Below are 72,089 nucleotides of genomic sequence, written 5' to 3'. Positions count from 1 at the left end.
TAAATATAAAAATCCAAGTATACATATCTGCAAGATTCTCACAAATGGAAACTGACATGATTTAATATCCACAGATTGATGAAATAAAGGGAAACGATGGCATATCTGAATCAAATTGTAATATTGATTTTTGTTTTAAAACAAACACAGATCTATTTTCTTAGTATTACATCAGCTACAGATTCTACACTTGCATTTAAAGTTAATAGAATATATCTTACGGAAAAAAATTCAAAATAAAGATACTGTGTGGCATTCAAAATGACAATAATTTTTTCTAATTATCTTTGTGGGGTTTTTTTCCTAAGCCTAAAGATTTGGATTAAAAAGATGACTTAGCAGTCCCTCAAGGCATGGTGGTTATAGATAATTTTTTTTCTGTTTTAGCTAAGGTAACAGTTTTGAAATTATAGGGAAGCTGATTAATAGGAGCCTTGGAAAACAGGCAATCTGTTCATGTGCATGGACTTAAACTGTGAAGAGCCAAGTCCTTGATCTGGCACATTTAGGACCTAGTAATAGCCCAGGTTCCCACTTGGAACTGGACATTGAAAGGTCTAATGAAGAATAAACAGGAGCTCATCAAATGAGGCAAAATAGATCTGTTGAACCGTACTCGTCAGTGAGAAATCAGGTGGAACAAACTTTAGGTCAGCAGGTAATGACAGCATTTGTAAAACTGTAGAACTAATAAGGCTGGTATCTCTGATGAAGGACTATGTCCCTCTAGTGTCAGGTGAAAACTTTTCAAGACTAGAAAGAAATACAGTGTATCTGTTGACACAAACATTGATTTGTGTCAACCTGTCTGATGGCAGCTAAGGAGAATGAAATTTGGTGGCAGAAGCAGTCTAATTAAATTCATAAAGGAGTCCTGTGTGAGTGAACACTATACATGAAGTAATAGAGCCAGCACAAACTGTACAGACTTGTCACCCATTGTTTTAAATCTTACTGATTTCTGAGAACAGTATTTATACCCTACTTCTCAGTGTGGTGTTCATCTTTCCAGGAAATACTAACTATTTTGAAAGTAAGAACAAAACATTCAAACTTTGGATTAAGAGTTGAAGTTCCAAGCACTGGAGAGTTTCTGTTTTAGGATTAAAACTCAAATATTTTGTTTCATTTGGAAAAAAAAAAAAAAAAGAAACTGCTAGACATAATACTTGGACTGCTTCTTATGACACCTAATAAAAAAGGGGTTTGCTTGATTTCTTCTGATGTGAGTGTCATAATTTAACCCAAATCTGCAAGCCCCACACAGTCATTCACTCACTCCCCCACAGTGAATTTGAGGAGAGAACTCAAAGGCTAAAAGTGTGAATACTCATGGATTGAGATAAACACAGGTAAAGGTGACGCAAATGCCACAAACGCAAGCAAAGCAAAACTATTCACTGGTTCCCATAGGCAGGCAGGTGCTCGCCCTTGCCTGGGAGAACAGGGCCCCATCATATGCAATGGTAACTTGTGGAGTCAAGCCCCATAGCTGTGAATGCCCCCCCTTTCCTCCTTCTTCCCCCAGCTCTGTATGTTGAGCCTGATGCCCTGCGGTCAGTTGTGCTCAGCTGTCCTGGCTGTGTTCCCTTGAGACCCACATTGCACCTCCAGCCTCCTCCCTGGAGGGGAGAGGGGAGGAACAGAAAAGGCCTTGGCTTTGGGTAAGCACTGCCCAGCGAGAATAAAACCATCCCTGTGTTATCTATAAATCCAAAACATAGCCCATACTACCGACTGCGAAGAAAATTAGCTTAATACCAGACAAAACCACCAGGAGGAGACTGCCAAACTCACTTCCCACTTCTACAGGAAACAGTTTCACTGCCATGATTCTGGCAATCTGTTTTGGAAACTATCAGCTGGTCTGACTTAACTGAAACTGACAGAAGTTGCATAGATAGCATTTCAAGACCATTAATTTGATATGGAAAATTGACATTTTGCAAATCACTTTCCCATATATCTGTTAATTCACTTGAGTATAGACTCTTGAGTATAGGCTCTCCTCATATATATTTTCATGCATTTTACATTTTCATACATCTAAAATGTGTGTTTCAAAGAGAGAGAGAGATAAAGAGAGCAGTTTTTATATGCTCCCTTCAGTCTTACTTGGATAAAACTGAAAAAAGCATTATTGAGGGAAAAAAAGTTCAGGTTCTGGAGCCATACCTTCTTGTGTAGGTTATATCGTTCATTACTTTAATGTAGTGATACAGAGATAAGGTTCTTTCTCATCATCATAATTTTTTTCCATCTCTTACATTCCGTATCTTCCATAACTATCATGCTGGTGCATGGATTCTAAGGTATGATCACTCTGTAGCTTTAATTCCAGTGAAAGTTTGTGTTGCACATAGATACAACTGGTATTCATCGCAAACCATTCAGCAAACAAAGAGCACAAAGCATAAGAAGCAAGGCTGCCTCAAGATCTACCTAATGAGGCGACTGTTATTTCTTTTCTCCCAGAGACTGTTGTTGCAGTCCATTGTTGTCTCTTCCATTTCACACATGGAAACTGAACCTGAGTTGACTTTGTTGAGGTAAAATGCAGAACCCACACAAGTGCAAGTCACCATTGCTTTTGCAATATTTGGGAAGGCTTCTGGGAATTAGATCAGGAAAGCAAAGGCCAAAGGTGTTGGTTCTTATCACACTGCAGGTGTAGAGAAGGTTAAAATCTAATCTGATGAAGAGGAAAGATGAGGCAAGGTGAAAACAACCTTCTAGAGCCTGAGAAGCCGGAAAACACTTTTGAAGAGGGCAAGAACATGAAAATTAAATCCTGCTTTGGATAAAATCCCTTTTTTGCAAGGGAAATGGATGATCAATTAACATTTTGTATTTGTGTTTGGTTTCTGTTGCTTGATTTGTAAATCCTGTTTGCAATGTGATTCTCTTCCTTTTGGTGGAGAAATCAAAGCCTCTTTCATAACTCTGGGAGAGAACATAGTGTTTCTCTTAAAGGAGACTCACTGCTGGAAGCTGTCTAAAGAACCTGTCAAAATACTCTGTAACAAAGACATAGCTGAATCACTAAACATAATAAGGAGCAAGAGCAAACTTATCATTCCTGGAAACTAATTATCTGTTTTCTACTAATTCTATTTCTCATTAACTCTAGTATATGATAGATAAACAGCCTTTACTTTTCCTTTAAGACAAGAAAGGCTACTGTAAGTAGCTTTTCATTTCGAAACTATGACAGACAGAAAACATCCTACTGGGTATTGATTTTATTGGATGGCAGGACTAAAACCTACTTTCAGATGGAAGTAAGGAATGTGAGCTTGGAGTCACATGCAGGGGCTGTTTGACAGAATGACGCGATGGATACGTCCTTTCGTTGCTATGGCGATGGCTCATCTGCTTATATGTCCAAGAAATAGGGCTTTTCATTTTTTCCTCTAGGAAGAAAAACTGCTAACTCATAACAACAAAGAGATTTGGTTTTGCACTAAAGCATAGCTAATGAAAATATCACTGCCCAGTTTTAATTTGGACATGAAATTAATATCCTAGAGCAAATAATATGAACAAATAACTTTCCTATCCTCTACCTACTTACTCCCATAGAATTTTTCAGCACAACAACTGTTTACCTCTTTCAAACCTCCAATATATCTGCAACAAATTGGATTTCTGGAATAACTGACACAAGCTCCCAGAATACTGTGGTAACTTTAATAAATTTATTTCAAAGTGGCATTTAATTTTATTTTTTTTACTCAAGCCATCCAGATGTTAGAGCTGAACAGATTTCACCAGCATTTTCTATCAATAGTTTCCTGAATATTTAAGTGAATTTTGTTCAGCTGTGGCCATATTCTATTTCTGTTTATTTCCTCAAGTGCCCTCTGACCGGAGTCTATTAGTGGGAATGTTTACAAGAAGCTCATACAGAAATACACAGCTAAAGCTCCTGAAAATAACTTTTTTTTTTTTAATGTACACAAGGAATATTTTTGTTAGGATTGCCTGCATGCAGAGTCCAGGATGAGCAACACCAAGATGTGACTAATCAGATCAATTTCATGTGTCAACCAAAAGTAGCTATTTGATAACACTTGATATCTTAACTATTTGATTTGAGATGCAGCACTATTTTTCCTTAAGCTGGAGAAAACTCAGTAGAATATTAAACAACAAAAGAAAAAACAAGCCAAAGGAAATCATGTTCTGTCTGCAACAGTTCCAAATGAAAAATTAAATTCTCAGTTAAGATTAATTGCAGATACATCAGTCATGCCTTAATTAAATGTAGCTGTCATTTCATTGTAGTAATCCTCATGCTGTGTCAGAAACCCAAATAAAATAAATATCAAGAGCAACCTGATATGGAAAGCATTACAGAAATTACAGACGTATCTGTGAGGCATTGAAGTCATCCTCTCATTCAACTCATTCAAAATCAGAATGCATGACCATGTTATTTTATCAAATGCAGTAGGGGCTCTATGGCCTCCAGAAAGTATTTTTGTAGGTTACAATAACAGTAATTGCAGTGTGACACTTATTTCCATGTGACACTTGTTTCCAGATGTCCCCTTGATAAGTTTGCCAGATAGAAAGACCGAAAAATCTAAAAATACATTTTAGATTTAGTTGGCATGCGGCACAGATCTGCAGGTACCTGTTGAAGAATAAGCTTGTTTGCTTTGAATTAATTGTGATATTTGTTTTGAATGGTTTTCCTCCCAGGTATATTGCATTACAGAGTATATTAAAAATTCCTTTTTTAGACCAGTGCACAGCTATACATTTTGAACAGCAATAGTCTTTCCTGATATAACAGGAATTGCTTTTTTTAAAGGAAAATAGAATGCATGCATTTTCACAAATGCCTGCAAGCACAAACTTCCAAATTATCATGTAAAGTCCAGAGATGTATCCTTATGTGTCTTCTACAGATGGTCCATTTTATTATAATGATGGTTTTGAGGTTGCAAAAAATACGACAGCTTTTTGCTAGTAGTAATGGTGATAATCTACACAAGGAAGCAAGGGCTATAACTCATGGAAGCAATCACTGATATTCCATCAGAGCCATTCCCACCACAAAATATTTGTACAAATTCTGTGACATGGTAGGCTCTCCAAGGTGTTAGATAGGATCTCAGTCTCTCTTCCCACTTTATAAAATATGTTTATGCTATTTAAAAATTCGTGTTTATAAATTTGGGGGTTGTTTTCATGTGAATTTTTTTCATCACAGATTTTTAAATGTTGGTATAGGATTGATAATACAAGCAGGCTAATAATAAAAGTATGCTGAGTGCATGCTTCTTTTTTTTTTTTTTTCAGAAATAAAACAAGTTAGCCACAGGTAAACTAACCATCTGCCTTATGTTTGAGCAACTATTTCCCACACTGCAGCTCCTATAAACTCACCCATGTTTACTCCACACTAGCAAATAGCTAAATTGAAGTGAACAAATTTTAAGGCTTAAAGGTCCCTAGCCTCCAAACTATCCATCTCACACAGGTCTAGGACCTTACCAATACTTTTCTCCAGTCCATATCCAGTCATCCATGCGTGCCATCACTCTCTGGCTCAATTTCAGCAGTTAGTCTGAAATTTAGCCAAGCCTCTGATCAGGTGAGAAGCTCTGCTTAAGCACACAAATACTGACACCCTCACCTTGGTGCTGACGTCAGCGCACACACACCGGGGACACTCAGTGGCATCGCTTCCCAGCACTGAGAGAGCTGTGCCTGGCTCCCAGCAGTGACATTTCTGTTTCTAATCTAGCCTCAGATCCTGCTGTAGCCAAGGTGACGTCGGTCACAGCTGGCTCATCAGAGTGCCTCTGGGCTGCAGCAGCAGGTGCTCCGCTTGGGCTGCCATGTTTTATCTGAAAGAATATGCTGAACTTTAATTGAAAATTACCTTCCTGTAACAGACAGAACTTGCCCATTTTTCTGTGATCCTCATTCTCTTAAGCACACACACACACACCCTGCACTCCACAGAAAATATCTATAATTAACATTAGGCCTTGACTGTGACTTTGATCAGTCTGAAACCCACTTCTCCTTGCACCACGTTCCTCACTTGCTGCTTCTCTTCAGCAAGTGCTCATGGATGTGCACTGTACTTTGTCTTTTGGGTAATATACACCTGCTACAGCCCTCTGCAAAAGAACCTTGGCCAGTGATTTTAACTTCCTCATAGTCTCCCACTGCATGCAGGTGGTGGATGTACCAGGCACCACACATGAGCCTTTTGCAGCTGCCTTGAAAAAGGCCAAGGCCTGGTGCAGTCATGGCATTGCTAGCTGAAGCCCAGGTGTTTGGCTGGACAGGGGAACCAGGCCCCTGGGACAGGGGTGGGGAGGTGCTGTTTAGGGACATCTGCCTGGAAGCTGAATGCCATGGAAGGACTGGCCCCAAGGCCTCTGAGGGAAGACATTTTGCTGTTCCTCTAATTGCCACAGTGGCAGGAGAGCCTGGCAGGTGGGACATCTCGCCTGATGGTGACCATGTGCTTCTGCCTCGGGGGGTGGAGGGGATTGAATCCACACAGCCAAGGCACCAACTGCTATCTGTAGAGGTGGTGACACAAAGTGATGGGAAAACTTAGATAATGGTAAAAATTTATATTCTGCTGGGGTCAAAAGTGCCATTAATTACCTACCCTGTGACTGAATTTGGCCTCTTCTGCTACCTTAGCATTGCTTTGATATTAAAGCAAGGGATATTTCAAAATAACACAATTGCAGACCATTCCTTCCTACTGTGTTTTATTACATTGTTTCCTGCAGTTTCTATGTGTGTTTCACCTTATAACTGAAAATAAGTTAGCTATAAATAAGTTTCTGTGAGATCTTATCCACGTTTCGTTCCTTGAGAGGGGCAAGCTCATCAAACCTTACTATTGTCATAAGTATCAGAAATCCGGAAGCAAATATATGCAGTTACAGGCAGACTGATGGTGGCAACATTTTCTGTGGCCTCTGAAAAGAGCTCTAGCAATTTAGCTGGCTGGGATCTTTCCAGCTCTCCTTTGAAATTAGCTCCCTGGAATTAAAAACTATTATACAATATAATTGCTATCCATTAGATAAAAGTGCATTCTGAAATCAAAATAACTCATGCCTGGACTGAAACAGAAAGAATTGCATTATTCATTCTGAGGAGGAAATTTCACTTTTAAAGTAACTTGTAGAAAACATAAACTGAACTATCTAAACTTTTTAAAGAATTTTATTTTTGTTCCATATATCTTTAAGGGAAAAAAAGTCATTCCTATGTTTATTATTTGAATTTAGCTAGTTTTCTTAGGAAATTAAGACCAGAAAATTTTAAACCTTGTATTTAAATTTATCACAAAACATTTTTACTATAACTCAATCTCATATGATAACATTTCTTGTGTTACATTAAAAAAATAGAATTAAATAACAATCAAAATTTCATACGCATTGCCCTCTGTGTTCTAGTCTGTACATCATACTGCGCTGGAAATATGGGCTACAAGTTTTATAATTGCACACTGGCCTAATACATTAAAATAACAAAAAAACATTTGAATTAAAATATGGAACAAAATGCAACTTACATGACAAGTTTATAAGAATTAAGTTTCAAATATAAATTAACAGACATTTTCTCAAGTCCAGTATGTAAAATTTCTCTCTGAGACATTTCTCTACCCTTTTTCAGGTTAGGAATACTCAATTTATGCAGGCACTATAAAATCCAAGAAGCTTTTAAAAAATCCTGTGCTTTCATGTAATCACAGTGGTGTTCCAGTAAGCCAAAATTTTTCACCTCTCAAGAACCTGACAAACCTATACCTCAGTTTTCACATAAACCAGCTTAGAGTCCTGCATGTTCTTCTAAGGATTCAGAAAATAAATAAAAAATCATAGCTGATCTTGTGACCTGTTACTGTGTGACAGGAAGGCAGATGGTTAAGTATGTGCAAGGAAAACTAAGATTTCAAAAATTATAATTTTAGGCTAATCATGCTAAAGTTTTAAATTTTCATTAATTTTAGAAAGTTTTGAATGAGTGTTGGATAGCTTATATGACATCTTTTATGACATATTAACATTTTTTATGACCTATTAGCATCTATTGGATACCTAAAGTTAAATGGATATTTTCAGATTGATGCTTTAATAAAAAAAAGTGGGACAATGATATGCACCTTTGTTTAAGTATGCTGCAGAATTCATTGGTATGTTAACAAAAAGAAAAAACAAACAAAAAAAAAGGTTTTAGTTTAATACCAATAGGTCTAAGATACATTCTATTTGTGTAGTTGGCTTAGAAAAGTTAAACTTCCAAATTCCTTGTACCTTGGATGCCTCCAGCCTTGATTAGGTACATTTACAGTGCAAGAATCTGAGTTTAATGTTTACTGCATTGTGTGAGTAGATACAAATTTGTCAGGTAAAAGAACGACTGCCCATGAGTCACATAATAATTTCATGTGCAGTTCCATACTGGAGAGGCTGCACTTGAGGGCCATTTGCCAGAACGACTGACTCAGCACCATGGCTTACTTCCCTGTTATTTCTGGAAAGGTCCTACAAAAGAGCTTGGAGGCTTCTCATGTGCAAGAGGCACAGGATACAATTATCCATTGGAATTCAATTGGGTAAAAGTAGTGTGGAATGCTTCCCATAAAGGAAAACAAAAGGGCTAAGAAAATTATTTCAGAGTTTGCTTAAAGCTAGGAAAAAATTATGCTGTGCTGCCTCATGAATACAGGTAGCTGCACTTGAGTTCTCAAGAATTAACCTAAAATTCTATATCTTAAGCAGGTTACACTGCCCCCATAACAGAATTAATCTTTGTCAAAACCAGACTGAGCAAAATGGTATTTTTTTTATTCATTAAGGCATCCTGACTTTGGTTTATTTTGCTTTGAATTCTTGCTTCAGTTCCTCTATTTGTAAAGTTATTTCTTTTAAATGTGGGTTTCTTTTAGGATTGCAAATGTTTAACCAGTGATTTTTATGCATATTTGAAATGGCTGTGCATTATTAGGTTAATTCAGTTTTAATCTTCAAAACAATTATTTGGAGACAATTTAATGGCAATCAAAGTACTGAAACTTTTTGAAACAATTCCCAATCCTGAAATGGTTATGTAAGTACAGATGGAATTGTCAAGAGTTGTATGCTGCTGTAAAATCCTGAATGATGTTCTTAAACCAAATCCACAAGATTAGCTTATTCTACTGGCACATGCATCTTCTCTGCTGGTTGCCACTAAAGACTTGCCGTGTGGAGTCCTGAGGTACCCTCATGCTTCTGCAGTCAGACCTCTGGGTTTGACTTGCAATAAATCCTTCCTGAAAGGGCATTTAGCCAGCTGTCCCTAGCTGCTGCTCTAGATTTGTACAAAAGGTTGTACAGATATGCACAAAAGGAGTGCATGCATACATCAGTATTTGCTCATCCAGATATGCACATGTTGGAAGTGACGTATAAGGCAGCTGAACTGAAGCCTTTCCCCAGGTCTTCCAGCTGGCATGCACTTATGATGCCCTGAAAGCCTTATAGGATCTATAGGATCAACAATCAAAATGAGTGAATTTTGTTGTACAATTGTCTCATTTTTAAGCATTAAAAACATTTAGAGCGGGGAAAAAAAAGGATTAGAAAATCATCTAACGGGGAAAAAAGCCCTGAAGAATTGGAAGAATTAGCTTGAAAGAATTAGCTTCTGTGCTTATTTTTTATGAAAATATGTTTTTGGAATATGTGACCTGATTCTTAGGTCACCATTTCAGCAGTAATATGAATTATTTTTTTAAAGTATATTTTAATATACAAATTTTCCTCAGTACTGCATAGCAATAAAAATCTCAGTAAAGATATCACACATGCAGTTCTTTTACTGTGCTTTCTTCACACTGCCTGATCCTTCCTAGGATTACTTGCAAATAATAGAGGAAAAGACTGACAGAGTGGAGGTGTTAAATAATAGTTGGGTGATTTATCCTCCCAACTATTCACAAGCTATTTTTGCATTCAAGTGATAGAGGAATACCAAAGCATATTGAAGCTCCTTGTGCTGTTGAGCATGGGAGAAGTACATGGAGACTGCTTTTGCTGGTTTTCAAATACGTATCTTACTATTCACCTTCTAATTTCCTCTTGATTATGATATTTGGTGATTTTCATTTAGAGTTACAGGAGAATATCTCTCTCTTATTTGGAAAAAATCCTTATTTTAAAGAAGAATCAAATATATGAATATAATTACATTTTTAAGACATAAAAATGTAAGGCAAATTAAAGTACTTTATTATTATTATTTGAAATCACATTTTTATTTAATTCCATTCTCAGGTTTTTGTGTGCTTGATTCATGGTTTGTGAAGGATTAAGGCTGGAAATGACAACTTTCAAAGTGATCCAGGGAAACAACTTCAGTCTTTTTCTTTTAATTCTAAACAAGTCTCACTCTTATTCCAGAAAGAAAATCAAATTCATGGTGTGGACTTGAGTGGGGAGAATTTATCCTATATTATTTGCAAGTAAAGCATACATGTGTTTGATGGTTGTTTAAAGGAACGGTTTGTGCTGCCTCTGGCCTTTATTAAGAAGTATAACCACACTGGGAGTATAATTCCTGTTGCCATGGAGTAGCAATGCATATCAATGTTAGACAAATTTTAGGATATGAAAGGAAAAATATACTGGGCTAGCTTTAAAACATAGAAGGGGCACTTAACCAGAAAGAACATAATTACTCTGTCTTGAATTTGCACAAAACTTACCTTTCTTTCATTGTCCTTTAAAAAAAGACAAAGAGTGGTGTCCTGATGATACATTTAATCTAAATGAGATCACAATGTTCTCTAATTTTCCGTAATAAAATTGAACTAGTATTGACTATCACAAGTGCATAAAATTCACTGGTAACACTTGAAAAGTTCAGATGAACAGTTCAAACACCAACCAATTCACACTGTCTTTACCTGCAAGATATGCTGACATAAATGTGAGAGAAAAATTTTTAACAAAAGGAGTGCGTTGTTTTAATATAAATTACTTACATGCTGTTTCATTTTATCACGAGTTAAAATACTTGCTTTTTTAGAAGCAGCAAACTCAGAAAATTCTAGATTTCAATGCCTGAAAGTTAAAAAAATACTGCCAAATCAATTCACTTTCTGTTGCTGCAAGCTTTGAAAATAAGAAAAAACTTCACAGAACCTACCGTCACAACTCAGTTGAAATCCATTAATACCTTGATCCCTGGTATTAGCAACTGTGCTCTCTGTTGCCTAGGGAGGAAGAATTAAGGACTAGTGGGCAGTAAAATGAAGCAGTAATGGCTTTTACTACTGTGGTCCATTCCCACCAGATCTTCATAAGCACCAGCAAAACCTTTCAGAGATGTTTCCCTCTTGCAGGACTTGTGAGTGGTGCTGCTGCCAGCCGCAAGGCCAGCAGAGCTGAGCATCACATCAGGAGGTGTGCCCTGGAGTGGGAAGTCTGCTCTGCCTGCAGAGGAGCCTCTGGGGTGGTCTAGAGCTGGCAGAGGCAAACATACAGAAAATCAGGCTAAGAGAAAAGACCCCTCTGCAGAGTGATTTAGAAGAGAGTAGCCATTCATTCCCTCACACACAGACATGTGTAGAGTGAAGTCCCAAATTTTCTGTTGGCATCTCCACCACCTAGAAAACATGATGGTTAAATGAAATTAAATGAAAAGTAGGATAACAAGGGAAATGCAAATCCAATGGTTCAGTATAGCTCACTTTGTTGACATTTGGTGTTGGCAAAACAAATTTAATACATATGATTTTCAAAAGCCTTAGTCATTCCCTACAACTGTTGCATTCCTTATTGAAGGCAAACTTAATTTTCATACCTGCCTACAGTTATGTATGTGCAGCTGTATCCAAACATATTTGGAATGTATTATCAGGGTTCTCCTTTAATGCTTTTTTTTTTTTTTTTCCCAAAATAGAAGAAGAACTGAAACCAAGAAAGTCATGGAGAGATGATAAACAGCTGTTCTCAGCATCATGGGACACTGTCCAAAGGTTATGGTGCTGAAGAATGAAACTAAAAAATAAACTGATGAGGCTGAAACTGAACCCCATTTTTAAGAATGCTTTCATGTGGCTACAGTCACTACTCCTAATTTCCTTATTTGTGTATTTTTGCAAGGAATGGAATGTTATTCAATGCATGATGCCATACTGGCATCATCCTGCCCTTAACGATGATTAGATGGTGAGTTGGCACTACCTAATATTCATCTTTCGATGTGACCCTGCACTGCAGTTATTCAGGAGAACATTCAACAGTCTTTTGGCCTGTCTTCCTGAATAGACATACTTATCTACAAAATACAGCGAGTTTGTTTTATTTTTTGGGGGGGTTTTTTGTTGGTGGTTCTTTTTTATTAATTAGGGTATTGGTTTTTAACTGCCAGCAATATCCTAAGAAGAGCATGAAAAATTATTTTTTGAAAGCTACACTGAAGGTTTCAACTTTTTTTTTATTTCAAATTTCAATAGAATGTTATATAAGATTGATTGTGTCTTTTGATTACTGCTTTCCTGGGCATCAGCATTCTAGGAGTATGTGATTCAAATGCAAGTTCTGCCTAGAAAGAATAACCCAGAAACAATTTTAGAAGGAAGTAGGGGAGTCCTGTTTAGGATCAGTCTGACTGCCTGGCCCAGCTAACTGCAGACATCTGTCTAGCAGACCTTCAAGTCTGTTTGGGATGAAAAAACACCTATCCTCTGTGTCCAGGTTTCATGGGCTTTCCATGACAAAAATATATCCCAATAAACATAAGATTTTCCACTATGGGCTCTTGTGTTTTACATGTTGCTTCCCATAGGATGAGGGAGCCACTGTTCCACTACTCCTGTCAGATATGCTGTTAAGAATCAAAAGAGAAGAATGTTATAAACAAATTTACACCAACAAAAACTCCATCCATGCTGGTCCTTTCCTTCAAGCTTGGAGGTTTTTGGTGGCTTTATTGCTTTACAGCTTTGCAGTTTCTTTATCATCTTAACAAATAGGAGCATAAAAATAATTCAAAAGTACTGATAAAGGGTGAGTGTTAAAAAAGGAAGAAGGGCTAGATGTTAATAGATTCTATGTATAAAACTATACTTCACATGTAGTCACATAAATGACTTGAATCTTGTAATAAATAAATAAATAAATAAATATTTTCTACAATACTTAAAAGGTTTGTACTTCAAGTGTTCATTTATTTGTAACTGAACTAGGAAAAACTTCCACTTTTTAAATAGGCCAATAAAACATGAGTTAGACTGAAAATAAAATCTTCATTTATTTATTTATAACACAGGGTCCTTTTTTCCCCTAATAGTCTTTTGATGATGATTTCAGGGGTGATTTCTTACTTACTATTCTTTATTGCTGAGCTCCTCTTGAAACAAGGTCTATTTTCTTTCTTTAAAATATTTGGGGACAGACAGTTATTGTCAAATGTTCAATACTTTGTGTTGCCTATTCTGAATTTGATTTCCATTCCTGACACAGTCCATAGGAGACTTCAAGTGCAACCCTTATTCTAGCAGCTATTTAATTCCTCCCTCAGCACAGAAGCTGGGTTCTTGACATGTGTGGAAAAAGATAAGGGATAAATGGGATTAATGAGCACTTAAAAGAAAAAATAATTACTATAAAGGTTATAAATCAAAGTTTATATTTAAAGAATAGAACCCCTTGGGGATTCATGCTGTAAAATTGTATGCCTGTATTAAGTCAGAGATTTTTCAGAGTGTCTGTAAAATGGTATTTAATTGATATCAAACTACTGTTAAAACACACAGGTGGTCATAATAGATCACAATAGGACAGGGAGATTGCAGAGTCAAGAGCACTATGGCACATGTTCTCTGGTATGAACAGCTGGAGAAGGGACAGCCAAGCTGATAGCATGGTCAGAGCCGAGGAAGAAAAACATGTTACCTGGGATCCAGAAGAGAAGGGATTATTTTTTGAAGGAGACGTATTTCTAATAGTTGTTCTGAAAAAATTGAATCAGCAGCAATATTTGTTGGGAGGGATGACTGGTATGAACATAAATATTATTGAAACAGTTAATATTTCTGCTTTCAAGCTAGGTGAAATTTATGGTAAGAGAGATATTGCATGTTAATAAACTATCAGGAAAGGCTAGAACAGAGTAAGCAAATTATTTGCATATTAGCTATTCAGATAGTCTGAAACAGAAGTTTGGGGGTCTAAGTGATCTTTAGTTGGTTTAATGTGCTTGTAGTAGCTGTGTTTATTTATTCGGGATGTAAACATCTTGAAACTTGAATATAATGTAATGTAATGTAATGTAATGTAATGTAATGTAATATTATATAATATAATATAATTGATAATATAATATAATATAATATAATATAATATAATATAATATAATATAATATAATATAATATAATATAATATAATATAATATAATATAATATAATATAATATAATATAATATAATATAATATAATATAATATAATATAATATAATATAATATATGGGAGACATGTATTTTTACATGAGTTGAGACTTGTAAAGCATGTATATGTAGTCCATACATCTACACAATATTTTTATGTTACTTTAAAAACTATCACAAAGGGCTTTATGAGGTTTTTCCATGTCAATTTTTAAGCATCTGTATGATTAAAAAGTAAACAGAATCTTTCATGTAGGCAGTGCTCTGTGGCAGAACAATTTACACCCTAAGTTGTATGGAAAAATACTTTGGTCTGAGACAAACACCTGATAATATCATTGTATTTCTCTGACTTTTATAAACTAGCTGGATATTTGTGTATATTGAAGAAGAGTATGTACTTTAGTATAAAAACTTTTAGAATCTGGAAACAAACATGCAAAGTAAAATTCTTGGTGCAATGAAATGAAATCCACATGCACCCATGCAACACAAGCAGTAAGAATAATGGCTAGTAGACTTCATGTCTCCAAATCTCTTAACTTTGGTATAATTTTCTGTAAATAATTGCTACTTATACAATTAAGACTGAAGCCGCATAAAAGACTTTTAATTTTTTTTATATTTGTTTATAAAGATGACAAGTCACAGAAAGAGGTCGGTTGGATGAGGTTAATTTTGCAGATCATTAGCAGGCAGATTCACATTCTTCTACAACCTGAACATCTGACAGTTGGGGAATTTCACAGAAATAAAGTACATATTGCTTGTGCAATAGTGTAAAATAGCTAATTTTTAGATTTATGAACTCTAATGTACCAAAATCCTCAGCTGACGTGAACTTGTATTGTTTTATGTGAGATGAAACAGTGTGTCTCAAAGGGTATTTGGATATAACTTTTGGAATAATGTATATACTTTTATTAATAACATGGTTCTCAAAATGTATATACTTTGGTCAGTATTTGGTAGCTGGGATATTTTGAGTGATGAGTATTTCATTCAATTTGGAAAATATTTTCTATAACCATTATTAATATATGTACTTCTTTGCTGGATTTACTTTTGTTTCTATTAAAAACTGTAAAGGCTACTGACTTATACTGTGAGTCTTTTCCACCGTGTACACATTGCAATCTCTCAGACACGCATTTGAGGTAGGAATAATATTTTTAATAAGTAAATTCATAAAACCACATAATGGAATTCTTATTACAGGCAAAAATTTGAGAAACAGTACATGGGCTATAAGCCAGGCCACTACTTGAATATTTTTTCTGCTAAGAAAGTCGGCTTTAGCATGTGTGATTTCCCAAGCCTCAGTGACAAAATGACAGACATTTGTAGCTCTTAATTATTCATAAACCACTTTAATTATACTTAGAAAGTGCATTTATTAGAAAATAATTAAAGAATAACATTACTACAGTTTATGAACAAATTGTTCAAATAAAAGGAGTTTTTGAAATTATATTTCAAATTGGATAACCACATATATTTATGTAATTGTGTATTACATTTTACGGATTTTTTAACAATTATTTTTTCAGTGCCATGTAAGGGAAATTACAGTTCCCTTCAGTATATCATAATTAATCAGATCTAACATAATAAAATTTTAAAAGTGGTCAAAAAGAAGAAAAAGATGTGATGATTATATAAGGATGCACTAAACACTGATACAGATTGTTCATTATAGTCTCTTTATTATGGATGATTCATATACCTGCCTTCTAAAACAAATTAGAAGAAAGAGAAGTAAAATCATTGCTACATATTGTGTCTATTGAAATAACATATGCTTGTTTCATATTTATGCACTTGCACTAGCCTAGTGGTAGAATAAAATGTGCAAAGAGAAAATGTGCAAAGCTACTCCAAATGAAACTACATTGTTGCATACAGTTACAGTTTAAATACAATGATTACCCTGTTTGATATTAATATATTCCTTAAGATTTTCTTTGCTGGTAAATATTTCATAATGCCAAGCTTCTTTGTAAACGTGAAGTTTGCAATGTAGATGACCACCAATAAAACTATCTATCTGTAAGGGTTCAAGGTGTGTCGATAAGATCATATTCAGATTGTCAACATAATCAAGATTGTGATATAGGAAAGGAATTCTTGCAGGATTAGGTAGCATTCAATAAGGCTGTAAGTGTGTTGCATACAGGGAGGGGGACAGAGGTGCTTCACTGCTCCTTCACAGAGGTCCTTTGGCTTCACTGGGGCTCAGATCAGAAATGGATGGGAAGTTGGAAAGGGATGGGCATTTTCAGATGCCACAGAGTAAGACTCACATTTTAGGATTAAGTCTATCCAAGACTGATGACTGCTACAGGATGAGTACACTACCTAAACCACTCAGACTGAACTCTTAACAATGCAGTTGTGCTATGCTAACTTTTCATACAGAAGAAAATTTAATGACTTGGAATATAAAAAAGCATACCATAGCTCATCCACTTTCACAGAAGCAAGCAATCTCAGATATTTCAAACTGCATCTCCTTATTCTTCTACTTTTGCAATCCTTACCTAAAACATACTTCAGAGAGCAATAGATATCATCCAAAGTTTTCATCCATAGTAATTTAAACAAAATTATCAACTCTCCCCAAAAAGAAGAACAAGAGATAAATTTCTTAAAATTATTGCTATATTTAGCAGCTCATAACATCACCAACATGCACATTTCTGTGATTTAGATTTAATACAAATATTTCAAAATACAGATCTGAAAAAAGCTCTCCATTTTTATTACAGGCCTATTCAATAAAATATATACCTTTGGTATAATATGTTCTGTTGTATATAGGAAACCATTTTCATTGTCATCAAAAATATATTTTAGCACTTGCGAATTACAGGGGACTTTAATTCCTCAGATAACCCACATATTGGATATAGTATCTTGAACCAGCTCATAAATATGTAGACATGGTACAGATGTATATTTTCTGTAGGAAATGGAAAGTGAAAGGTCTTTGAGAATTCTAAACTTAGTAATAATTAAGCTACTTTAACTGTTTTTATGCTACTTTCATAGATATATAATAAGACATTATTTTCATTGAAAATATGCTTTAATAAGGCAATTTTTGTAAGAATTTAAATAGTATTTTTCTTGCATTAAAAACTCATTTACTTGTAAGGTGGTCATGCCTCCCTTGCTATTCTAAAATCATTACACGCAAAGCAATAAAATTACAGACCTAAGCATCCTCCAAGGATGAAATCACAGTGAAGAAAGCTGTGATATACTTTATGCTGTAAATCATGTTGTATCATATCATATGATGATACCAGAATAGAAGAGAGCTGGTTATTTACACAGTGGTTCTGACTGGAAAATGTAAACAAAGATGAGTCAAGCACCTCAGCAATGCATTGACTTGCCAGTTCATATCCAAGGTTTTACAATGTTGTTTATTTAGTTCTATTGATAACTTGACATGAGGCACCTGTTTTTAAGGTAAGAAACTGGTCAGATGATGAAGTGTCAGTGGGGCTTTGAAGCAAATATGAATTGATTCCCTTTAGTTCATTTGTAAACCAAGGGTATACTAATCTATGATCCAAGAAAGATGGAATGATGTTAGGTTTAAATGCAGCTTAAGGAGCTCTATGACAGAATGACAGTTGTTTTCTGAACGAAAATCTCCAGTTAAGTAAATAATATTTTAAAATAGCAGTGTAAGTAAAATGTTAACATAGATTAACAAAAGTCTGATAACTATTCAGAAGCTCTTTGTCCCACTGACATTGTTGGAATTGGCTTGGAAAAGCTGAAGTGTACTTGGACATCACTGTAGGTATAAACAATTGAGCATTAAAAGGTATGACAGTTGGAGTTTCTTTCTGGAACTAAATACTCTTTCTTTTTAAGGTCAATTTGAAGGTGAATCCTATTGTTGTGAATTACTTTTCTCTGCCAGAGGACTTCATTATAAAGAGAGATTCATTGTTGCAGGAGACAGCCTGTCTTGCTATTTTTCCTCACTTCACACTGTACTTCCCCTTAGTGAAGAGGTCCCTGCTGTCTGTGGAAAGTCCTGAGAATCACATGTTCCTCTTTGTACCACTTTTATAAGTAGTATCTTCTCTTTTCTGTTATTTAAAGGTGTCTAATTTATTTAAAGGTGTCTAATTTCTAGGCTATTACACTATGTTCATAATTGTGGTAAACACCTAATTATTAATTTGAAAATTTTATCTGTGACAGATTAAAAAATAACTGCTAGCCTCAAGTTATTCTCAGGGGATCAGTTTCAGAAAGATGTTAAATACTCATTCTGTATACATGTCTTATTTTCCAGTGTTTCATGGGCTTAAGATACCACTAACCAGACAAAACTGTCATACTCAACTATCACTCCTATTAAACGCATTAATCTTTTTCTCACAGAGATTTAGAACTTCTGCCTTGTATACAAGTGAGATAAAACAGTTCTTCCTCACTTATGTTTCTAGAGGGTGTTTCCCCAGAAACTCCTCTGGGTATCTTCCTGATTTCATGAGTTACCGTCTCTTCAGAAATAATGGCAATTTAAATTTCTCTTCCCAACCCTCCTACACCTCTTTTTCATGCTGAAATGGCTTGCGCTGATGAATCATGGCTCTTTTCCTTCCTTGCTGTTTATCCTCCTGCCCTTGGAGCTTTGCAGATAATCATTCAGGCTTGTTTCTCCTGCTAAAAGCTATTTTAAAATTGAAAAGTCAATTGAGAATGCCATCTCTAGGAGGGCTGGTGAGGTTTAATATCCAAAAAATTATATTCGTGTCCATGTTAGTGGCAAAGAAATATAGATAGAGGTACTTTTTAAAAAGCATAATGAATTTTCAGTTACCTTGATTTTTGACTTCACATCTTGTAATATATTTCATAAAGGTCTGATTTCTTTTTTTTTTTTTAAGAAGTTTTCAGAGATTTTAGAATCAGGACTGTAACATGGACAGAAAGAGCATGTGGAAAGTGACAGGAATAGTTTTATGATTTGTTTTACTGAACCAGGCAATATGGATACTTCTGATTCAATTTCTTTCTAGGTGCTTATCTCCATCTAAGAAAAAAAATAGTCATTCATACCTTTTTATTCCTTCAAGGATATCACTATGTCATTATACAATGGATATACCATTGTATAATAGGGTCTATATGTCAAGGCTCTGTAACAAGCTTCCAAACATCATGCGAGGGATTTGATCAAAGTGCTTTCTGTGTAGAAGGTATATTTCACTATGACATTTAACAGGAGGTCTAATAAAAGGGACACTTTTTTTTCGATGCTGTCAAGTGATAATAGTAAGATTCCCATTTTCAGACAGAGTCCACCTTCACTTGATTGTTGTTTGTAATCAGTGGAGAAGGTTTGCTTCTCATTCTGTCTCCTGCATCATTAGAACTATCCTGGAAAAAAACTTTTGCTGTACAAAAACTGACAATAATTCTCTTGTATTCTCTTCTGAAGTTCTGGTTCAGGAGTCCATATACTATAGCATTAAGGCAGCTGTTGAAATATGCCATGTAATAACTAGACACAAACAACCACTCTGGAATCCTAGGGATTACAGTTTTTGGGTTGACAGCCACTGCAATGCCTATAAAGTTCAAGGGAGCCCAGCAGACTGCAAACAGTACAAATACCACAAACATGGTTACAAAGTTTCTGAAGTCATGTGGTTTCAGCCTCGGGTTGTTATCCGGTTTAACCCTTCGCCTTACCTGGATAACGAGGATCCATATTCGCAAGTAACAGAAAGTCACCACGGCTATGGGTAGCAGGAAATGGAAAAACACAACTGCTATAGTATATGCTGAGCTCACAGACTGTGCAAATGTACAGGAGTAAATCCTGGGGTCGTACTGCAGCGATCCCACAAACAGGTTGGGCACGATAGCGACAAATGTTAGGACCCAAATGAGGACAATATAGCACAGTGAATTCCTGTCGCTGTACAGCTTGTCATATTTGAGGCTGTGGCAGATATAGCAGTACCGATTGATAGCGATGCCTGTAATATTGAAGATTGATCCAATGACACTTAGGCCCATCAAGAAGCCACTAATCTGGCAGTGTAGGTATCCCAGTTTCCATCCGTTGTGAAACACAGATGTGAGGACCAGTGGATAAGGGTAGATAGCTACTATCAAGTCTGCAACTGCCAGGCTTACAACAAACACATTTCCTGTAAAATAAATATAAAAAGGCAAGTATTAGTTTTTCTTTTGCTCCCTTCTGTCATTTCTGCTCTCGTTACATTAATGAGCAGCCTCAGTGGAACACTTTAAATGTAATTAGTTTCTACTTTCTGGCTCAAAATTCATTGTCATATATCAGAAATAAGAGACTCATTTTTAGTTTAAAAATGTAGCTTAACTTAAAGATGAACAATTTGAAAGTAAACTGCTTTAAGGTTATCTACCATGGCCTATTATTTTTATCATGTCACTTGTTTGGATTCTTTCAATCACACAGACTTAGAATTCATATCAAATCGAAATATTCATAACTTTAAGGCTTACTTTGGTTTTAAATAGTCTCGCTTGAAAAATCAGCAAAAATAATATTTCTAATAAATTTCCAAACTCAAATTTACCTTCTTTATTTAATTTCCTTTCATTACGTTAACTAGCCCTTAACTTGTCCAGTCTTGAAATTAAAATCTCTTTTCTCCCATTTATATTTCAAGCTTCCATGACTTTAGTATGACTTTTACATTATTCTCTTTGAATCTGCTGGCAAGTACTTAAATAACCCTAACTTCTAAGAGTCTTGTTGAACACAGACTCAGTTGTCTTTCCTAAAGACATGCTCTTCAGTAAAAAAAGAGATGTTGTGGAGTGGCCTAGACAGTTCCCAGACAGTGCTGATGCCCCATTTTTCTCTACTTCCAAGCTGGAAAATTAAGAAATGGAACATTCTGCTGAATAACTTTTAAACAAAGGGAGATGATATTCTTCAAAGACAATAGAATCCATCAGATTTTGAATTCATGTTTTGAGAAGAAACTATGTTTTCTTTTTTTAGCTGCTTAAATGATAACCCATCTGAATATCTCCCAACCATTCTAATTTCTAAGAAGAGGCTCACAAGAAATACTGATGTCACTTTTATTCATTTCTTTAAAATAACTATTACATGTAAAGGCCTAGTTATTCATGTCCATAAGTACAGAAAGCTTTCAATTTTATCTTTACATGGGTGTTTGTAGGTAAATAAATACATATGTACATAGACATTTGATATTCTACTTTGCAGTTCTGAGATTATTCACGGAAGATGAAATACAAGCTTCTATTGCAACCTGTAATAAAATATATTATTAGTTTCAGATGATGTACAACTTCAGTGCTAATCCAAGATGGGCTTGGTGAATTGTTCTATGCATTTATTCTCAGCATATAAAATATAAACAGATAATAGCAGGTTAGTAGGAAAGGCAAAAGTATCTATGGACCAATAGGGTGTTTTAGCTGCTAAAATTCTCAAAACTACTTTTTAAATATATTATTTCAAATATCTTCAAATGCATAGTCTCTTACTAATCTCAGGCTTTAAATGACCAGTTAGAAATGTTCAATCTGCAAATAATGCTGTCAGAGAAAAACAGAAATTCTCTTTCTCTGGATGCTACCTACGCTGTTGTGTTTAAATTTTGATACATGCACGAAGTACCACATTTGATATTTATACTAATGGCACCTGGAACAAATGGCCTTCATTAAAAGACTGCTGCACTAGTTTTTCTTGATTTAGTATCTGTATTTATAAATAACTTTCTTGTGATGGTGTCTGTAGCTGTTTTGTCTTTGGGAATTCACTGCCAGACTGAAATATGCTTATCCTGAAGCCTTTGGCAGAATTCCAGATCATTTCAGCACAAACATCAGAGCTTCTTTAAGCAGAAGATGACACAGGAAAAAAAGCACTGCTTTCAGAATTTATCTTTGACGTAGTGACAACTGATACAAGAACAAGAGACTGTATGGAACTGAGAGCCTTTTGTTTATCTGATGAATCAAAAAGTGGAAAGTAAATGAAAAGCTGCTGCCGCTAGGTTTCTTTCCCCCTGTCCAGAATATTGCAGGATTGATGAAATGGTAACATATAAACCCTAGATACTTATTAAAATGTAACATTTGAAAGAATTTTATTTATATTTTCTTATTAATTTCCTGCTTAGCTGGAGACTGTCCATCCAAAACGTTTTTCCCTGCCACCCACTAAAACTTCTGCTACTGCTCACCATTACTATTGCTAACATTGCCATTATTTACTCACTTTAGCCAAATTATAAGGACAAGTTTAAAGGGTTTTTTTTCCCTTTAAAAAGTGCTGTATTGAAAGGTGACAGATGGTATACATTTCTCTGAATGGTTTTAGCTTTGGAAAAAAACGAGTTTAGGAAGAGTAGGCACTCTGAATCAGCCAAATTTCAGTCTTCCATGAACTCATGCACCATGGTTGTTCCAGGTTTTTTCAGCGGGCTGCTGTAGAATGACAAACTGAAAATCTTGGAAACACAAGCTGTTTCATGTGAAAATTGGAGGCCAGCATGAGGATAGGAGGATATCCTCGTAGTCTATCTTGAAGAAAAAAAAAAGAAATCATGAGTTTGGAAATCAGGCCGCAAGCTGCCAGCTCATGGTTAGCAAATCAGCTGAATGAGTAAAGTGTTGGGGGTGGAAACTGCTTGGAAACCAGGTACCTGTTTGCAGACAGGACTTTTAATTTGCCTTTCAGGAAGGGTTATTTTAAAGCTTGAGTTCAGATAAATTTTTGCTATGAGCATGGAAATTTTTTTGCTAAGACAGAGAATTTAAGTAAAAAAAATTTGGCATTAGTATGATTGTTGAGTATTTTGGGGTTCATTGTTTCAGACCCTGAAGGTGGATCTGAAATGAAGTTGAGCTTTCATATGTTATATAATAAAAAATTTAAAAAACATGATCCTAGCTTTAGGTACCACAATCACTGGAAAATATTGCTAATTCATAAAATTCCCATATTATAATACCATATTGTGAAATTAAACTCTTATGTTTGTAGCACAATTGGAATTTTAGAGGTGAGCATCCTAAAAATGTATATAGGAAAGGGCTAATTTTTATCTTCAGAGTTAGGTTTGAATAGAATGCTATAAATGAAGCCTGAAGCTCTATAATGAACCCTTCAAAAAGGTCACAAAATCGAAATCTCGAATAACTCTTCCTTGAAGAAAAAATATTCATTCTCTTTAGAGAGTAAGATCACGTAACTGTGAAAAAATGTGATTTGTGTACCTAAAGAATATATTATTATGCATTAACACCAGCAGGGTGAACTGAGAAGGCAGAGGTTGAATTTCTTGACTTTGACATAAGCCAAATAAGCTTTAATAAATTTAAGCAAATGTTGTGCAGTGGATGTATGTGGGAAGAAAGATAATCTACTGGTAACCAGCTTGAGCAGGTTATGTTTTTCGATGCTGTCTAAAGCAATGTTCCACTAAATATTTTCACCACTCTTACTGAAAAAGAAGCCTTTCTGCTCAGCAAACACATAGCAACATCAGATCTACCTGCTGAATATAAAGCTGCATTAATGCAACACAAAACAAACAAGGGTTTTCCTAAGAAATTTGACTTTTCCAAGAGCACAATACAACATTAACTGAGTGTAAAAATTTTGACCCTCACAGATTATAAGAAAAAATGCTTATGGGATTGCCAAGATACCAAAATGAATATAAGAGCCTCAATAAGAACTACATGATGTCATTGTATCAGTAGCAACTTGTATTTGCAGAACATATACAAATTACTCTGTGGGTTGTTAATCCCTAGATTTAGTGCTAAGTATATCCTGAATGATAATTAGAAAGCTTCCAGAAATTTCTAGCAACTTCAATATGAACAGGATATTAATGGAAAAAGATTAAAGTTACATAGATTGGGTAGTTCTGAATGCCTGCCCTAGAATTAGAATGGAGGGATGAACACTTTGCCAGCAGGTCAGAAATCACTTCTGGCAGTTTTAGGAGAACTGAGGGTGATGTGGTCTACAGAGCTCTTTCCTCAAGTGTTAGGGCTGTGAAGTACTCTTCTAAAATATTTAGTCTGGGGAAAATAACCTACTGTAAAAAAGGGAAATTTCTTATGTATGGAAAAAAGCAACAGTATTTTAAAGCATTAGGGGGATTCCAGCTAGAATATTTGGTACTCAGAAAATCTGACTGAATTTTAGAAAAGATCTCATATTGCTGGCAACATCAGTATGGCTACATTTTCTTTTTTCACAAGTTATTTCTATACCTTTTAATACTGGTTGCCAAGTCACTATTCTATTCACCTTTTTCAAAGCTTTTCCTGGATAAATAATGCTTTGGCTTCTTACAAGAAATGCTTTCCACAAGCCCTCATATTTTCATCCTGTAGTTGCATTTTGAAACACATACCATCACATTTCCATTATTGCTTCATCAAGTTGGACCAATTTTAGGTAAGGGTTTTAATCTTTATGGCAACTGGAGTTGCTTTATATTTTAGGTAAGACTAAACAGTACGTGCAGCAGTCATTGAAGTCACATAAAAGGACTTTTTTCAGTGGCCATTGTCTCAGACCTCTGATGTTTACTTGCTAAGTATATCTTCAAGGAAAGAAGACAATGTAATTGGTTGAACACTGTTAATTTTTAGAAGATCAAACTTAGTTTCTAATGACCAGATTAATGTCATTCTTATTTACTGTCTTTTCACCACTTGTAAGCTATTGCCAGTCATTTCCAATTGTTTCATAACTAGCTTTAATTCAATGGATGCTTTCCTATAAATTTGGATCATGTTTTGTAGGCATTAAATAGCATTTAAATATCATGAAAGTATCATATCATACAAATATCATACAAGTTTGTTATGTACATATTTTTTACACATCTAATGGCACAAAAAATTTATTTACATTTTTAAGCACTGGTTTCTGATAATTCTAATACTTCTACCAATTTTCCTCTAGGATAACTTACAGATTTTTTTGGCATTATGAAATTTTTCTGATTATTCTAGCCTTTGCTCAGGATGTTAATTTGAGAGCTCGTGCTCCTAGCTGAAAACAAGACTATGATAGATGCTCACCAGTGAATGCCTGCAGCATCAGAAACTTAAATGTGATATCTCATAACTGGGTACAGCATCAGAGAGATGAACTTCTTCCTTAGAGAGGTATTTTGTCAGGCCTGTGCTTATTTTCCATGCACAAATTGTGTTCCAATGACAAGTATTAAAGCTAGATTTGTTTCATATTCCATGAACATTTTTGCCCTGAATGTTATTCCATTAGCACCAATATTTCACTTACAAAACATCATAAACTGTTACAAAATCAAGAGGTGAAGGCTGCTTTTGTGAGTACCTAATACAAATACAACAATTTTTTCTTTTACATGTATTCAGAAACAGATCTTAGGTCTACTCAGTGTTTCCTCTACCTGTGAGAACAACCAGTCAGAATGTTTCAAGAAAAAGATCAGTTCATAATCTTTCTAGCATTAAATTAATACTGGAAATTTGTTGCACCTAGCAGCACAGTTTGGTTTTTCACAGATATCATGCACAACATAAATTGGTAAATTAAAATAGTTTTGAGTGGGGACAATGACCATGGTTTCTTAGGAAAAATCCCAAAGTCAAGTAAGGTTACCTTGACAAGCAAGTGTGCAGTCCTAGCTTCAGTGAAGAAAGATTTGAAATGTCTAAGAAACCAACAGTCCTTGCAGCTCAGCATCAAAATGGCACAAAACAGCTGAGCAAAAATGTAGGAATAAATATTACATAAGCTCTAGTTACTCCTGGGAGCTTCATTCACTTTACAGATCATAATATCAACTCCCCTAGATCTGAAAAGCCTATTTTTAAACTGAAAGCACTATTTATAAACCTGTCCTGAATCAAGAAGTCCACGTGCACATTAAATTTGAATAGCGTGATGGGCCTGTGGGTTTTTCTTCTCATTCGCAAGTTAACCCTGATGCTGCAGGTGGTGATGCAGGGAAATGTGAAAGATTTAAAGCCCATAGTCAACCCTGTAGCCTTAAGCATATGTAAGAAAACCTCTCTCTTTCCTTTTAAGTTGAGAAAAGACCTTGTATATTACTTTGTCATTTTCACCAAACCTCATTCCATGTGTACTTCTGTCACCTCAGAGAAGGGAATTTCAGACCTATCATCTCATTGGGATGCTAATGAAACCAACAGGACAATTAAAGACATTGCCACTGCCTACAGAAGTAATGATGATGGGCAGGTAACCTGGTAGCACTGGGGAGAGTATTAAATATTTGAGGTTTAAACTAATTTATATTCTTACTAAAGTAGACATATTTAGTGTCAGGTAAGTTCAGATACTGAAATGACCTAAGTAACCTCAACATTTAATTCCAGTTTATAGAAATCCAGGATTCTGAGTCTTACAGGTCTCGACAGCTGGAGAACTACATAACAGTATATTAGAGAAATATTGAAGAATAGATTTGTTAAAGAGCTATCAGAATAATCCATATTGTAATGTTTTTTTTACTGTGCTGAAAGTTGAAGAAAAATTTACATAATCAGCATAGCATAAATGAAAGATTACTGATGCATTCAGAAAAGAAAATGCTATACTGTATTTAGATTAATTATCACACAGAACCTTCCAGCGAGGCTGCAGCAACAATTAAATTTGAAATGCCTATGCCATCTTCTGGCCAAGAAAATCAGATGCATGAAAGTGTAATTGGCAGAAAATGGCAGTGACAAATTATGTAGTATTCAGACCAAAGGAATGGCTGTGTATCAGGTCCAAGTTGACTGTAGCCAAAGAGTATGCAGATGAGATGACTGTTTTTACAGATATGCCAAACAACATAGAGTTTTCTGTAGTTTTATTATCTACCATCTTTGTCTGCAGTCCCATGGTACACATGTGAGTGAGAAAGCTCCTGCGCTCCTTCTCACAGTCTAAAAATATTTGTTGTTGCTATTTTTGGTGGTTCAGTCATGAGAGGAAAGTGATGTGAGTTTACTCTCAGGCACAGAAGGGAATTGAATCCATATGCTGGATGAGTGCTACAGACTTGGGGAAGTTCCTTGCCTCTGGCAGTTTTGTATGACAGGCCAGGGCTGCTTTGAAAATATCTCTTATATTGGACCTCTCACATGAGAGGCATCCTTAGTTTGGACAATGTGGAAGGTTTAGGCGGTGCATGGGATATTGAATACCTCAGTACTGATAGGACTGAGGTATTTCTGGGTGTGCCAAGAAGGGCAGCACTATCTACTGGATGAATTTACCTGACATGAAATATAAAGCACCTGAGGAAAGCAGCACTAAAGAAAAGACCGAGACAACCATTGCCTATTTAGGTACCTAACACAGGAATAAAATGGAGTTGGCATTGACTGAAGATCTCTTGTGAAACTGAACTTAAATCTAAAAGTGGTCAGGGTCTGGGTCTTTTTTAACAGCTTTTAGGAATTTCCATTTTAAAAAGCACTTTAGATAGCTCTCAGAGCTACAGCGCACCTCAGGATATGCTCATTTTTCTGTTATATTATGCAGTGGTATGAAATAATTTGCTTTGAGATTCTCCACAATGGGTTCATGTCCAAGATATTTTGCTTTAGAAGGAGCAGCAAATTGAACAAGACTTCTGTCCTTTTACAGAAATTTCTAAAATTTTATCACAGCTATTTACTTTGGTAACAAGATTGTATTAAACTGGCACTGTCATAGAGTTTTATACTTTTAAAACATAGAAGTAAAAGATAAAAGTGACCCTTTTCACCCAGCCAAGACCTAACATAAAATATCAAGAAGGCTTGTAATGACACTGATGTGAATCAACAAGTCCTGCTGTCTTACAGATGAAAGTTAGAACCAAGGCAGGCAGACATACAGGTGAATGTCTCAAGTTCTGTGACCCTGGTTTTGGCTCTGATATCTGCCTGGCCTGTTCCTTCTACAGTTCACTGGGTGGGTGTGTCAGAACATCTATCCCCGTTGAACATCAGCTTCTTCTATCATGATGGCCATATTTCAGAGATCAAATAGATTTGCCTGAATAACTTATCCACTTTTACAGAAGGGAATTATATCACCACTTCTGACTTGATCTTTTCTATCTCTAATTTCTATGATTCATTTGGGAGGAAAAAAAATCCTGTGGACAGCCTGTTCTCCAACAAGGTATTGCCCAGATGTCACAGAACACTGAGGCTCAGCAAGCTGTATGAAACCGATTAGAATAACGATGCTGCTGATGTCAGAGGATCACGCAACTGAACCGCATCCCAGTGGAGTCAATGTGGGAGTACTTCTACCCTCCTCAACTCTATTTGCACTAGAGGCTGGAAATATATGGAAAGACAAAAATTATACTGTTCACAGTAATATCAGAGCTCAGATAAATAAAACTAATATATAGTTTGAACATAGGAACAGGCAGAGATGGATGCTTATGAAATATAATTATGTTTTGTGTCTTTACAAAATCTCACAGATCTGTCAGGACTAGATAATGTGAAGATGCAATCTATTCCCTTCCAAATTCTAATATGTATTTTGAGAAAACAAGCTGGTGAAAACAGAGGAGTGAAGTTGCAACCACATAACTGACAGGAGAGCCTGACAGGAAAGTCTTCTATACTGCATAAAACATTGCAAACACAAAATCACTTTCCTGGATCTCTTTGAAAGTCACACTTTTATGTGGCAGGATTTTGTGGTTGAATTTGTCCAGAATTTTTCATGGGATGAAAAAGAAGTTTAAAAATTCTCAAGAGGATAAAATAATCCATTTTCTTTTTAGTTATTACTAATAACTATAGCTGATTGTTCAGCTAATGTAGACAGTAGACAGCAAAGCTAGTAAAACGAGTTTATAAAATAGTCTTCCCAGTTCTTTCTCTTAAAATCAGCAGTGGTAAGACACCTGCCAAGAAAGTCAAAAATAGCATTATAGAAGAAGTCACTTCTATAGAGTTACACATGTGTGGTTACTCTCCCCTCCTCTATCCCTTCTCTATTTCAGAATTCTTCCTTTTCCTCCTTTTCATATTTTTTCCATCACCATGTTTTTTCTCTCCTCACTGACTTACAACCCAAAATTTTTGTTTCTGACAGAAGCCTTTTTCATCCACAATTTCCCCTCTTTTCCTTTTCTCTTTGTTGTCCCAAGTTTCTTAGAAAAGAAAACATAGATGATTATCAGTTTGATGATTTTTAGAGTGTATCACAGACCCAGGTGACTTCAATTCTTCCTCCCTTCCTTTCAGTTCTTCATTTTCTCCACTTGCTGCAGCAAAAGTCAGGTTGAATGGTTCCACAGCAGAGTGAAGCAAGTGAAATGGTATCAAGTATTATGGGGAATTCACCAGAATAAGTGATATTTTAATTGCAATATTAGTGGGGCTTTTTATGAAAGTAACTGATGGTAGCAAGAATTCTTGCTGTTCTATAATGTATTACCACTGGAAACTGAAAAAAGGCAAATAACTGTAACTTCCATATACATGGCAGCAAGGTGAAGGATCTTAATTTCCATCATCTCTACTGTTTGTCTTTTCCTCTTTATGATAGACAAACAAATCAAGGGAACAGGGTATGGGAAAACAACTCTGGATTAAAAGAGAGTAAAGACCCCAAGATGTGCAGTTCTTTTCTTCTGTAAAAAGATTTTAAAACCTTGTGAAATTTGCTCCAGCTATTGGACCAAAGACACTCTTCCAGCCCCACTAGACACCTATACTATATTAATTTTTCAGTTGTTTGTATATGTCCACAAACTGCCAGGAGAAACCTTTATTTAAGACATCTTTTTGTAATTTGGTGGGAACCCACACCAGCTGCAGGGTTCTGCACCATCCACAATGGGGTAAAAATGAGGGAAGAAATACAAATTCCATCTTGAACTGGCTACACTGAGTTTCAGGCAAATTCAAAATCTGACAAAACAAAGCAGACAACTTTCTTAGAGCAGATACTCCGGATTGTTGCAGCCAGCAATGAAATGATAGCCCTGGCAATTTAAATCAGTCAAAAGCTTAGAGGGGTATATTTCTGCCCCTTGTATTATCCAAAAAAATGGATTTAGATATATGGTAGATTTATAAGAAATTAATTTATTAAGGAAGAATTAGGAAGAATAAATATTAGATATTAAAATAAGAAATCTATAAGAAATTAAGGAAGAAGGTAGTTTATTTATTATTGCCCTGATTCATTAATCATAATTTTTAGCTCCTGCACAGTGTAATTGACTGGAAAGCAATGTTTGTTTGCTTATACTAGATGTGTACTTTAAAATACATTGCTGACGAAATGTACAATTGCAATCTTGTATTAGAGGAGAAAGAATGAAGATTTTGCACTATCTTAAGTAAAATCTGTATTTTAATTTGTATCAAAAAAGTTGCAGGAAACATACACTTTATGTGCACCTAAATCCCCTTGTGGTTTTTTTTTTCTTTTATCTTAATATCTCACTTTTAATCTGTCATAGAACTAAAATAGTTATGAAGGAAAAGAATTCTAAGCTTTCTAATGTCATCCTCATTGCTAGTAGCAACAGTCTATAAAGAATTTAAGATAATACTTAACACTTGTGACATTTGAAGGACCATAAATTATTTTCATTTCTTCTAAGGCTCCCTGGCATTCTTATCTTTGCAGTATTTAGTTTCTTCATTACAAAAGCAACTGTCAGAATAGACAAAACAACAGGAACAACCTGACTATAGATTTTACAGAACTTTAAAAATAGTCTTAAGTATTCTTTCTTGTAATTCTTCAGACAAAGATATGAAATTTTTTCAGTATTTCTTCTAGATGGTCTAAATTAGAAACGGTGACTTCACTGCAGGCAAAAAGACTAAGCTATCCTAAATTCATGTCAATATCTTTACAGTATACAATTATTTGAGAAGTACTGATGCTCATGTACATCACCCAGTTATTCTGCAAATGGATGCACTATTATACTTGTAGATAATCAACATATCTCCACTTAAATTGTAACTGAATTATCTATTTTTACAGAATATGGCTCGGGGTTGACCAGATCTCTGGAAATCATAATAAGGAGACCTCATTTATTGCCTGTTTCTTTGTGGTTGGTTTTGGGTTTTTTCCCTTATAATGGGAGTTTTCATAAAGAACAGAATATAATTTTCAAGTAGTAATAATTTTAGAGAAAACTTGTTAGACAAAGAGTGAGGTATGATTACCCTTTGACATCATAGAAGATTTCAGGTATTTCCACACTGTGCCTTACATAAGTGAGGTCAACTTGAAGGATTTTTCTTCTCTTTAGCAACTACTGATATAGAAGTCAAAATTTTTTCAATATCCTCTTGATTATTTAATTAGAAAATACAAGACATTTACATTTAATGCTTATTAGAAATAAAATGGGGTTTGGATTTGTGCCTTTTATCTTAATAGTATTAAATGAAGTTCTCTCCCTTACAGAGAGACATCTAATTCAGCATACAGATAAATTTGCCAAACCATTGAATCCTTAGAAGTAGGCTTCAGAAAAGAAAAAAAAAAGGCTAAAATAATGATTCAGCTAACTCTCCTGACAAGTTGAAGCAGTGTAAGTGAGCAAATAAATGGGTCGTTGCATTATTGCATTGTTATTCCACTCCATCTTGTTTTAGTAATTTGCCTTTTCTCTGGGTTTTACTTTCATGAAGAGTGGTGTAGAATTTCTAAGGAAACTTTTCTTTAATTGCTTAAGACCAAACTGCTTGTTTATCAGTGAATGCAGTCAAAAACCTAAGAGCCTATGGTGCTAGCTAATATGAAAGAAATATATAAATGGTGTTGACTTGCAGTACCTACATATGTCTTCAGAACTTAACACTCAGTGCTGTTACTTAACATGTTGCACAAGACTGTCCAGCACAATAACACAAAACTGCTGAAACCTACACTTGCTGTCAAAAGTATTGGATTTTGTATTACAGTAATTTCAGTGTGGGTGCATTTAAAAGCTGTGCTATGATATCTCATCCGAATTATTTGTACCCATTGATTTTTGTTATGACTCAGAAATACCCTAACTGAGCACTTTGAGAAACCAAACACAATTTGTAAAATTAAGTTCAATATCACCAGTGTAAAAATGTGAACCCTTTCACTGTGTGAAAACAAAACAAATCTGGAAAATTATACCACCATTATAAACTTAATCTCATAATGTTATGTATATAATATCTTAGCTGTGGAGCTCCTTTCCTTTTATGATGCCTATTTTTTTCTCTTATACGCCTTTCTATCTTTGTTTAAATGTTAGCAAGAATCTTACAGAAAAAAAAAGCTTTTAAGCAAGCTGAAAAGCTATATATAGACAGCTAAAGATAGTATCCTTTTAAATATTCAGTAAAAACATTTCCAGTTCTCCCTCTGAACCTTACTGCTCAGTTCTTCATCTTTTTTTAGGCACAAGCTTTCTGTGTGCCAACATAATTCATTATTTAACAAAATTTAGCAAACCAGAAGTCAACACTAGTACTTATGAAACTAAAAATAAGAAACCCAAGGAAATGTGGGATAACTATCTCAATGAATATTAATAAAAATTATTTCTATGCTGAAAGGATGCCAAAAGAGTAGAAGTTCTGTACAATTAGTGTATGTCAAAGATGCCATGTACTTATATTGTGTTACAAAACCTGACTCAAAGTTTATTGTCAAGAAGAATGGGTGGTAAGGAAGCTTTAGCTTCAAACAGCACTGAACAGTAGCTTCACATTTCTTTACTTTGTTCTATTAGGGAATAACCATCTCATTTTTAAAACAGTGTCTTTGTAAAATGCTCTACAGGTGACAATGCTAAAAAAAGGTGGGGCTGGGGAAAGTGCCTTTCACACCTCATCTAAAACTGCCTAGATTTTCTTACTTTAGTTTCAGAAAGATTGGCATTCAGCTTTGTAGGAGAAAATATTTCTTCAATATTTTTAAAAGACAGGTTGAGCTCCTCAGAGAACCACTTCAGCCATTTCCATAAATGAACACAAAAATGTCTGCTCTTGCACATGAATGTATTTTTTAAACTAATAGCCAAAAAGCTTTCCCTAAAGATCTGAATAACAGCTTTCATTTGTGTTGTGTAAAACTGGTCAGCTCATGAATCAGAAGTTAATAATTTCGGTAACAGGTAAAAAAATCTCCTTCTAAACCTTTTATTGAAACTGTGTGTGTCAGCTGAAACCATTGATAGGCAATAGTAGAATTTTTTGGCATTATAGTCACTTCCTGATAGACTTGATTTCACATTTTAGGAAAGTCCAAGTGGATTTTTTTGTTTATAAATTCCAGCATCTGGAATAGGACTCTGTCAGTTCTTAACACTACTTTTAGATATATTTTATTAACAAGCTTACTTTCTGTAAGTTTGTTCTGGAAGAATGTTGATCTGGTCAAAGCTTTAAAACAGATCAATCAACCTTCTTATAGCGAATGAAGAAAACCGCATAAGAAAGAGAACAATAAAACCAAACCAGTTTCTCCCTGTATTTCTAAGGCATCTCCTTTCTTCCAGAATTGTTTTCTGTCAGTTCCATACTTTGATGTCTCCTGTGAACCTCTTCTAATTTCTTAGGCCTGATGAGTTTTCTGTTCTTCTCAGCCATCCCAGTTCTTGCTGTAGCTGCAAGCTTTGTTCTCAATGCCTTCCTGTTGGCTGGTGCTTGCTTTTATTGACACTGCTCAGCTGCTTCTGAGGACAGTAATTCCCCCTTTATTCTGGGAGATAAACCTCACTCACATATGCCTTAACTAACAACATGTGGCAAGCAGAGTGAGGGGAAAGGTAACAAATATCCTTACTCAGACTTAAGGGAAAGAAGAACAGTAGTTAAACTTTTCATTCTAAAGACAGTCCCTGAAAATATCTCTTGCAAGTCTGCAAGGAATTAAAAATCTATGCCAAACCACTAAGTCAAACAAAGGAACAAATACATCCAACTTTATTCACATAAGCAAGTAATTATGTGAGTTTTTCAGTAGTGGTATAAAAGTGAGAAGATGTAAAAAGCAGGACCAGTATCAAAAGAACAAACCAAGGTATTGTTTAGCATATCCATCAGTGATTTGGATGAAGAGGCAGATGCCTCCTCACAAGCTCAGTGAACACAAAGCTGGGAGGAGTGGCTGACAACACAGAGTGCCGTGCAGCCCTTCAGAAGGACCTTGACAGCCTTGGGAGATGGGCAGAGTAATGGATGCACTTTTGGTAGCATGATGGGGAGAGACTTGCTCCACTTCCCTTCTGCCCCAGGGAACTGCATTTTGGAAAGTCTCTCCACAGGTGAAGCATGAGAGCAGAACAGGTGCACTGTGAAATGCATCTTCTCATGCTTGGATTCTACCAAATCTCAACAGCAAAATGGTTGTTGAACAAATGTTCATGCAATTAGTTAGTATTGCAATTGTGATTTTTACCATAAACTGCAGAAGTATACCTTCGATGTCCTTTAATTAATATCCTGTGCATCTTAGCCTATTTTTGCTCACCCAGACCACAGAATCATCAAGGCTGGAAGAAACCTTCAAATTCAACTAGTCCAATCATCAACCCAACACCACCATGATAACCCCTAGACTGTATCCCCAAGCGCCACATCCTGATGTCTCTTGAATATTTCCAGAGATGGTGAACCCACTACCTCCCTGGGCAACTTTTTCCAACACCCAACCCCTCCATCAGTGGCTTGTTGTTTTGGTTTTTTTTTTTTTCCTAATATGTAATGTGAACCTCCCCTGCACAGCTTAAGGCCAGTTTCTCTCATCCTTTCACTTGAGACTTGGCAGAAGAAATCAATCCCCACTTTACCACAACCTCCTTTTGGGTGCTTGTAGGGAGCAGTGAAGTTGTCTCTGAGCCTCCTTTTGTCCAGACTGAACAATCCCAGTTCCTTCAGCCTCTCCTGTAGGACTTGTACCTCAGCCCTTCTCCAGCTCTGTTGCCCTTCTCTGGACTGGCTCCAGCCCCTCCATGTGTTCTTTGCAGTGTGTGGCCTAAAACCAGACGCAGGATTCAGGGAGCAGCCTCGCCAGTGCTGAGTACAGGGGCACAATCCCTGTCCTGGTCCTACTGGCCACCCTGCTGCTGACACAGGCCAGGACACCATGGCCAGGGCCACCTGGGCACATGGGCAGCTCCTGTTCCCTGGCTCATACCCAGCGCCCATCGGTGGGGCACCTCCACTGGCTGGGTCACTTACCACTCTCCAGGAACCTTCTAGATTGCCTCTTCTCTGCTGTGCTGTATTTCCAGCAGACATCTAGCAAGCTGAAGTGCCCCAAAAGAACAAATATAGGCTATACAAGGCTAGAAAAATCTTAGCTATATGGTGGAAAAAAGTAGTGACTGCCATGGATTTGTGTTTCTATAAATAGGGAAGATTACTTGAAATCACTGTTGCCCCTAGCTCATAATAAAAATTAGATGTTGATGTAAATTTGATTACAGTCCATTCAAGACATAAGTTTCAAAAATCATGGTATACATGGCTTCAAATTACAAATCAACCTCACATCTATTTCAGTTAATTGCCCACATACAGAGTATTGGGACTAGGGTTTATAGTATTAAATGATTGCATTAGTGTTTTATCATTTATAAGCACATTGTTCATACATAAAATGATTCACTGAGAACACATTATTATATAGTGACCTTTTGGTGCTCCCTACAGAACCTTGCTCACTGAGATTATTGAACTTCACAGAAATGAGAAATCCAAACCCCCATATGAGCCAATGACAGAAATCTAGCAGAATTTTATCAAACCAAACATAAATACATCCTGTATTTTATATTATTCACACTTATTATTGGACACAATCAAGCCCTTCAAGGGACACACATGGAAACTTCCAGTTGCAGCTCATACTGCTTTTTATTATTTTAGTAATTTCACTCTCTCCCTCAAAAAACCCTGGAGTGTAGTCATATCAGAGCAATGATTTTCTAGAATAAAATTCCAAGGAGCAATAAAAATATTTTTTTAAAGAAATCGTATCCAGAAAAAGCAGCATAATTATAAAAAAGTGTAATGTGGGCTTAGTAGATTGGATTTTTATTTTCACATAGTATCTCTTTAGATTTCTATTTACGAATTCATTATGATTCAGTTTCCAAAATTCAAAAATCAGGTATAACCTATTTCCTTGTAAAGTTAACAATTCTGAAGACTGAATTAATTTCTTTGCACTCAAGTGTTTTTAAGAATGAATAAAATACCTCAATAGATTCATTCATATAAGGGTATGAATAATCCTTTGAAGTAAATTCAAGGGTAAGAAACCAGATATCTCAATGCTTTGGTTTTTTTGACAAAGATTAAAGAAAAGAAAATAATGCTTTTCACAGAAAGCAGAAATATTTCACTATCTGGACTAAATACTGTGTATAGAAATAAACTGAAATTCTGTGTAGAAAACTCTCATACAACATACCAGAGAAATTAATTATGGAGACGTCCCTCAGTCTGCAAGATGTTTCAGAGAAAAAAATCATTAATAAAGTTCTTAAGTGTCTTTTAGGCTGATAGGTGATGCTTTGCTTTTCTATACTATAATATCAGTGTTTGCTGTAGAGTCTTACCTTCATTTTCTGAGCAAAGGAATTATTTTTTAAAAATCTCATGGTTATGAGGCTGGATCAAGAGTTTAATTTTAAAAAGCCTAGCACCTAGTAGAGACCACTTTCTATGTTATAGATTTTGCTAAAAGCTCAGAAAGCAAAATTTCTATTTTCAAAAGAATGGCTGCCTTCATTCGGACAGGGCTGTAGCTAATTCCAGTAATCTTAAAATGGCTGCAGTGTGGTCATGTCCAGCCTGACCTGAGCCAGCAGAAGATATTGAAGATATGTCACTTCTTTAGACAGCAAATTGATGGATCACTTCCAAAATTATACTGGCTATTATTATTTTTATTATTCTGCTTCCTTCTCTGTTCTTTGATTTTCTTCTCCCCTTCTTCTACCCGCAGTTTGAGGAACAAATAGTGGAGGACATGATAGCTCAATATGACAAGCTCTGCTTTCAGTGCATGGATGCTGCAAAAAAAAAAAGAATGAGGCCTTTGAAGATAATTTAATCACTTGAGGACCAATACTTTTGCTTTTTTTTCTCATAAAGTTATATTGATGTTGGATGGCATATGGGAAAAGACAGCCTCTGAAGAAAAATATTTCATATTCCTTAGTCTTGTAGATACATGAAAGGATATCACAGTCCCCATCACTAAATGATGGACAGCTTTTTGTCCTGAAGTTTTTATGCCATGATGTTAATAAAAAATTGGCGCCTTTGCCAGTGGCAAGTGTAAACTAAAATGGATTTGAATGTGTTTCTTATCTAGCTACTGGAAGTCTTCAGAAATTATAATAAAAATACCCTATCCTGGTGATCTTGACATTATAAACACATAGCAATGTCACATGGAGGTTGTACTAGAATTTCTATAAAAAACTATCAGAACCATTAAATATTTGAAAAAATGAAGAAAAATGCTTATGTTCTTTATCAAAACTTTATCATTAAACCTACTTTCAATCTTTCAGGTAATTTTTTATTCTAACTGGTGAATACTTTTTGTGTCATTAAATGTTGCTGCAGCCACTGAAGTTAACAAATCTATCAAATCTGACATTTTCTCCTGCAAAGTTAACTGTTCTGGGAATAGAATTGTCTTCTTTGCTCTTTGTTGTGTTGGGTTTAAGAATGAATGCAAGATACACATTAGATTTAGTAGCCTGAATGAATCTTCCAGTTATAGCCCTGTATTCCTTTGGCAAAGGCCAGCTATAAAAGAACATAAAAAGGGAAAGGGCCAGTGTTTGTGCTAATATGGATTCATCTTACCACCTCTAAAAAGGGTTCTGGGTTTGAGAGAAATTGTAACTGCAATGATCACTGTAGGAAAAGTACTGCTACTGGACTTGTGTTCACCTTCTGGTAGATGGAAGACAAAGGGTGATGACTCCTATGTGTAATTTCTCTGCATTTTCTTCTGATTGTATTGGAGGAAAACTTCCAGGTCCAAATATGTTTGCTTAAGTTAATCAACATAATCACAGCAGCTTTGAGGAAACCATACACAGTTGCAGGCACTGAGAATAAATCCATTTAGTGGTTTCTCAATTTCAAAGTCTTATCCATTTGACAATGTGTCCTTATCAAGGCCTAAAATCAATCATTACTATTCTATGGGCTTTTAAATAACCCCAATTTTATTATATTGAAATCTATTCAATAATTTCAGCGTAATATCTCGGTAAAAATAGAAACTCTTACTAAAAATTATGATCATATCCTTAACAAGGTTAGTTTTTAACTTTTATTTAATAAAAAAAATCAGTTTTAACATCACTTAGTAGGAACATTTTCAGAAAGCTGACAGAATATAAATAATCTACTGGCCTGTTTCTCATCTGTACTGCTCTTTGTATGTGAAGACTGAGGATGTTCTTTAAATCATCTCATCCATCATTATGCAAGATATCCACATTTCTGGCTTTCAGATCATTTGAACAATATGCACAAATAAAAAAAGGACTAAAAAATGAAGCATGTGTAATTCTCAATTCATAATGATGTATACTATCTACTGTAATCAGAAGTTGCAATGTTTACCACAGGAACAGATTTCTGTTCCATAATCTGAACAGATATAAATTTTATGAGACATTGAGCTTTTAGAGGTCTATTTATTTCTCCTATTGACAAATCTCATTCTATTTGGGTACACAGCAGTTCAGCATATATATTTAATTTCTGGCCAGTTTTTGAACTACAGGTCTATGAAAAAAAATTTTAGTTATCCCCCATGCCTATTCAAAATACTATAGTATTTTAGGGGATATTGTAATTGTCACCAGCCAGAATTCTGTTTGTTAGCAACATTCTATTTTGGTTCAGATCTTACTCTGTACATTTGAATTAAAATAAATATAATTTAGACAAAAACTTTTATTTTCTCAGCTATTATTGCTAATCATAAATATTTTTCTGGATAGATAACTGCAAACTTTAACAGAGCTAAACACTGAAAATAACAGGCAGCTCTTGTAGGCAGATAAATCAGAATCACTGAGTGTAAGATCTGCATAGAATGAAATGGTAAGTTTTTCAGAGTCCTGAGTCTATGAGCCAATATGCCCAAATATTTGATATAGACAGGGATCAGACTTGGAGGAAACTTTCTTAAGCTTCCATTAAGCTAGAAAATGTACAGATAAAAGCATTGGCCCAGGTCCAGATCATATCTGTATGCAAAATATGGCTCTGGAATCTGTCACATCTAAGGAGAATAACTTCTCAAGATCCTCAGTCATTTCTAAGTTTTTCTGAGGCAAAATTATCAAATCAATCTGAATTTTCATATTGGACACCATAATTCTGCCCACTGAGTTTTTGAGAGCTATGATCATACTACTTGTGAAAAACTCTGCAAAGAGCCAGCCAGAGCCATCACTAGGAATATGCTTGTTTAATTAAAGGATGCCATTAATCCAGTGAATAATGTGGGCATAGAGACGATTCCTGTTGCTTCACAAAGTTAACATTTACATTTGAAATATGTTTTTAAAATATGTTAGATAGATTTCAAGTGTGGATTAAAACATATTGAGAGAACCCTATACTAGGTACTTTTTTCATGCAATAAACTACACATAGTGTTTACACGCCTGTCAAGCTCCACTCATTTCAAATGATATTAAAAACCAATCTGCTCTCAAAATTCAATACTCAAATAAAAGTCAAGTATAAAGTTCTGATGACATCTTTAAAATTTTTTTTTTTTTTGGAAAAACAGATGGGTATCCAAGAATCTGAGCCAATAATCTGTATATTTAGATTTCATATGTGTGACCATGAATTAGTCCACAAAAAATATCTTAGTTAAATATTAAGTTAAGGACTTGAATGCAGCGCAGCTCTCTCCTAATGCTTGCATCTGTAGTCTACATGCAGCCCATCTTCAAAAGTTAATCAGCATTGGATTGATGATTGCAATGGTTGATTTGCTTTTGTTCCTTTGAAGTCTGGTGGACAACAAGCTCAATGTGAGTGAACAGTTTGGTGCTGCAGCAGAGAAAAGATGCTGGGCACCACCAAGGGGGCATCACCAGCAGGCAGAGAGAAATCATTGTGCTCAGTGCTTGTCGGGCCACCCCTGGAATGCTCTGCTCAGTTTTGGTCCCCACTATACAAAAAAGAAGTGTACAGGCTGGAGAGAGTTCAGAGAAGGGCCACTAAGGTGATCAAATGACTGAGAGGCTGTGAGGAAAGCCTGAGAGGACTGGTTTTGTTCAGCCTTCAAAGAAGAAGGCGTGGAAAGACCTTATCACCATGTTCCTGTATTTAAAGGCTAAGATAACTCCCTTTTTACAAGCAGTCACATGGAAAATATGAGGGTGATGGCTACAAGTTACTCCTGGGAAGATTCCAACTGGACACAAGAATTTTCACAATGAGAACAATCTGGACAGGAATAATCTCCCCAGGTAAATGTGGGATTCCCCAGCGCTGGACATTTTTAAGATTCAGCTGCACATGGTGCTGAGACATCTTGCCTAGACTGTGGTTTTACTATGCTCTTGCCAATAAAGATTAATCCCCCTTGAGGTCCCTTCCAACCTTGTGTCCCATGATTCCCTGAAAATATCTCAGTTAGGAGAGATAACTTGGGAATATGCAGAAGTAAGTAACTGGACATTTTTGATTTTTATAAGAGAAATGATTTCTGGATAAGTAATCAGCTGATCACATAGTCACCAGTCTTCCCTTTCAAAACAAAAATTTAACTTAAGTAAAAACTGCTTAAAAAAAAATTACTAGAGAGAACTCTTTTGTAATATTCCAAAACTGACCAAAGAAGTGCACAAGCTAGCAACCCAGTGCATGGCAGTAGTAAATCTTTACTGTCATTTTTTAAACTAGGATATTATGAAAGCTGTCTGTAATATTTGACAGTGGTCTATTCTAAGGAGCAAGCCAACATGTTTCCTGCACTGTGAGTTGCAGTGGAAAGATGGCTGTACATATATAAAAGAAGTACTTTCCAATCTACTTGCTAGTCAAGACACAGAGGTGACTTTGATTCTTACTACTCTGTGGGGAACTGGCTAGAAAAGAGTCTGCAGTCAATTTAGCTGCATCTGAAATGGCCCAAACGTGCAACAGGGACCCCAGCAAGGACCATCCAGCTGTGCTAGGAATATGCATAATGTAGGCTTTAATTTTGTTCATACAGAACTGGTGGTGTACGTACACAATGTGTACAACACAACCATTTGAAGAGTGGGTTTAGTAATGATTTGACAATAGAGACAACATGAATAAGAAGCTGCAGCAGATTCAATCATAGCCTTTTTTAATAACTTTAATTCAGGTTTTCGAAGCTGCATTTAATGTTTAAATTCACATTTGGTACCAATTGAAACTGGAATTGGCCATCTAGCAGCTTGAGTTGGCTTTACAAATATTACCAGCCAATTACTATTTTACTCTATCAGCAGCTAGTACTAAAATGTCCCAATTGTTACACTAGGCACTACTCGGGGTTGTTGGCCTAGAACTAAAACGACAGTACAAGACAGAATAGAGGAAAAAATATTTTTCCATCTACATGAAGAAAGCAAAATCGAATGGAGGTAGCTGTGATAAAGGCCTATAAGAGTATCAGAGGAGTTTACGTTTGTACTAAGTCAGTTTATGGCAGAAGTCTGACTCTGGTACAAAATTGATTTTTTAGGTGCATTTTCTTGATAACTCATAGTATAGACAAAGTTGTTGACTAATAATGTTGGAATGCAATGTGACAGAATAGCAGACATAACTACTAGTTAACATAATCAGAAATCTCAGTGACAACTCTCATTCATTAGGGATATATTTTCCCCTTGTTGAACATACATCAGCCTCATTGATATTAGCAGGAGTGATTTAATCTTCTTTAAAACTGAAGATGACATTTAATAACTGCATCAGCAATGGATATGTTGTCAGATAATCCAACTACTCATTTTTAAAAATCATTGTCTGGAAATTGCTTTAGCTTAGCTAAGTAGCCACATAAGCTATAAATTGTGAATGAAAACTGTCCAAAACATATGGACAGTGCTCCCTTTATCATTCATCTCTCACATATCACATATCAAATCTATCATTCCATTATAGATGTATTACTTTTATATATGTGTTGCTTTGGTTTATCTAATTAATTGCACATTTTGATTAAAAATAAAGCCCTTAATTTGAGAGAGGCATAGGAATTTTGAAGCAATGCTAAGATAATTTCCAGAAAAATCTCTAAAAATTTATATTTGTAGAAGAATAAATAAAAGTATTAAATCTTTTCAGTTTAGCTGTATGGAATCCCATCCAAATTCTGTATTTGGCTCTCTCTATAAAATTGACTAGTTCCAGATGACTAAACAAACCAATGTGGTTTTAGAGGTCTTTTCCTTCATGTTCAAATATACTTACACTTTAGAATATAATCTCATGAAAAATTTGGGGACTCCTGATAAACAACAAACCAGTCAAATAATTTTGGAGAAAGGTGTCACTCTTTTGCTTGTTATGATCACCTTTTTCTACCTTCGTGGCCCCCAAAGTGTACTTGCAGCCTTGTCTTCTCACCTACCAAATGAGTATCAAATAGGAGTTCATATTATTCTTTACTTGTCAATTCATCTTTTGTCACCTAGTAGAACTAGCACAGCATCATTTCTCACTGTACTGTAGCACTCAGACAAGGGGTAACCAATTATATTGAGTAATTCTCCTGGCTGACACTCCTATTTATCTTTCCTCCCTCTTACTCTGTTTCTTGCATCTATCAAGATGAAAACAGAACACCACAGATCTCTGCCCTACCTGGAGTACCGCTACACCTTCTGCCAAAACTGGCCTGTTGAGAGTCAGCAAAGGAAATAAGGTAAGAGATCCTGTCTTCACAGGATAACCTGGTCTGAGCTTCTAAAATGGACCACAGGGATTTGGATGCCCAGAGCTCAGGTCCAGGGGCAAGCAGAAATCTAGTTTCTTTGGGCTTCTTTGAGAAATTCAATCACATTTGTCAGCAGTACAAACAGCAGGTTTTATTAAGGAGTTGTACCAGAAACACAGAGAGAAAAGAAGGAGGTAACAACCCCCTGGTTCTAATCCTGCCCTATAATGCTATGTGCCCTATAGTACTAAAGATATTCCAACACCTGGGTTAGAACTTTTTTTGGCTCAGTTTGTGGAGCACATTGCACACATCTGTTGTTCTACCTGCTATCCATCACAATTTAACATTTCTGCTTTCTGTGCCAGTCTAGGAGAAAACACCACTGAATTTTCTAAATATCTGTTTATTTCTGGTAAAATGGACAGTGAAATATATTTTGATATGAATATTCAAAGTATTTGGATTTTGCAAAGCTCTAAGTATTCAAATTTTTAAGTTTATTTTTGTGGTAAAGCAGAAGGTAGAGAGTGTAGAGTTCAAGAAAACAAAAACTGTCAGACGTGTTTTAAAAAACACAATTACAAGTATGGAAGAATTCTTTGTGCTCATGAAAATGTGGATATATTTCATAGAAAAGAAAACATGCAGTTTCCATGAATGAACATGTTCACAAGAATTTATCCATACATAGAAAGTAAAGGAACAAGCTACCATCAACTGGACAAAGTTCTTACATTTTAATTAAAATACATTGTATTTTAATGGATTTTCATACTCTGTAAGGATTAAATAATCAGACTGTATCACATCTTGATGCCAGCTTACTATTTAGTAACAAATGCTGTTATGAACCCCATGTCTGAGTGTCTGTAATTCAGTGAATCAATAACAATATGAATACAGTATAATTAATCATTTCCTGCTACAAATAGAAAATCTATAACAAATGTATTATACTCTGCATTCTTATTCTGAGAAGTGATGCATAAAATGGAATACATTACAGCTTAGTTTGCATCTTAATGGTCTAAAAACATGGAACATTTTTCCCCTCTAGTGTCTGGTAGTGGAAATGACAACGAGTTGAATGCATTTTTTTATTTTAAAAACTGTATTTTTTTTACTCTAGCTTTTTTTTTAATATGAACATGTTAAAGTCTAACCTAATCCATTATTTTGAAATTATTTTCTTATGAATAATTAATATCAGATCCAACTCATACTGAAATTTTTACTAAAGTTTTATTGTTGATGTCAATGGGCTTTTAATTCCTTTTTAAAATAAGAGAGTGGGGAAAAGATGAATCTTCAGAAATTCCAGATTATTTAAACTCACATCATAGTACTGAGTTAAAAACAATCAGAGCAGATGTAGATTGGAACTTGTATTGATAATGTGAACCTTTAACTTTTGGATAAGCTCTAAAACTTCAGATGTATCAATACAATCTTCACTACAGAGTAAGAGATTCTGGGAATAGCCAGGATCTGTTACCTTGCAGTCAGAGCCTGATCTGCCCCTTCCAAGCTTGCCTCTAAGCTTTATATAATTAATACAGTGAAGCCACAAATTGATCCTGGCACTTCCTAGAGCCGCCAAAAATTCTAAATTCAATGAATGGAGAAGAGCAATTGAAGGTGACTGCTATCTGTGCCCATCCCAGGTGAGTCCTGCAGAGCCAGCAGAGAACAGCAGGCAGGTGCTCAGGGGGCTGAGATGTTTCACACACGGCCTTTTCCTGTGTGGGGCTGCTCTGGGGAACAGACAGGGCCCTTCAGTGCTATTTCCAGCGTCACTGCAGTGACCAGATTTTCTCACAGGCCTGAGAGTCCATTCTCTGAATGCACCCAGCAAGTGGTAAATATTATTAAATCAGACTAAACAATGGAATGTTTCTAATTTTCTGCACTGAATGTACGTTCCTACAGAGTCTACAATCTATTGTACAATTATATTAAAATAAAAGTCTTTGTGTGTGCATGGGCCTTGTCTGGATTTTGCTGGTTTATCTCAGCTCTCATTAGACGAGTCTACATTTGGAATTCTGTCTGTTTTCTCCGGGCATTATTTTAGTGAAAGTTATCCCTTTGGACAAAATTTAACTCAAATAAATTTCTGTAACTTTTTCCAAATTGGTTAGAAATGGCAGATTTCGAACATGGTTTCCCTTGGATTTTGGTTTTTTGGAGTTGGGTATGGGGATTTTTTTTCCTTTGTTTATTTCTGTGTTGGTTTATTGGGTTTTTTCCAAAAGATCTGCTAAGTGTAATGGAGAGAAAGCTAACTCCTGCACACCCAGATTCCACAGGCAAAAAATAAGCATGACAGCTTCGATTATTTTATTTTCTAATCAAGGTTTTTTTTTAAAAAAGAAGAGAAGCAAGAAATTGTGTCTTGCTTTTCTTAATCCTCTGTATCTCTGTTCCAACTTGCAAAGACATACATTCATTGTTTTGGCTTCTGCTGTCTCCATCATGATGTTCCACACTGCTGTGTATTTATTGGGGAAAATTAAACTTCATACCTTTCAATGAAACCGCTCACGTTGTTCCTTCTCTGTGATAATTAATAGGCCTCTCTCTTCCTCTCAGTGATTCCGACACACTGGATGGTTTTAAGAATGAGTAGTTATCCTAGTTATCCCAGTAACCAAACTGAAACCCAGAAAGAGTTACTAGGGGAATGGAGCAAATAGCAACCAGATATTTGATTAATGAGAAAAATGACATGTCTCAGAAAATTAATAATAGTGCTCATTATTATCAACCTTCTCTATTGGCACTTTGTGAAAAAACTTGATGGGGAATTCTGCCTCAGCTGACCAGCTTCCTTGAGGCATTTCCATTGATTTTATAGATGCCTCTGATACTCTACTCCTAACTGAGGTATTTTGATTGCTGCTTTACAGCAAATTTGGTTGGTACTTTAACCTGTAGAAATTTTGGTGTCTAGTTCTTTGACACAATACAGTGTACCTCCTGTTCAGGAAATTGCCTAGGCATTTTTGGCTTAGAAGAATATTCATTTTCTAAGGAGAAAACTCCTGCATATGACAGACTATTTTATTTTCACACTCCTATGAAGGCAAAAAGAAAAGATGAAAAAATTTTATAGGAATTTTATTTATAAACTTAAATACAATACTGAAGTCCATTATTATTTAAATTATTTGGCACTGCAATATAAGAATGAAATCAAGTAGCTCATTTCAGTTAAAGAAGACACTGGTCATCGTCATGGAAACATTCTTATAAAAGTATGTTGAGCTTAACAAAAATTAATAAATTTCATTCCAAAAGAAGAGTTTCAATGCCCTGTAGCAATCTCAGAAAGATATGCTTTAGGTACATCAAGTAATAATGGAACTTCCAGATTGAAAGATACTGCAACTTATTATTTTTAGTGTACTTAACTGAAGATAAATTCCCTACAGGGAAGAAAAGAGTTCTAAACAGCTTGATGCAGTAATATTGCATGATTTTTTTTTTTTAGTATCTGCCCACTGCCAGAATCATTGCTAACAAAGCACTTTACTTTCAAAATCTCAAGAAGAAAAAATCTTACCAAGTGTGGGTGAGCTGTAAAAATCTGACGTTTGTTGAACCTTTGGCTAAATAGTGCCAAAGGAAGGATAAGTCAAATATTTTGCCTAAAATGGCTCTTTAACAAAATTCCTCCGAGTTTTCTGTAGATGAATTAACAAACAGTTGGTTGCAGAGGGAGTTCTCTGTAGATGGCATGCTAATGAATTCTGACAGGCTGAATGGTGCAATGATAATGGGCAGAGCTGTCCACTGACTGTAAAGCAGAAGATGATTAAGGTTAAGGCTTCAGGAAAATACCCCCCAAAAATGGATCGAAAGGAAGAATTTGACTTGGGGGTTGAACTGCAGAGGTCCAGTTTCTCTAATAATGATTGGTGTGTTAGTGAAATTCAAGCATCTGAAGTTTTGCAGCACTATCATGACTTGGTGCATAATTCATGATTGTTCTAATATTGCCATTCATTCTTCTTTTCCAAATATGAAGGGTCAACCAACATTTACTTCATCATCTTAATACTGCCCTTGAAATGAATTCAGATTCAATTACATATAGAGTTATTATTTCATAATTTGATGGAAAACTTCTTCAAAAGAGAATACCTGAAATTAGATTTCAGAAGATGAAAAAAGATTAAATAATATTAGAGATATCTACCGAGGAATTGATACCTAGTTTTTCTTCCAGAAGAATTGTCATTAAAATCGTGGCTGATAAAATGAGGACTTTATGTAAGAAAGGTGGAAAGACACGTGAAAAGGTTGGAAGACTTTTTTCAAGCCTCTAATCAGTAAAAATATATTTAGTACTTGGTAGGCAGAAGAGAAAGTTTTGCTTCTAGAGATATTAATTTGTTTATTTTATGCACAAAATGGACTAAATCTCTCAGAAATTGCAACAGAATTGCACCATTTACCCTTCCCATCCTCAGCAGAATGGAAAGCAATCAAAAAGATATTTTTTCCCCTTTTTAACGTAATTTGTTTAGATGTTGCCTGCAAAAAGCACACTGAACTGCTCTAGACAGTGACTTGTGTATCATCCAAGGTGGGGTGCTCTTACCATTACTCAAATATCATCAGACTGAGTTTTTTGTACATGTTTACAAAAAACAAATAAATTCTACCAGACCAAAAAAGGAAAAAGGAAACAGAAGCTGAAAGTGAATTTGGCAACATATCAAACTTACCAAGCTTTCATAATGAGGCTCTGAGAATTCTGAAAGAGTAATGGATCATTAACATCAGTAGGGTGCTGGAAACAAACTTTCCGGGGAAAAAAAAAACAAACTAAACTTCTGCAAGAAGATAAATACTGTTTTCAATACACAAGTATGGAAACTTCATTGTTAAACCATACCTTGCTACTGTCAAGCTACAGAAAAAAACTCTTATTTTTTAATTTAAAAAATATTAAAAGTTGTTTTTTTCTTTCTCAAAAAGTTATAATCTATCTTGAAGCAAAACTAAAACCTAATATAATTTAAAATTAAAGATTTTGACTTCAAAAACTTTAAACATTTCAACATATGTAGACATTTTTGCCATACATCTCAATAAGATAGGACCCAAAGGAGATGTCTATCTGGTCAAAATATTTTGAGAATTTTCTTCATAAAGTCCTGGGTGAAGGACAAAGGGCAATTGAATATTTCTCCTATTATGTTATTGGAAAATGATTATGTATTTTTAGTCTTTGTATGCCTCACAGACATGTGACAAAGATAGGCTCTCCACAAATTGATGGGGATACTTTTGAGTTCTCTTCATCAATTTCACATGTCATTGGAAGCAGGAAGAGAAACAACTCTGAAGAGAATGAGAAAGGAGTTTCTGCATGCATAGATGTAAACTCAGTTTTTACTCCATAACCTTACAGCACAGAATTAAGCAGAAAGATTCTGAAATCCAGTAATGAATTGGCTGAGGAGATCCTTTTTTAGGGTCATATTTGTACAGCTGATCCTGTGTTAGGCAGGACAAGAGGCAGATTGATTCCTTGACATTTTCCTACAGCTGTTTTCTCTCATCACTATAGAATTTGACACATCCAGTATTTTGGGAGTTATTAATGCTGCTTTCTAAATTCCCCAAAGACTAAAGGGCTGAAGAGACACATAGTGGAACAAAGCAAAATTTCCAATTACAAACAAAAGTGTAAATATATATATATATAGATATATATTGTAAGTACCCAAATGTTTTATATTTTCTTTTTCAGGTCATGTTTATACATCACATTCAGTATTCAAAAGCCATTGTAATGTGAGAGATCATTTTTTAGTCACTACTATATGCCAGGCAAAAATCAGACAGCAATCACTGTGGCTATATAATTTCTAAAATGTTGAAAATACTGCTGTGAGATGTTTTTCCATGCTGGATAACTACAATGCAGATGGAGTCTAAAGAGACTTTCTGCTTCATGCAGTTGCTAATGATATTATTCACAAAGCATATACATCAGGCAGATTTGGCTTGACAGTCTCCGAGGTAGCAACCTCATCTCGTTTCTAAAGAGAAATGATGTTCCCTTATGACAGTTACGCTCTTTGAAATTTTGGGAGAAAAAAAGAAAACTTGCAAAAAGTGCCATTTAGCTTAAAAGATGTGATTAGGGGAAGGAATCACTGACACAAAATAGTCAACATTTTCTTGCTGGAAATGGTCAAATTTGCCACTTTCAAACCATCCATTTGCCTTTAGAAACCAGAAAACCCCCTGGTTGTTTCATAGCATTCATAACATCTTTTATTTGAAAAATATTGAAAGATGGGGTAAAATGTAGAACCACCTGGGAATTAACTTAAAAAAACCAAAAACATATATGGCCTAAAAAATTTAGCTGAAATTTCCTTCTGAATTTTGGACTGCAATCGATGTGCACAGCTTTGGATTATCAGTACTCATAAAACAGCATCACAAGCTTTATTTTGATGGAAAGCAGCTGTCTTTATTATTATGATTTTTGTGACAATTCAAGCAGCTAAGGATAAGCCAAAGGGGAATGCAGTGTGTTGGAATAGATTTTGATTTTAGATAAAATCCATGTATCTGAGTGACTGGAGCATGGGCATAGGAGGCATGTAGATACAGTGACATAAGAAATCTTTCAGTCACTATTGCTAGAAAACATGTCTTAGGAACTTCATCTTGAATACTTCATTTACCACAAGAAGAGTTGAGTCATTTGAGCAGAAAGTGCCTTGAGTATCTGGATAGAAAACAAAATACTTTTGCCTCTTCTTCTCAAGTATAACTGGCACTGAAGCTATTTTTCCCCCTAGATGTTTAATACATCAATCATGATCTGCTTTTGTGGAGGTGTTGCAATAAGATGAAGACAGAACTATCTGAAATAACTGAAGTATTCCTGGGACTTGTTGCAAATTTAGTGTCAGCATTCTGTTTGTTTACATTTTAATCTTAAATTCAGTTTAGACAAGAAAGAAAAAAAAAAGAAAAACAAAACAAAACAATCTTCATAATGGCTTTCAGTTCCAGACACTTCAGTAGTGGCATGCATAGCTAAGCACTGCAAAAGCATTTCAACATATGTTAGCTTCAGGGATAAGCATTGTTTGACTGGGGCATTCAATATCCTTAACATGTTTACATGTTTAAACGGAACTGCCCTGAAAAAGAATGCTGTCTGGAAAATAACCAAACCAAAACAACCCATCAGTGACCACCTTCTGTCCTCTTCACTTGTACAAAAACGGTCATGTGAAAAAAGAAACAATGTGAGTTCTCTGTGAGGTGACTATATTTGAAAGACAGCGGGAACTGAATTTCTAAAAAATCCTGACAGCAAACTGTAAAGCCTTGCCTACCTATGCAGGTTTTTCTGAAGAGGACAGAATGAATTACTTCCCAGTCAGTAGCTCCCAAAACACAAAAAAATCTTTTATCTCAAGGAGAGAAACAGAAAACCTCCACTACTTACAGATGTTCACAAACTCTATGCTTGCCCATAACAGTACAGGAGCGATGTACACTGCACACTCTTCAGCTGGAAAGTTTTACCTCAACAATGCTCCTGTGAGTCCAACTTCCCTGCCATTTTCTCTGCTCCAAAGTCAGGGCAGAGAAGCTGGTACTTGCTTTCCACCTCTCAGTGTTTTTGAGCTGCAGTCTTGCTGTGTCAATACCTTTGACTTGGGCAGCATTACTTGGGGCTGTTGTTGACACAAAGCTCAACACGACCCAGCGATGAGCGCTCCCAGCCCAGAAAGCCAAACGTGTCCTGGGCTTGTGCATCCACAGCAGCGTGGCCAGCAGGGACAGGGAGGGCATTCTGTCCCTCTGCTCTGCTCTGGTGAGACCCCATCTGGAATACTCCATCCAGCTCTGGGGTCCCCAGTGTAGGAACAATGTGGAGCTGCTGGAGCAGGTCCAAAGGAGGGCCACAAAGCTGATCAGAGGGCTGGAGCACCTCTCCTAGCAGGCAGACTGACAGAGTTGGAGCTGCTCAGCCTGGAGAAGAGTCTGATGAGACCTTAGAACAGGGTTCCAGTACCTAAAGCTGAGGGAACTAACAGGAGTCAAGGATGTGGTTTTTTGATTTAAAGCAGATTAAGGAGAAAACAGCTAAACTCTGTAGTGGCACAGACACCCTACTTTCACACAACAAAATGTGGGCAATACCACAGCTATTAAGATCCACTGAGAATCTCAGTTCAAGGTAAAAAATCCACACAGCCAAATTCAAGGAAGCAGATGGCTCTGGATTTTCATACAATAGATGAAATATGACACTGAATTGATCAGAACAGTTTGAGATACTCAGTCCATCCGAAATTAAGTTTGAAGATAAATAAATCACTAGGTGTATTCTCATATACAGAGAAGGCAGAAAATGTGCAGCCAGAGCTATACAGATGTTAATTATAAATGAAATTATTATTGTAAGGGGTGCTGCTCTGAGCAATACAAAAGATACGACATAATAGGGATATATTTCCCTTAGTAGATGATATACACAGTACATAAACACCAAACAGTCTTTCAGTCCGCCACGTCTTGTCCAATTGTAATACAAGTTATAGCTCTGACACACATCTGGAATGAATGATTAGCAGAGAATTCTGGAATACTGCTTTAATCAGACTTCAAATAATAAACTGATAAATTGCACAAACTGAGTTCATAATGGCTTAATTGTAACCCTTTTAAGAGGGAAGTCTGCTTTTGGTGCTTTTGCAGTATTTATTACATAGAAGCTCAGTCCATGATGAGCAGTATAGATAAAAGCATGAAATGGGTAATATTATTCCTACTACTATGTACTTTAATTTCTCCTGCCATAAACAAAACATCTTTTTCTTCTGGTTTAAAAGATACTTTTTCAAATTGGTAGGTAAGGCATGTGGAAATGAAAACAAGACTCTTTCCATATTTGTCTTTCCCTTTAAACTGGTCATGGGAGTTTCAATTTTTTAATCACTGCACTATAAACAGAGGGACCACTGAAATGCTTCTTAGAAAATTTCTGTTTACAGCTGCGCTAACAAATCTTTGAGCCATGCAAGGGGCTTAATTTGTGGTGTACTCTGTGACCTCAGCTCTGCTACTTATCTTCTTCAGGGACAAGATTTTTCAGGAGTCTTCTCAGATTAACTTAGCTTTTATGAGAGAGAACATTTGGCTGCTAGAGCCAGACTAATGTTTCAATGTAAAAAAAGCTTGTTAATTCTCTCTGATGATAATACTTCTAAGTCATTAGCCCTTAGAATTACCCTCAACATATAAACATCACCGTCAGCACAACAGAAACTTTCCAGAAAGTTCTGAAGCCTGCAATTTAAGAAGCAAAGACCATAGATAGAGTGGCAAACAGTATTAGCTTTTCTTGTAGTGATTTTTAAGCTATTCCAAGCCTATATGTCATGACTACTTTATGGCTGTCAGTAGAATTTTCACACATGCATAGTCACCATTGACTGGTATTTCACCTTGTTTACAAGGACATAAACAATTTTATTAGAAGTTTAAAAATTCACAAGCTAAAGGAGACCTGTAAAATTTTACAGTAAATCTATTCACAGATATCCTGCAGTCTTCTGAATGTGATCATCAGACATGCTGGTCTTAAGAGAAAACAGACAGAACTGCCTGTAGATAAGCAGCACTGTAGGTTTTTTGGATAAACACTTTAAAACAATGGCAACTTCTTTGATGGGAGCAATCTAGCAAGGAAGGGTATGCAACTGAAGCCCATCTACTGCTTATGGCAGAGTACAGTATCTTCTGTGAAGTTTCTGTTTTCAACAGTATGAGAAGCCCTGGAAGTGTAGTGGAAGAGATGACACTCCACCTGGTAAAATGAAGATTTTAGGGCCAGCTCAGTGAAGAATAGCACAAGCTGCACAAGCTTTAGGTACTGATGCAAAAAGTGACAGAAAATATATTCTGGGACATATTAGACGTTACTTGAACTGTCATTTGAGGTAAAAATTCTAAAAGCTCTATTTTCATTGAATATAGGCAATATGAGGCAGAAAAGTCAATTAAACAGTGTGGCTAAAAGGGCAGACATGAAGCTAAAAGAATTCCCATGACCTACGGGACTTGTATCACTAGTGAATGATCTTCATGACATACCAGATCAAAAAGACAAAATGGACACAGGAGTTTTAAATAGTATTATATGAAAATGCTGGAAATTAAGATGTTTTAGAGGGAGGCCACAGTATCCAGTACCTGCAATCCAGTAACAAATGTTTAGTTACAGCTGTACTGGAAAGACCATGATGTAACTGAGCCAAGGATCAGCTGAATCACAGTCTCATGAAATCCTCTAGCCTTGCCTTCCAAACGATGCTCTCAAAATGACACATTTTGGAATAATCAAAGAAAAAAAAAATAAAGTAAACATTCCCTAATGTTTATCTTCATTTTATCACTTCACCCAAAACCAGCTGTGCAACTTCAGTTGTGTCAGTACATGATTATAAAAAAATCATCTAATTACATGAATAATTTCATTATTTGAAGGTGTGTTGGACATATTCATTGATTATTCATATTCATTGACTTTTGTAAGGAAAAGGAATTTATAATAAAGGATGTTTGGAGAAAAATTCAAGTGTTCCAAAGTTGTTTATGCATCATATAAGGTACATTTACAGAATTTCACAAGCTCCATAAAAATTTTTCAAAATGTATGGGAAGATCAAGACTGATTTGCATACTGACAGACTCACAGAACACTAACAAAAGAGCAGAGACAGTACAAAACGTGAAGTTCAGAAATTAATATGTTCAATGACATACCACAGAATATACTGAGTTGAAAGGGACCCACAAGGACCATTGAGTCCAACTCCTGGCCCCACACAGGATAACAGTCTGCACTCTATATAAAGCCACAAATCTTGAATTAATGGGGCACAATAAAATCACAATTTCCCATATTCAGAACAGGTGACTTACCCCAAACACAAATTCACAAATCTCTGCCTCATCTCTAAAGTGCTACAGAATAAATACCATATAAGGCTTGAGATTCAGAGAAACTTGGTATTCTTCACAGTATTTAGAGGTTCTCTCAAGCTTTTTAACGTGACTGAAGTCAACATACTGCATTATTATGGACACTCACTTTACAGAGATAGTAGGTCTCACTCAGGTAAGACAGTCTGACACTGCCTTACCTGACACACATAAGGTGTGAAAGGATCCAAAAAGCCCAAGGTGAAATGACCTTAGTGAAGCAACAGTCCAGAATAAGGATAGATCTTAATAGTTTCTCTCAAAAAGTATTACAGCACCATTGAAGTTGAAAAGCTTCTTTTTTGCTATACCTAAATATGCTAAACAAACCGTGCTAGGCATGGTCAGAACATGCATCCATCACTCAAATAAATCTCACTATGCAGCACCTGAAATTCCTTGTGAGGCTGTGGGCATTGTATTGATCTTAAAGATCCTAACACAACTATTAAGAAATAAGAAGAGTCTATACACATAACAAGCAACATTTAGAATCAGATGACCAAATAAGTGATGCAAAAAATTAGGTGTTCTGAAAGAAAGAAAAAGGATATTTAAAAAATACTCAGCTAAAATGTGCATGCTAGACACACAATATAAATATTTTTTTTCTTTTTGAGGATAAAATCAATGGTGGATTAGTGCAACACTGACAAAAGAAACAGGATGGACACTACAGGCATCCATGCACTAGTTAAAAGATACAAATTCAAAGAGAATATGAGGAGACACTGAAGAAAGTAAGTGACAGAAAGCAGAAAGATGGATCAGATAAAATTGGGGACGTAGTAAAAGAAATTAAATGCATTAACTATATGCTCATTCTATGAAAAACCAAGTTGGAAGAAAAGCTGCAGTTATAGTTTGGTACAAGGCTTCTTTATGGCTGTGAAAGATGATATCTTCTGCAGTTATTTAGGATAAAGAACTATGGCTGTCATACTGGAACAAAAGACTGTTCAAGACAAAAGAATGAAGCTGAGAAATGTTCATGAGAACATAAAGTATTGGAACAAGTAGATTTAGTAGCACAACTGGAATGCTACATACATACATACACTATCACCCAAACAGTGAAAACCAAAAATGGCTTAAAACCTGGGCTTTTACAATATTACAACAGTGGATGTAACCAGAGACAGACAGTTGTAAAATAAGAAGGAAATTCATTCTCAGCTGATAAGACATTACTTAGAATTGCACATGCCTCAAAAAAAGGTCAACAAACATATAAACAGTATGGGTTCAAATAAAACAGACTGATGTCAGTTCCAGATAGTATTTTACTCTCTTGGAAAATGCTTCCCAAGCTAACAATAGAATTCTGAAAAAAAATCATGTGGTTGGAAAATTTTGTTCCATACTTAGAAAGGCCTTACTCTTATTGTTTTATTACATACTTCTGTTATCTTTTTTTGGTGTCAATGGTCTGCACAATGCATACACTACTGCTGCTTGAAGGGCTTTACAGTGTTATCAGGGAAATCAATAGATCCAAGCAATAGTTAACTGTATCAGTAAAAGTCACTAGTGACAGAAAAACACGCAGTGATTTTTTTGTCTGAATTCCCAAAACTAGAAAACGGGAATGTCACATTCAAAATTATTCTACTATTTGCTTCACTTCATTGAGATTAATTTCAAAATTCCTATTAATTCTCTTCTCCATAGCCCCTCCTTTCTGAACAGTGCCAGTACATGAAATTTTGAAGGCAATGCCAGTCCACTAAAACAAGCCATCTGTCTGGACAATAAACAAAGCAATAGGTACTGATTTAAACAGCTTAACTCCCAGCAAACTCTATTGTCCAGTGTCCATAATCCAAAAAAAAAAGCTGAACAGCAAGAATCAACAAATACTTACCAGTAAATCCTAAATGCTGTATTTCAGATTGTTCAAGTCTTTTTCTCTAACTTACTAAAACATTTCTATCTTTGGAAATTGTTTTGACTGAAGTTGCATTGTAGCTGTACTTTCTTCCAGATACTACTAGTATGGAATGCTATCAAGCCTATCTGTACACGTAGAAGAGATTTCATAGCTGAACATTCCTCATGTTTCACAACGATTTGTAAACTGAAGGCATTTGATGTAGATGCAGAATATATGAAGTGATAAAGTGTAATTTTTAAAGTCATTGTTTCCTAAACATAGTTACAGTTTAAAACAAAACAAAATAGGGTTTGATATAGAAAACACATGTAGGAAAAAATTCTCTAGGGACTGCAAAAAGCAATAGAAGCCAATGGATTTATATTTTCTACACTGATAGCCGGAAAATCATGGCATAAAGCAAGATCAATGAGATAATCAAATGAAATGTAATGAATTATAAGCTTTAGCTGGGAACAAATATGGAAAATTGTTCATGACAGATAGAAGAACAAAAAGGACAGTCCTAAAAGCAAAAATCTCAGGGAGAACAAGACAGAGGTGACATGCATGCAAGTGCTCAGAAATTTAGTATTCAACAATATGGACAGAGATTGGAAGAAAAAGGTCACATCTGAACTTTGAGTTTGGATATGGAGTTAATGAAGTCTACAGAGGATTGCAAAGATGGTTCTGGAAGACAGTAAGGAAAAGGACAACTAATGCCCTTTCATTAGGATTTCACTAGAAGATTTTTTGAAGTCTGCTCCTCCAAAGGAGCAAAAATAACAGCATTGGAGAGACTGCTGCCATTTGTTGTTGAAGAGCTGGAAAAACAACCTAAAGCTGCTTAACACCCCAGAGAAAAAAAAACAGCAAGAAGAAAAGACAAAATTAAGTATGCCTACTTGTATGCATTATATAAACCTTTAGGGCATGCTGGATAACATGCTGTTTTGTTTTACTTATGAGCAACAAAATGTTTCATTATTCCTGTCAGATAATGATCAAGTACAAGAACTGAATCAAATGCATTCCTCTAACAGTGCAATCTAAGATGATCAGAAACCTGGTGGAAGCCAGATGTTGTGAACAAAAGTGAAGACCCTTCTGGAAAGCCTCTTTGTAACAAGGTTTTTTTGTGTTGGCATCTAGCTCCATGCACATCCATTTTGCAGATGGTGCAGAGTATCCTTGAGTAGATGTACTGTTCTGCATGGTGGCCAAGAAGAATTCCAGGTTGGAGTTAAAAACTAAGGTGAATAATTAAGTTCAGGGCAAATGAGTCAGGGTACTTATCAACCATATCAATACTTACCGACTATACTTCTCAAATGACACTAACAGCAAAAAAACTCATCCTGAAATATTCTGGACTCTGAAGAGTCCCATTTCTTTTCCAGAAGCAAGAGAAATTAAAGCACTAAAGAACAGCACCATTTTGAGGCTGCCACCTGAATGGCACCCTGTGGACTGGAATGACCTTGCAAGAATGAGAGTTTGCAGCGGGGCCCTTTCTGTCCACCAGGAGCACCAAAATTACTGCAGCTCTAATCACTGGGTGTGGGCTGGGGCCTTTAATCCTGAGAGCAGTCTCTGCTCAGAGAGACTCCAGCCCCAAGCAATCATCCAGGTACCCATGCAGAGAGCAGAACCTTACTTTTAATAACCAACTCAATAATTAGACCTGTGAGAGGAAGGCTGGGTTTAGGATTACAGACTAATGAGTGCCCTACTATAGCTGACATAGTAATCCAATTTTTGCAGTTACACTGCATTCCTAATTTGTCAGCTCATATGACTCTTCTTTCCTCAGTATAGGCTCAGAGTTTCTGAATATAGAAGTCACAAAATAATTTTACTTTACACATGATCATTAGACAGTCATTTATTTCCAGTGCACTAAAAGTCAATATTTTGTGTTTTTATAAAAAAGTATTCGATCACATACTGCATGTGTACTTCTCAAAAGAATACGTAAAAATGTTCCAACAAAATAAATCCTTAAAATAATACTGTAAATATGTCTTCAGAATAGGTTATTAGCTTAAATGAAACATACTGGAGCTGCCTTGCAATGCTACTATTGAAAATTTCTACTTCATTGGAATACCTGTATAAGAGAGTAGACCAAAAACAACACAAGCAAATCTATGATATGGAGATTTATTTGCAAGACAAGCAAGTTTCTTGTTTTTGAGTAAAGTAAGCAAATATTCTATCCAGTCATCACAATGAATGATCAGCAATTCAAAAGAGAGAAACAGGTGAAATTTCTGTGAAATTTGAATTTGATTAAGAAATTTTTCTGATAAATATGAGGTATATGAATACATATATAAGCAGAAGATCTTAGAAATCCATTCACTGCTTTGGTGATAGCTGTGTCTGCGCTAGAAAGACATGCTCAGGCAGCTTTACCCCAGGAACACTCTGGCAGCAAAGGCCTGCCACTGCAATAGCTTGAGAAAAGGAAAACAAAACACCCACCAGCAATGAAAAAAGCTTGCAATGAAAGGATGCATCACTCTTGTGACAGATGGGACATCCCAGTAGAAAACAAGCACCAATAACAAGCTGACTGCAAATTCTACGCCCACTAGGTTGCTTGAACTTATCTTGTATGCCTCATTTTTTTCCATTCATACTTCTGCATGTCCACATTTGTAAGATTCAGCCACAGCTTTAGGTCATGTTGCAGATAAGAACATCTGCAAGTGGTATTAACAAGGTACAAGTGCAAGCTTTGCACAAGTGTATAATTGCCTGTAGATTGTCACAAATTATGCATTAGAAATTCTTAGCAGGAATAATTAAAAAAGCAGCACTTCATTTAAAAGTATAGTATTCCTAATGCCCCCAACAATTCTGCAGCATCTCAAAATTCTATTTTTACAGAGTGTATAAATATCAGTTTTGACAGAACATGTAAAGGGGACCATGAGGGAGAGACCAGACAACAACTCTAAAATAAGAGCCTTTCAGAAAAAAACCTGACATCCACACTCAGTGGAAAAATGTAGGGGGGAAAAAAAAAACCAAAGGAAAACAAAAAACCCAGCAGAAAACAATTTAGCAAGCTAGTGAAAAATTGTTCTTCAATACAGGAGTGGTCATCTTCATGCCATCCTCAGCACAACGGGTACGGATCATCCAAAGAAAAAATGCAAATGCATGATGAGCAAAGCATGTCAAATTCACAGCAACAAAAGTGGATATATTAGGTAAATACAAAATATTTTTGGAAATTGCCTACAAAGGAGACAATTATTGTGCCACAAAAATTAAGAAAATCAAGGCAGTTTCCCACCAATCAACAAAATGTTCATAGTCATTATCAAGCACTGCAGTAGTGGGATGCACTAAAGGGGCAAGAGAAATAAGAACACCTGCAAAAAACAACAGTATGTACACAAATTTGTAAGTGAAAACAAAATGCCCAATCATCTGCCAAAAAATTGTTCAAAAACTTTTGCTGCAAGAGCAAGAAAATCAGACTGCATTTTGAGCTCTACATTAGATATTTAATATATGCTAAGACAAACTGCTGTTTTCTCCATACTTACCAGTATACAGAGGAGATGAAAAGCTCTTTTACTGAACTTGATGAGGATTACTTTGTTAAGTCTGTAGTCCTGAAAGTTTGCATCCAGAACAGTTAGAATGAGCCTGGTCCAATGAAGATTATGTGTACATGACACTCATGAATACAAAAATTCCCATGGGAAGCTGTCTCAACAACCATGAATTAAAAAAAAAAAAACAAAATTCTTCTAATTTATCGTAAGAATTAAAGCCACCACCTGTGTCTAGGTGCTGCAAAGGTAAAAATTACTGTCCTCCCTCCCCTCAGAAATGCTGAATATTGTTCTCCTGTGTATGAGAGACTAATTTCTGGAGTGTGTATATCCACAAGTAATACACAAAATTATGAGTTACAATGTGCCAGCAGATGCTGCAGTAGGAAAAAAAAAGGTTAAATGAAAAGGTCTTTCTACAAAAAACACCCAATTAGAGGAAATGTTTCTGGATGTATGAGTGTCTGTAAATTCATAAACCTAAACTACACAAAATTAAGTAACCTTTGGTTTGAATAACTTCTGCAACATGGTAAAAATCAGTAGGATTTACATGTGCTTTAATACAAATGTGGTTCTATACATACCCAAGACAAGACACAGCCAATGCCATGACAATCCTTAGTGACAGATGTTGGAATGTGTTACCTCATCAGGAACGGAGAATAAGATGGGTTTACAAGCACTGAAGAGATTCTCAACAGTACAGTTCTTCAGACAAGGGAAAAAAAAAAAAAACAACTGAAAAATTAGTGGTCACAGACAGCCAGACTGAGAAATTTCCAAAGGAACATCATACACATATGATATGATTCACAACAGAAACACCCCTCTATACATCTACAGCAGCAAACCCCCAATTTACTCGGATTAATGAATGTAATAAAGAACAATGAGTTCCTAGAAAGTAGAAAAGGACAAATATATCAAGAATATACTTGTGTGATCTGACCAGACAACTCTAGTACAAGTAAAATTGTCTTTGTCCTAACTAATAATTCCCATTTGTAACCCTGCAAAGTAGCAATCAGTGGTGGTCTCTTGTGTTTTTATTCCTAAGTGTGTTCTTGAAGCATCAATTTCCAGACTTAATAGCTTGCATACCTACTATACATGAAATTTTAAGTGGCTTCCTACAATACACCCACCTCAGGACATATAGGTCGGGCACTCATGACCCTTACCTGTATTCAACTTTATTACAACACTATCAGTGATTCAACAAAAATCCTATTCCAACTCCAGAGTTATGGAAGACTTCTCTGCTTACCAGACTTAGGGTTTAGGGCTATGAGCAGTACATCAGTCTTCTTACTCACTGGGCAAGTATTGCAGAGACAAAAAGTGAAGCAAGACAGGACCTTGGCAGGAGATTTGCTATTGATTTCAGTAAAACCAGGATTTCACTTTTAGGGAAGTTATTTCCAGAGATCAGGCATACTTCTGGAGATGGTGCTTCCTTGCAAAGGGGAAAGGTGATTTTGTAGAAACCACACTCTGTTAGTCTATCAACCTTCCTTTGACTAGCAAAGCAACAGCCAAGAGGTGATACTTTTATTCTCATTACAGGAATAGCAATGCTATGTAATATTGCTACAAAGGCAAAAGCATATAAACTGACAGAAAACACCCAATGGCAATGGGAATCATAGAATGGGCTGGGTTGAAAGGGACCTTAAAGATCATTTAGTTCCTATCCCCTGGTATGGGCAGGGACACTTTCCACTATACCAGGTTGCTCAAAGCACCACTGAACCTGGCCTTGAACACTTCATGCAGCATCCAAAACCTCACTAAGCCACCTTCCAATGTATCAACGCTTCTTCAGCTGGGGCAAGGTGATTCCAAAAGGATTTCTATGAACACCCACAACACCTGAAAGTTGTATTTGATGACTGAAAAGGTCCCATTCAATCCTGTGTTCAAAGTGAGAGCTAATTCAGTGACAGATTCAGGGAAGGTTCAGAGATGTAATATGGAGTAGTGGTAACGTGGGGAAGAACCTAGGCTTTAAAAAGTAGATTAATATTATGTGAACCTGCATGTTAGTTGATGCACATTGCAATACTCAGATTACAGAAGGCAGACCTCAGCATTACACTGTCAGAGATAATCTGAGAGACATCTTTAATGTAAATAATTACTATAATTAAGATTGTGTATTTTACATTTATATGCCTTAACTTTAAATAAAGACCATGAATTCTTCATCCAAAATAAAAGAAAAATGCAACTGAAGTAAATGATTCATTTGCATTTATGCAAACTTTGATTCTTCATGCAACTCCCAGATTTTCAAAGTATTCCTAATAAAAATGTCACAGCCTAGCTGTACTAGACTCCTTCACCTGTGAAAATGAAAAATGTCTCCCAAATACAGACAGGGAGATGAAGACATCCTTAAAAATCAAGTTAAACTAAGGAGTAGAAAACAGTTTATCAGTCATTCTAGAAAACAAACATAAAATGAAACCTGTAGTCACTACTGGGGAAAAAGAATACTCAATTTTTTTCCCAGAATGCAAAGACTTGGTGGAACTTCTGCATGGTGTGACTGGATATCAGTTTTCAAAGCTGATCCCTGTACTCATGCCCATTCACCACTTTGGTTCATCTCCACAGAGCTGGCCACTTTGCCTGGCTGAGTAACAAAGTTCTGGCAGCTGCACCAGAACCTCAATAGGCTTTTACTTGGTGCAGCTGGAACAGCTGACTAAAAAAGAAGTCACATTGACCTCAAAACCAAGCATGGAGCTGACCTCTGTCAGCTCAGGGGCAACCCACCTCTGCTTGGTGACCTCTCCCTGAACACAAATCAATTTTGCTAACTTTGTATCTGCAACCAAAGCTAAACCCCAAACAAACAAACAACCCCATGTGATATGACATAAACAGACCTTATACTTCAGCACCATGTGCAGAATACCGTGTACACATCATGCTGAATGGGGTTTCTGTAGCCTAAACGAAAAAAGTACACATCCAGTCCAACTTTCACAACAAAGGTAACTGCACAGCCAGTTTAAAGGTGCTAACTGAAAATATAATTAATCTGAAAACATCCATAAACCTTTCCAGCTGCTTAGCCTGTGTTTGACTAGAGAATTTCAGTGCTTGGTCATGCATATAAGTGTCTAAAATTGGCTGGTTCTATTGTCTCTCATTTTCAGGAACAGGGGTTCTCAGGAAGGACAGAGAGTCCATACGAAGCATTGAAGGACTTTAGTGGAATTCTTGCAATGGAAAAGATGCCCCCAAGAAAACCCAACCTACCACCCTGCCCAAAACCCAAAGAAACAAATTCAAGTTCCCAACTCAAGTACAGGATTCTCTGATATAATCAAGACCTGAATTTGTATGAAGGCCAGTAGTCTAACACCTATTCTTCAAAAAGCATATCTAACTATACAACCTAGTACTGTATTAGGAAATTCATAAAATTAAAAGAATGAGCTGAAAATTTTTACTTCTGGTGTTAAGTGTTTCTTCAAGGAAGGGAAGTCTGTCTCCTCATTAATCTATAGAACGTGAAACTTTTTACACATGCTGGTCAGTGACTACCACAAAGCTACAGAAGTTACCATCTAAATGTTGTAAACAGCTTTGCTGATTACTTTCAGTTGCTGTTCTACTCGAAACTTTGATTATCCCACTTGTCTACCTGTGACTTTAGGAGGGCTAGATTTGGAAAGAACTTTGGATTTTTTAGTAGCAGCATTTGTATTATAGTCCCAAGCTTTAACTACACACATTAAATACATGTTCATTTGTTCATTCAACAAGCAAACATTTTCTGCGTTGTTAGCAGTATGTATTCTGTTATCTTGAGGAAATCTTAGTAACACCTGTCCTCCTGGAACAGAGGTCTGTAATTGTTTCTCAGGAGTGGAAACATGGTATTTAAGACAGCTCAGATATGTGACTAGAAGAGAAAAACTGCCAACAGCAAAGGGAACAAGCTCTTATTGACATAGCAAAACTAAACTGTGATGCCTAGCATTGCCCTGACACCACAAAGTTTTTACTGCCCTAGGAAAGCAGGCCTGACCAGAGAAACAGAGACATTGCCACCCCAGCACTGGATGCCTTCTCTTGGCAGCATTTTCTGTCACTAACCTAGACTGGCTGATGTCTGACCGCTGGAAAGACACGAAGTATCTGTGTTATGAAAGAAGTTGGATAGCATGAAAAGAAATAGGAAAGAGAGAAGAGCAGAAGCAAATTGGATATTGCTAATGAAAAAACTAAAGATAAAAAAACTTTATGAGAAAAGGAAAAACTCCTCAAAAATAACCTAAAAGAGACAGCAAAGAGTAGAGCATATGAGTATCATTGCCCACTGGCAGCAGCTACACTAGAAAAAGCAACGTGTCTAAAAACTTCAAAATGCAGAATCTTGCAAAAAGAATAAATACCTGAGCTTGACAGACACATTAGTAAGAATAAATTATTAATTATTTGGAATACTCACCTCTACCTTTAGGTCACTAACAGCACAGTATCATTTAAACAAGCCTTTGAAGTAAATTTTTGATTCAGTAAATTATTCAATCAAAACCAGTCTGAGGAACAACTTTATTGAAACTGTATTTTTATGCTCACTTCTGTTCAACAATTGGCAAAATTCAGCATCTCCTCTAGACATTTTCCCCTTCTCCCAACCAGCTTACCATTTTTAATACTGGAAGTTATTAATTTCTGAAATAATGTTCATTGCCATCAATATCTCAGTTTTTATCAGAACCCTGAATTTTTGGTCTAACTTGATCTTCTAAGCACTCTTCCTTGTGTCAAGGATTTGTTGGGCTACCCACAGTCTCCCAGGGCACAAAATGAAGTCCAAGGTTCACCTGTGACAAAAAGAAGGATTTCATTAGTTTCAATTCACAAAAGGAGTTTCATTTATTAGGTAAAACAATCTTTACAAGAGCATTTAATATTATAATTTTAAAACTAAAAAACAAAACATCATCAAGAACAACATTTTTCTGAAAAGGCTGATGATATCTCCAATCTGGTTATCAAAAGATAGCTCCATCCTTATTTTTAAAATTTTTATTCTAGAAAATGCATTAAGAGAGGAGCACTCTTCAACTAGATTCTTACACCGCTTGAATCAAAATCCAGGGCCAGTTTGAAAAGCCTCCAAAATTAAATTCTATCTAATTGATAGATTCCCAACCCTAATTCTGCAATGGTTGTAGTATTCAGCAAAGAATGAAAAAAAAATCAGAAGTAGCTGTGTTAGCTAGTTCTTTCAAGAGTGACTTCACTGATCTGAAGAGATTTTAGAGAGATTACCCTTACTCAATATTACCCTTGAGTTCATTGTATTCTTTTGAGCACTCAGAGCTGTCTTCACAGAACTCTTGGGATCTAAAGCAGGTGAGGCAGATTGAGCATGCAAACATTGGGGTTTTTCCCTTTGTCACTGCCATCTCATTCAGAAAAGTAGTTACCACACATAGGTAAGTTTAAGCATGTGTGCAGTCCTAGTGAAATGAACTGCATCTTGCTGCCCAGGGCCCCGGGGCCTCAGCAATGTCCAACTTCCTCTAAGCCTTCTTCACTAGTAACAAAGTTTTAGCAACAAAACATTTGGGCCAAGGACATGGAAAACTAGAAAAATGTACAAAAACCCAGCTACACCTAGCACAGAGCAGAGGTCGGTGAGAAGCAGCTTTCTGCCCTGATTCAGTAGGTGCCAGTCACCAGCTTGGCACCAGTCCCTGGATCATCCCAGCCCATGCCAAGCGTCAGCAGACGGGACAGGCACACAGGAGGGAGGCTGAGGCTGCTGGGCCTCCCTTCCCACACTGCACTCCACTGGAGGGGGCAGCCAGGGAACCTCTGGACCTCAGCACACCAAACGCCCAGAAAAAAAGCAACCCGCCAGGCCAAGAGAGCAGCTTCAAAAGGAAGAGCAAGAAGAGCAAGAGGTGTAATACCATTCAAGAAAACTTTCTCCACTGACTTTAAGAATGGTCCAGTCCTGCAGTCACTGAATACCCAAATCTACCTGTCACCAAAAGAACAGGTGTGTGCTGACATCTTAATGTCACTAGCAGAAAACTAATCTCCATAGTCAAAGGCTTAGAACTGCTCCCTCACCTTGTTCTTGATGCATTGTTTTTCTTGGTGTGGGTAACAACAAAGGCATAAGGATACCAGCAATCAACAAATTTGTCTGTATTATTACATACATCACTTAAATGATCTCCTCAGTTTTCTGAGATGCTCTGATTTGATGTTGACAGTTCCAAGTAAAAATTCCACTCGTTAAAAGTACCAACAGTTCAACACCTTCCCTAAGGCTAGTTATTGCATCTTCCCAGGGTGGATCTGTTGAATGACCTTATTTCTGATCTATGAATATTTATAAGTTTAAATGAGACAAGGATTTACACAAAACTTCTTTTTAAAATTATCTGTTCTCATTCTTTTTGAAAATTGGCTATTAAAGAAGGCACATCAGTTTAAAGTTCAAGCTGCATGAATACGCTACCAAGATATGGTCATTAAAATCCTTATGCCTTGAATGTTTCCCTTGAACTTTGTTTCAAAGTTAAAAGATTACAGATATCATAAACCAAATTCAGTCTTTGTGTAGGTCAGCTTTAAATTACAGCTGCTCCCATCAGGACTGAATTGGTGTCAGGCACCTCTTGGATTACAAGCCACCATAAAAGAAATAACAGACCAGAACTATGAAACTTATTACAAGTCAAGTACATTAAATAAAAGAGGATCCTACCAGTTGCATCATCAGCTTCTGTGTTAGAAGAGCATCTACTGAAGCCATGCTTGTGCCTATGAAGGAGTCTGTAGTATCAGACACTCCTCGCTTGCTGAGACAAACTTCTTTGAGTTACTGACTTCTCTGCTTTGATCAGTGTCTTTTACTAACCTTCTGACTGTCAGGAAGGTTACACCACTTGTTGAGAAGGTTTTTCTAGGCCTTCCTACTATTCCCCAATGCACTTTTTAAAATTGTAAGTCCACAGGTTCAATTTGTAGTATCTTCCAATACATATGTATATAATAGAGAGTAGGACAGAGATGAAAGATGCTTTCCCCCACCAAATCCACCTTTTTGTGAAAGGGTTAAATACTCTTTATTTCTGTTAGTGCTCTCTTGCAAAGAGGGAAGAAAATCTTCAGTGAGATATATTTTCTTCAGGAGGTATCTTCTGTTCCTCCCTGACCTTTTTCCAGTGGAATTTTCATCCTGTGTCCTTTTTCCTCAATAAATGTGCCAGCAAGACTTAATTAATAAAAGTTGTTGCAAAAGTAGAAGTTTCTTTCTTATTACGTTTCTGTAAAAAGTTGTAACTGCCTTTGGCATTTCCAAGTTACAAAATAGTTGTATGGATAAATCAGATTATTTTCACTGTAATCTCTTCCTGAATAATCTGAATTAGGAAAAACAACACTTGGAAGGCTTTAGTCTTCAAACTTACCAATATTAGGCCAGGGTCTTCTAAATACTTACTTCCTGTTACAAATTTATTTGCCTAAGTCCTAATTGAAGGCTCAATTAAATGGTGCTGCTTACGTAAATAAAGTTATTCCCAGGCACAGGTTTTTGCAGGATTACTCAAGAACACTTAAAACACCTTTATAAACTTGTGTTATTTCCAGAGATTCCTTTAATCTATTTACTAACCCCCCCATATTTAAAGAGAGAAACCCTCAAACTTAAGAGCTTTAAAAACTTGCGCCTATTTTTCTCCTAAATCAAGACTATAAACTAATCACCATATTGTACCGAGTATGTACTTGTTTTAATTAATCCTTAGTTTCAGGGGATCAAGCAGTATCTAGTTCATGTTCCAGTCTCAAACAATTTATGCTCAGAAGAATGCTCTACTCTCCTAGCTGTTGCCAGTTTATTGCAGCTCTTAACAGTCACTATTGACAAAAAAGGCAAGAACAAGAAATGCAGTAAGAGAGAGCAAGTGAGCACATGTCGAGATTCAGGAGGGATTACATGATATCTACAGCAGAGATATGCACACACAGAGCCAAGCATTCAGTTATGTCTCCAGAAAAATGACACCATGTTTATTTCAGATTTGTCCGTATTGCAAACTACCCACAGAAGTGCCAAAGCATAGATTTATAAATTAAGGAAGTGGAGAATATCACCCATTCCCCTAGAGTAACCCCAGTAGTATGCCTGTCTCAACCCTTTTGTCCCTCCATCCAAAAGTCTTCCAAGGAACAAAGGTAGTCAAGTGCTCACTTGGACTTAGGGAGTTGGAGCCTCCTCTCAATTACAGACACGTATTGCCCTGCCAGCTCCAGTGAATGACATTTCTGCCAATGAAAGCACGAAGATAATAGAGCTTTCAGAATTTACATCAGTGGCAATTGTAGAGAGGAAAAAAATTAAAATCTGTTATTCTTCATTTTGATCTTGTGTGCGGCATTCCACTGTGGCTGAATGAAACTGAAGTAGATAATCCACTAGAATTACCTGAATTAACCTCAGAAAGACAAGCATGCCACTGTCTGCCAGAGTCCAGTACTAGATACCTTTCTTAGGCTAGCTCAAAGCCCAGGCTCAAGTTCCCCCTCAGATGAATTTAAAGCTATTAACTAATGAACTTAGTGCAGTAGTAATGGAGACCTCGACAGCCCAGTAGTGAAAAAAATAAAAGCCCAGTTGTGAAAAAAATAAAAAATAAAAGCAGCTTCTCAGTCGTCATGGAGTGAAATTCTGCTTTCATTGCCAGTACAGATCTCTTCCCATGCTCCTGTATTTTTTTCAATGAAAGATGCATAGGGTTTGGAGTGCACAGATTTGGTACACGTGCGCAGCAGCTGGTCCGACATGATAAAGCAGAATGAATCTGAAGAAGTTCCTGCCTGTCTGACCAATAATCCATGAACTAAGAGGGATTTACTCAATAGACCAGCACAGATTCTATCCTGTCAAAATTAGAGACTGATTTTTTTTAAAAGTGCCTAAAGCTGTTTTCTGTTAGATGTTTTCCATTCCCCAAAGACCTAGACAGCAAGTAGGAGGCGAACAAAGGTGGGGGGAGGGAACTGTCTGAATCCTGCAATGTTTATAACTTCACATTCGCTTGATTTGAAGCTCCAACCATAGAATTTGTTACTGAAGACATTTCTGTAACTCAAAGAAAATCAATCAGAAGAATAGCATCCAGCATGCACAGACACACACTGTATGCCAAGGCAGCATCCCCGGTACCGTGGCTCAATCTCATTCTTAAATACGACTTACTTGCCATCCTCTTTTGCTAGGTGGGAACTGCCGAGAGCTAAAAATAGCGCCAGGATTCAGTGGCGGGAGCTAAAAATACCCTTTCCCGCTCGATTACCGACTCGGCAGGGAAGACGGAGCTCTTGGCATCTGCCACAGCCTGTAGCCGCCAGCTGGGGATGCAGACACAGAGCCCAGCCCGGAGTTCCGCGCTCGGGGAAAGTTTCTCCGGCAGACGGAGCGGCCGCGGCGCTGCCCCCCGGGCACACGGGACCCCCACCCGCCCCAGCCCGGGCGGCGCCCCCGGGCCTCCCCGCCGCCCCTTACCCGCGTTTCGCAGCTTCTTGTTGCGGTACACGGACAGGATGACCAAGAGGTTGCCCAGCAGGTCCACCGCGATGGTGAAGATGAGGATGGCGGCCAAAGTGGAGGTCACCCAGGGCTGGCGGCGCGGGGCGCCCTCGGCCGGCGGGTCCCGCGGGAGGACGGAGCTGTTCAGCTCGCTCTCGTTCACTCTCATCCTGCCGCCGAACCTCCCAGGGCACTACCGGATACCGGCGGGGCCCGCCCGCGCTGCCTCCGGCGGGGGCAGCTCGGGTCGGGGCGGGGGTCGCGGCGGCGGCCGCCCTGCGCCGCGGGGCTGCCCGCCCTAGGGCGGAGCGGGGCAGGCGGGAGCGGGCGCGCCTCCCATTGCGGCCGGCGCTCCGGCAGGAAGTTTCCCCGAAGTGTGCATGTGCCGCGGCGGGACACTTTTATAGCCCGCCCGCGCCGCCGCCCCGCCCGCCGCCACCGCTGCCGCCAGGTGACACCGAGCCGCCCCCGCGCCGGCACGTGCGCGGCCGGGGCTCCAGCTGCTGCCGCGCGGCGCCACAGCGCCCCCCCGCGGCCGCCGCGCCGCCCCATTCACGGCGCGCTGCGCTTCCCCATTCATGCTCCCGGCCGCTCCATTCAGCGCCGGCCGCTCCATTCACCGGCGGAGGCGCGGCAGGGATCGACGGGGCTTGCTGTCTGCGGTTGGGTGGTTTGCGGCGCTCGGCGCTATTTTTAGCCCTCCTGGTTAACGCCGGCTCTTAATTAGGCGCCCGCCGAACTCCCCTCCCCTCCTCCCCCCTCCTTTATTTAACATCGCACCCGCACGGTAACGTGAGCGCGGCGAGAAACCTCCCATCGGGGAGCGGGTCGGGGCTGCTATAAAAAGCTCCTCGCGAAGGAGACTGGCTGGCTGGGCAGGGGGGGCGTCTGAGGACCCGCGTCCCGGGAGCACCACGTGCTGCCGCAGCGAGGGGGCGGCGTGGGGGACACGCAGCGCCTCGGCGGCCCCCCCCCCCGCCTTCCTCCCCTGCAGCCTTTCTTCCTCCCCCGCACGCGGGGCAGCGGGGGCGGTCTGCACAGGGAAGACGGAGAGAAAGGTAGCGGGGATGCCCCGTGCCACCCCTGCGAGCCCGGTGAAGTCTGGATCGCCTGTTCCCCAAAAGCAGCCTTTGCTTCAAAGAAAGGAGGGAGCAGGGAGCCATTGCCCAGCCGTGAGGAGGACCCAGTTGACTGAATAGGGTACCCCTTCACCCTCTCGTGCGGTGGGCGCACTGGTAAATAAACTAAATTAATTAAAAAAAAAAAAAAGGCACTTTCTTCTGACTGAATCTTCTCGCTTGTATGGCATTGAGCTGATGAAAATCTCCGAGCAAACTGGGCGTGGGAATCACTCTCCCATTCAGGACAACGGGCTGCGAGTGCGGGCGGCAGTGCGCGCTGTGCTCCGCGGAGCGCAGGGCTGGGCGCGGCCAGGGCGGCCCCGCGCACCCACCGCCGTCCGGCGCGGAGCCTCCGCTCTCGGGGCTGCGGCACTGCGGGGAACAAGCGGGGTCCGCGGCGGGAGCGCGGGGCTCCCCTGCCGGTGCGCGGGGCGCTCATGCGGCGCAGCCTGCGCCCGGCCCTGGGCTGACGGCGCTGTGTCCCGTGGCAGCCCGAGGTGAGGGATAACCAAAGCCACCGTTGTCACCAGCGGTTACGTAACGCGGCGGGTGTGACCGGGCACCGCAGCCGCGGAGGGGCGCGGACGGGCAGGGCGGTGGCGGTGGAGGCAGCAGCGGCACCCCCGCCCTGGCAGGAGCCGCAGTCCCAGCCTGCACGGCTGAGTGCCAGGGAAACCCCGAGCTCCCATTCACCCACGGTTTTCTTACACCACCGCGGGCAGCGGAGCGAGGAGCGCCGCCGCTCAGCCTCCCGCTGGTGAACGAGACCGCTTGTGTTCGGTGCGAGAAGTGCTGATTTATTTGATCACTTACTGACTTATTAAATGCTCGATATTCCGGCAGCGTGTTTCCCGCCGCCCCGATAAACAGCAATCCCGGGGAGATGTATCGGCACCACACAGCATTCCTTCCCACGGCTTCCCGAGCAGCATCCAAAGCCCATCCATCACCGCGCTACAAGAGGAGGAACCCCTCAGCGCGGCGCCGCAGCCCCTGGGCAGGGAGAGGGTGGTGTGAGCACACAGCCGCCCATGGCAGCCGCATCCCCCCAGCACCAGCCCCCGCCCTCCATCCCCCGGCCCGTTAGTGCTGTGTCCGTGTAGGTGCATAACAAGTAGGTTATCAAGCTGTGGGAGAAGATTAAAAATAGGAGGAGCCAGTATCAGGGGGATATCAGATCAAGGGCAGGCACACGTGGAGACAGGCAGAGCTGCCTGGTCCTCAGTAGACCTCCACGGGTGTTTGACTGGACGGGGAGGGGCTGCCTGCACAGAGACAGCTGCGAAGTTTCTCAAGGTCAGGTATTTTTAACCAGAAGGTAAAGCGACGATGAGGATCAGCCCAGGATTTTGCTTCAAAGAAAGGGAATCTGGTCCATGCAGGAGCTGTTGTTATTTGTCTCATTCCTGGGATGTTCAGTGGCATATTTGCAATTTAGATCCACAAGGGAATGGAGATATCAC

The 72,089-nt window shown here is 37.3% G+C and overlaps 1 protein-coding gene across 1 annotated transcript; it reads right to left on the bottom strand.

Moving 5' to 3' along the window:
- Positions 1 to 19,757: 19,757 nt before the first annotated feature.
- On the bottom strand, positions 19,758 to 69,863 carry MTNR1A (melatonin receptor 1A). Its single transcript, XM_059470711.1, has 2 exons — positions 69,482 to 69,863; positions 19,758 to 20,626 (listed from the first exon to the last, which is right to left on the bottom strand). The coding sequence occupies exons 1-2, from the start codon at positions 69,672 to 69,674 to the stop codon at positions 19,758 to 19,760; spliced, it is 1,062 nt and encodes a 353-aa protein (XP_059326694.1). The 5' UTR covers positions 69,675 to 69,863.
- Positions 69,864 to 72,089: the final 2,226 nt, after the last annotated feature.

Source organism: Ammospiza nelsoni, chromosome 4 (genome assembly GCF_027579445.1).
Source record: "Ammospiza nelsoni isolate bAmmNel1 chromosome 4, bAmmNel1.pri, whole genome shotgun sequence".
Taxonomy (NCBI): Eukaryota; Metazoa; Chordata; class Aves; order Passeriformes; family Passerellidae; genus Ammospiza; species Ammospiza nelsoni.
The sequence above is the reverse complement of the archived record's forward strand: the minus strand, read 5'-3'. Positions and strand labels throughout refer to the sequence as shown.

What these genes read in the sequence shown, in the direction of transcription:
- MTNR1A (XM_059470711.1), bottom strand. Translation starts at nt 69,674, where the DNA reads ATGAGAGTGAACGAGAGCGAGCTGAACAGCTCCGTCCTCCCGCGGGAC. An exon ending in CAAGAAGCTGCGAAACGCGG is followed by an intron (nt 20,627 to 69,481) that starts GTAAGGGGCGGC and finishes TTTATTTTACAG; the next exon opens with GAAATGTGTTTGTTGTAAGC.